This window comes from Acartia tonsa, chromosome 5, assembly GCF_053477335.1.
Source record: "Acartia tonsa isolate MP-2025a chromosome 5, ASM5347733v1, whole genome shotgun sequence".
Taxonomy (NCBI): Eukaryota; Metazoa; Arthropoda; class Copepoda; order Calanoida; family Acartiidae; genus Acartia; species Acartia tonsa.
The window spans coordinates 3,353,414-3,425,502 of NC_137264.1; positions in this window are offsets into that span (position 1 = coordinate 3,353,414).

A 72,089-nucleotide genomic window follows, 5' to 3' on the forward strand; every position below is an offset into this window, starting at 1 on the left:
CACAAAATAAGTTTTACGCCAACATTACGCCACATAAATATTCAAATTTTATCAATTTGCTGAATCACGGCCCCTGATTAAATCTAAAGAGTTTAGAAGTTATCAATTTTGTGTTTGTTTGACTTTTACAAAGCCTTTGATGGTCTGTTTTTTCTAAATTGTGTATCAACATTCTTTTTATTTAGATAACAAGTTCTTTCACTAATTTTAAGATATTTTGTTTTCTTTTTAAATAAGCTTCATATATGCCATATATAATTTTAGATTAGATGTTTCTATTTTAGGAGAAAAATTGCGTTTTATACTTTTATATTCAAATTAGGAAATTTGGTGATTTTTTTTCTATTTGGTTTGTGTGGGAAAGGGTTAATTATCCGATCAATACCAATACTGAACTTCCCTAAAAAGATCGTAGAATAGATCGACATCCTTTTACTATATATCTTTATATAAATGTTAAAGGATCTGTGTGTGTCTCTCTGTCTGTACCGAAGAATCTCGCAAACCACTAAACGAAGGGGCGTAGCCGCCAGTCCTATAAAGTGACTTTGGATAGTTTTAGACTATTTCTATTAAATTAGCCCAAGATGCTAGGGGCGCAATCGTTATTTATAATACATTGTAAGAATTTTACCTTTATATTTACTGATTAATATTGTTAAGGCTTGTCAGTGCATAAAAAGCTGCATGATTATATAGTATTCATAAACTCATCCAAATATCTAAGAAGAAAATCTTAATACAATGAATGATAAATTTATCTTTTCCTTATCAGAGTAAAACACTAGAGAGGGAAAGGGTTAAACAAATGTATCTCGCCATCGCACTGTCCTTGTGCCCACTTTCAATTGGGTCTTTGAAAATCAACCAATTAACACAGCCAAGTAGTAAGAAATAATTTGATAGCAGACGAATAAGGTATCCTTGGAATATGGAAAGGGAGGTGGTTATCTGTATATACATCTATACTATAGATCTGTTTTCTCCCTAATCCTTATGTGTTAAGTTCTTACTTAGCTTGTAATAATCAAAAAATATTTTGATGGATTTCTTTATTACTAGCGACTATGCTAGAGTTACTTCAGTTGGGGAAGAGATGGGAATGGAAGTGGTTGAGTCGATACCCTCTCATTTTAAATTTTAGTTTTCAAAAAACGTAAAAAAAAACTATAGGCAAATTTTCTAAAAGGTTTTGAGCGTTCTCAAAAAAAAAACTTTTATAAGCGAGTTAAAATTAGTGCCTTATTCACAGCTTCGTTTGGCTGCCTGCTGAGCCACGATTTTTACCATTATGCCGCCTGAGAAATATTTTTCTTCCCATTAACATTTTCCTAAAAGCACATGTATTCTTATAATCAATTATTATACCAGATCAGGTTTAGGAGAATTAAAGGGAGATATCGGTGGCAGATAAATTCATATCTTTCCAATAAGACTAAATTTTAAATGAACACAGTAATAGTGTCTGACTGATTATGACGTAACAAAAAAATTAGCCAATGAGAGGCCACTATAAATTTTACCATTGGTCAATAGCGGCCTCTCATTGACTAATTTTTTTTTGTTACGTCATAATCAGTCAGACACTATTACTGTGTTCTTTTAAATCAACGAAATTTCCCTCCGTTTTAGTACAATTGTTGCCGTATAGGACCATTTTCAGGGAGATTGGATCGTAAATTATATTGGCTTTTAAAACTTGCTAATCTTGGTTGTGTTGTACAAACCTTCAGTGTCCAAACTTTTCAACCAACAATATTTATCTACAGAAGGGGAGATTTTAACAGATATTTTTTTGTATATCTCTAAAAGCTTAAAGTTTAAAAATAATACAGCCTAAAACCAGCCTGGGACATGCGTAAAGAGACACAAACCCAATCTTTTCAGATTTTGTATATTTTTTTCAGGAACACGACTCCAGTGACGTCATATTTTTCTTTTCCGAAAAAGGGAAGGGGGGAAGAAAAAAAGAGAGGGGGGAAAAGGGGGTTTTCCCCATCTCTTTTGAAGAGATTTTCTCCCCCCTTCCCTTTTTCGGGAAAGAAAAATATGACGTCACTGGAGTCGTGTTCCTCAAAAAATTATACAAAATCTGGAATGATTGGATTGTTTCGCGTAAAGATTCCGTAAAATTAATAACTCAAGTATATTTGTTGGTTAGCAAAATCTCAATGGACAAAAACACTTGTTACTTTATATCATAGATTTTACATATTACTGATAATGTGCTGTTTATATGGATATAATTATCATTGTTAGAATAAACATCCCAACTTATGTTTCTTATTTTTTCCCTAGTGAAATGTTCAGGTCATATTTTGACCACTTAAGAATTCACCCTTTCACGATACCATAAATCAGGGACCCCTCCCCTTGGTCCTTGCCCATCCTTGTTCTCTCTATCTCTTTCTTTTCTCCTTTTTCTTATTACTAGGCTGAGTGTTTGCGCAATACAGACAAATTTGCATATATTATTATATATTGGTAAAGGTAGATAAAATTTCTATTTTTGTTTTCTAACCTTAGAAAATATAATTACATTGAATGTCCGTACGTCATTTTTATCAGATAATAATTTATTAATTGACTTACAATCATATTTGATGAAATGCCTTACGAAATTTTTTTACGTTCTCGATTTTTGAAAGAGAGTTCAACGCAAACATAAACGTCAAACGCAACATAAACATATTTTAAATAAAAAACATTTAAAGTGCCACTAGAGGCCTCTAGGGGCGTAGCCGCTAGTATATAAATATATAGACAATTTGAAATGTAAGTTTTAAAATTTTGCATCCAAACTATGACAAATCGGTTCAAATTGTATGTTTTTGCTGTTTATTCTATTCGTAGTTTTTTCCAATGCATTCATCTCACACATAACCACAGTACATGCCTTGATCTCCTTCCCCCTTCTCCAAACACCCCATGATCACGCCCTCCCCCTTGTCAGCGTTCTTTTTCTCCGTTCATTTTACTCTGGAAAGAATTCCTCCGCTCCCCTCCTTCTTATTCTTTGCTCTATTTTCATTCGTAAACCTCTGTCGCCCTTCAATAGAAAAATATAATAGAGCTTTTATTCTCGCGGTGTTAGTGTATCAATACATTGTCCCATTTATAAGTAACAACTTAAATAATTATTTAAAGAAGTAAATACACATAACGAAGTAAATTTTACTGATATAAAATTGATCTCATTCTAATGAATAAACGTAATAAACAGCATTTTTTTTGGAGATTTTTCAATTTATATTCAATCTAAAATTTAAAAAGCATGTTTTCAGATATCCTTGAAAACATTAGAGTAATCCTCCACTAATCCTTCTTCAGCTTAATTATAAAAGAAAACCATCCGCATTTTTTTTGTCCAATAATTACGGCCATTAATTAAATATCTATTCTAAAACTCAATTTCCCTAAGACCAAGATTTTTCTATAGCCAATGTAATTCAATAAAGTCTTAATAAGTAAAGAGTTTTTTTAACTAGCAAAGTAATTCATTAGAAAGGTTTTGCCTGTATATTTTGTTATCCGTCTACATAAATTGTTGCTAGCTTACTACTTAACATAATTATTGTTTAAATTTTACTAAAAAAAATACTATGACTATTATTATATCCTTCTCACCTTCCTTGCTTGAAGGAAATGTTACCCCTATTAATAGGGTTCCTTAGTCATTTGTAACAATGTAACAGTTCAATTTAGTTTAACTGCTTGAATTGTAACCTTTTCATCTTTTGCCTTACTACTCCTTCATTGCAACATACACTATGGCCCCTAAAAAAACTTTTTTTTTAAAATCAATCATCAATTGAGATTTTCAGAGCTGAATTTTCCAAAAAAGTAACTGAGAAAAAAATGACTATTTAGATAAGATGTTCTTTTATATTGAAATGGAGTACTTTTTTCATAAGCCTAATGTAAAATGTGTTTAAGAAAATACTTTTTGGCCAGGAACTTTTTATAGAACTTGTTTTAAAATAATTTTGAGATGGTTTATATCGGAAAACCTACTAATCTTAAGTAATTATATGAAAACAAGCATAACAATATCCATAAAAGCGAAGCTCTGAAATGGTAAGATAAACGAACATTAACACTTGTAGAGTGTCAGAACTAAATAAACTTAATATCAAGTCTATTCAAGATTGTATGTAAATTTGTTACAACTGATTAAGTACACATTACTGTTTAAGAAAATACTGACGTTTATAGGTCTTGATTATAGAGATTCTTTGCTTAAAACATTATATCTTGTTGTGTTAGGAATCAGATAATTTTAACTTACAAAAATATGATGTCAAAAAAGTAAATAAAATTGCTTGTTCTAAATGGACGTACGGGCTTCTGGTAACGATAATGGAGTTGCTACGCTTTCTAAGTAGTGCCTAACTGTTGAAGTAATTAGAATGCAATGTTTAAAATCGATAGAACAATTCTAACCTGTTTAAATTAACTAAAAGAGCTAACCGTTACGGACGTGCGGACGGACAGACAGACCGACCCTAATTATAGAAAAGCTTTTAATAATTCCAGCTTAACTTTATACAGGGAATGAAAATTATCATTTTATTGTTGAAATAAGTTTTTTTTAAATCATACTGTGATGCTATGTTTTTATACAACCATAGAAACCTTACTTACATTGGGTTACATTCCATTCTATATATTATAGGAGCACACTGGCTTGAAAGGTACAAGAACAATATTTATTTTTTCTTAACATATTTTTTTAATATCTTCATAAGCATTCGTCCTCTTTTCCCTTCAATATATAACTATTTTATTATCCTAATGAATGTGGGCGGTTATCTTTAAAATTTGCCAGGATAATTTTGATTTTAGCCTCTTGTGTTTCTTCTCGCTGAAAATTCGTATTTACCCACGCTTCTCAACTCTCTCAACTCTGTTTTCTCTCTCATTAACTACTCCCTCTCTCTCTCTCTCTCTCTCTCTCTCTCTCTCTCTCTCTCTCTCTCTCTCTCATACCACAAGCATTCACTCTCGTAGTAAAAAACATGAACCTCTAGACTCATCTTAGTTGTATTCTCTCTCCCTCTCTACCCTCCACTCTCCCTCTCTCTCTCTCTCTCTCTCTCCTGCCCAACAGAGACGATGGTTTTATGAGAGCAAGTTGGAGAAAGAGAGGGAAAGAGAAAAAGAAAGAGGGGGAAAAGGCTTAAGAGAAAATAAGAGAAAATCTTCGACGAATTCTCTCTCTCTCTCTCTCTCTCTCTTTCTCTTTCTCTCTCTGACAAACTCGCTCTATTCTCAGAGAGTTTTCTCTAAACATTTCTATTCTCAGTAAATACCCAATCTTTAAGCACAAAAGAATCGTCCGATCATTTTTGTGAAAATTTATCTCATTTCTGAAATTTCAACTTAGTTATAATGAGTGTTTATAAATTTAATATATTTTTTCAAAATTATGTCTTATACAGTGTTTTTTTCTCCAACTAACATAAAAAACAGGTAAAAGTTTATTTTATCATAAAAAAGTGATGAGAAACCAAAATATGTAGAGTAGTATTTTATTTTGTCTCTTTTGATAAAAATATTTATTATTCCACACGTAATGTCCTATGGGATTTATTTATCCTTGTTTCATTACAATCATTTTCTTGTTGACGTGGATTTTTTTTCTTCAAATATTTTTTTAGCAAATATTAGAAAATCCGTAAGATACAAAATAAATAATTTCATAAAAAAATATTGAAAATAACAATATTTTTTTTTCAAAACTTGGATAATTTTGATAAAAATGGTTTCTGGCTGACATAAAATCGACATAATTTTATATCAATAACGTTTTAAATATAGTTATATTTGATATAAAGACAGTACAAAGTTTTTGAAGAGCTATCTTATTCTTTATACAGGTTTTATAAAGCTTTATGATTGGTCCCTTTTCGTCATTCATAAAGAACCAAATAAGAAAAATAGATTTTTTAATAAATAAATTTACATACAGTAGACTTTCAAAATAAAAAAAAACAAATTATAGAAAACGAATAGCAAATTAAATCAAAAAAGGTTCTAAATGGCAACATAGAATCTTTTTCTGTCACGGCACAGAATCATTTTTTAAAACCGGATTTCTATCATGTAAAAAAATGAAATATATCATGATTCACAAATTTGCCCACGGTAATGTAAATACTAAGAAAGTTTAATTTATTTTCGAGAATATTATTCTTTCTTTCTGTGAAATGAGGAAGATTTGTTTTGGAACAAATATTAAAATCTCTTTTTGTTTTTGAGCCTGTAAACGTGTTTTATATATCAACTAGCGGCTTCGCCCCTAGCCTTTAGGGGCTTTGCCACAAGAGGTATAATTACATCTTCTATTACTTACCCAGCAGAACGGATCGCAAATTTTCGCACCTACCCAGCAGGAAAACATTTTTCGTAAAAAAATAGTCTAATGTGTTCTCAAAAAAATTACTACTGGTGCTGCTCATAGTCTAATGTGTTCTCAAGAAAATTATTTTTTTTTTTTTTTTTGGGGGGGGGTAAGTTTTCATTTTTGGGGGTGTTGGGGGTGTCCCACCCCCCAAGAAAATAGCTTAAAACCACCACAGGACCGATAGGTATATACCCTGAAGAGTAGAATCCAATCGGTTCAGTGGTTACCGAGATCTTAAGCTTCAGACGGACGGACGGACGGACAGACATTAAGCTACTTTGTATTATAGATTGAGCTGAAAATTGGTCAATTTATCTTTCAAAGCTGTTATTGATTACTTAAAATTTAATTTGAATTCTGTGATTTGCTTCTTATGGATTATTTCATTCTTTTAAAAATGATTCTTTTCTGCTTTTAAGATTCCCATTACAAAGCTCAAAGCTTAACATTAATATCAGAAGTCTATAAGTTAATTTGACTTTTTTTTTATTGATTACCTACGTGATTTGATAGATTTTTTGATAAATAATGATTTTTAGGACAATTTAGAACAATGTTATCAGCATAGCATATTAAAATCAAGTATATTATGTAAATAAATACATGCATATTAGGCAAAATAGTTTATGGCTTTATGTATTTTGTCATCCTTATTTATATTAAGGATGATATGTAGCGCATAAAATGTTATATTATTAATGAGACTTAATTAATCATATTACATTGTAATTAGTTAGTATAACAGGATGGATGTAGTTTCGGTAGGGGAAATTAGGATTTTTTACTACATTTTTTACCTATTTTTAATTGGCAGCTACGCTTTAAGTAAGGTATCTCTTTGACAGATAAAATTGGTGTCTTTCAATATTGATAGGAATTAATACATGTACTTTAAATTCTCAAAATACTCAGCACTAGTAAAATGTAGGTTTTTTAGCCAAAAAGAGGAATACTCTGGAAGTTCGACCTGTTATCATTTATTTATACCTAAATAGAGAGCCACACGTCTTTATTTAAATCATAAGTGCATAGCCTAATTTTTTTCATATTTTTATATTTTATACCTTATAAAACCCTCTATTTTTCAAAAATCTAACATCATGTCAACAAGTTTTATTCATTTATTTTATATGAAGTTCTTTTAAATCCACAATAATATTTGTTTTTTTTTGTATAGAAATACATTTAGTTAACTAAGATGGCATTCAAGATTTAAAATAAATTTCAAAGTATATAAAGATTTTTAAAAAATTGTTATAGCAATTCAGATTCTCATACTGGAATAGGTCACTAGGACAAACGAACATTTACATGTAACACATTAAATGTAAACATTTCAAATGTCAAAACAAAATTGGAGTAAATTTGTTGAAAAACTGAGTACGGACATTCTGGTAATGATTATACAGTTGCTATGTTTTCTAAATAAATACTTAACTACTAAAGGAATCACCATACAAAGTTTGAAATCAATAGGACAATTATAACATGCCTAAATTAACAAGGAAAAAACTATATGGAAGAGCAAACGGACCGACACTATTTTTAGAACAGTTTTGCTTTTAATAGACACATCATTTTGAATTTATAATTCATAATTACAAATATGTTTTATAAATATGTTAGTTTTACCAATATTACAAAGACCTGTTAGTTCCTTCATTTGCACCAGATTTTCAAGAACAAACAACGTTTCATTTTTCTCTTAATCTTGGCAATTCTTGCCTTTTCTTTCACAAGCAACACAAATTATTTTGGATCTTTTAAATGGTCTATTGCAAACTATGGCATATTTGTTATTATGAAACAATCAAACTAAGAATAAATTTTATTACTAAAAATCTTCCCGGATTTTTCATATTTTGACTTGCGGATTTTTTTAATGATTTTTTTTAGGTTAAAAACACATTTTTACAGCTTTTTTTCAAGAAAAAATATACTCAAGTTCAAATGCAATTTATTCTTTAGGCTATGCACTTATGATTTAAATAAAAACGTGGGGCTCTCTATTTAGGTATAAATAAATGATATCAGTTCGAATTTCCAGAGTATTCCTCTTTGTGGCTAAAAAACCTACATTTTACTAGTGTCAGGGCTCTTATGTTTTTTTTTTACACTGCTTTATTGTATTTTACAATCAGGGATCTAAAGGGATAAGACAATGATTATGATGACCAAAATTATCCTCTCTGTAAATTAAAATTACCATTCAAAATTTAAGAACAGTCCTCTAAGTATTTTAGCCAACCAATGAGGAAACGTGTTTATAACACTTTAGGTACTAGTATAATATTTATTCATATTTCTTATTTCTCCATGAATTCTACTTTACAACAACAGTACATCTATTTACTGTTCTATACAGCATGACCCTCGAAAAAGTATTTTTAAGCATCTGCAGCCCATATTTCTAAATGAATTATCAAAAAATGTATATGTCCTTGTTCTCTGTAGATTTCCACATAAGTAGCAGGGATAAGGGATAGGAAACCTGGCCATAAATTAGGTCTCGGCATGGTTTTGAAAGGGATCATGCAACTTTTACCATTTGCCTAATTTAATGACCTTACTGGCGGACGGCTCATATTGGCTACCGCTCTAAACCAATAGTGTTCTGTGATTTGGGCTTGTTTTGTATCAACCAATCACCAATTGGCGGAGCCAATTGGTGATTGGTTGATACAAAACAAGCCCAAATCACAGATGGCGGAATTTTACAAGCAGACAATTCTAGAAAAAATAATGATTTTGTCTGCTACGAAAAAATAAATATAAATGGTGTTAGATCACATTAGTTTAATTATTAAATCTGCTTAGAGTTAAACATTAAAAAAGGGCCACATAGAAAAAACAAAAATAACGGGATTATTTTTTTGGAAAGAAGGTAGCTACGAATTTTCATTTGGTAGTTTATAAATTAGATGTTGTATTTTGAATTTTAAAAATTTAGTACGGAGTTGATACAACACCTTCACCCTAATTTTTGTACAATACAACACAGTACAGATATATCATTACATTATATCCAGTATAGTATCCAAAGAACTTGATAGAATGTTACCCAAGTCCATATTTATTTATTTATTTTGAATTTTAATTAGCAATGAAATTTTCAAATAAAATTTTTACTCATTAATAAAAATGCAAATAATACAAACTAAAATCTGTCTGAGGGAAACCCAACGATAGCTTTCTGACAGTTCAAATTACCAAAGTAAAAGATAAAAAATTTTGGGAGAGAAAAAACTTCATTTTAACAAAAGCCATTAATATATAGGTTTATAAAAAGTTATGTTTTTTACTTTAAACTAGCTACCTGAATTTGATTCTATACTTTATCTACACACACACACACAGCTTTTTCATTAGCATTTTATACGAACCACTGCGCTATCCCAAAACTGGTTTATTAGGCTAGAAATAGGCCTAGGCTTGAAATAGGCCTGAAATAATATTTTCCTACGTTTCCCATCCCTTATCCCTGATAAGTAGATATGAAAATATTTTTTTTACATCAATTAACAGCTGAGATTTTTAGAGCCAAAGTTTTGAAAAAGTGGCTGAGGAAAATGTAACTTTTCAAGAAAAATTTTTTTTAAAGTGAAATGATGTGTTTTCCTCATAATTTCAATACTTTTTATAAAACTTATATAAAGATGTTTCCAAGAAATTTATTTCGTGCTGAAAGCACTTTTTTCACTTGCTCTAAAAGGCATTTTTAGATTAGTGTAAATTGCAAAAACACCCTTACAGAAAGAAATCCTATAAAAAATAGTAGCAAATTGAAAGTTTACATAAACAGAAATCAATCACTTTTTATTTTATCAAAATAAGTTAAAAAAAACCAAAAGTTACAGCTACAAACTTTTATTGAACATTTAACAATTTAAATGATTTTTATGTGTCTTAGATTAATTTGATGAGTGGGCGTGAATTTATTGGTAAAGGTTGCGCTAATACTTCCGGTAATGAGCATAAATTGGTGAGGGGTTTATTTAAGGTCATATTAATAAGTGGGAGATATTATAAGATTTGAGGGAAAATGGTTATAAGAAAAATGTATTCAGTAAAATTTGAAAAGTAGTTTTTTATATGAAAAGGAACGTTTTTTAATGCAATAAAAAATGTATCAATTGTAAACTTGCTCTTCTTTCTTATTTGTTTTTTAACTGGTTGATAAAAAGTAATATACTAATAAAAAAACTAAAAAATATTTAGCAATATCCAGTTTCTCAAGCACTTTTTCCAACATTTGGCTTTAAAAATCTCGGCTGTTAATTGATGTAAAAAAAATATTTTGATATCCTTTGATGTAGAAAATTATAGAGAACAAGTACATATGAATCTTTTAATATTTTATTGAGAAATATAGGCTGCAGATGCTTAAAAATACTTTTTCGAGGGTCATGCTGTATTTAGATTGATATTTTTGCGCTATTAAAGAACATAGTTGTACTTGCTCTTTAAATATCTTTAAAAAGATGCAGACATACTTTTCACTTCTACTTCTTTCAATTCAAAATTGTTTCTGTATAACCTCAAATTTAACCCGCGAAAGTGGCTCAACACGTAGCGCATCCACTCGTCGTCGGGAGTGTGATAGGTTCGAATCTCGGTCCTACACCGCGTCATAACTAAAGACGTTAAAAATGGTTCCCACTGCTTCTATGTCAGATGCGCGACGTAAATAGTTAGAGTGTTGAGATGCATAGTTGGGACTTCTCAGACAAAGGTCGTGCATCTCAGAGAGTTGGTTGTCTGATGGGTGAATAGACGCTTCACACCGCAATCATAAGTATTGTATTATGTTCCAAGGTGCGTGGAGAGAGATACCCGAAGCGACATCTAGCCCCCAAGAGTCTTAACCTCAAATGCTCCCCTTCATAATTGACTAAATTAAATTAAATTATTAGTTATCAAACGCTTTGTTGAATTTAAACTGTCTATAATTAAGAATTTACAAACACTACACTCATCGATATATTAAAACTTGGATGTTGCACCAGATTTTCATGTAATCTAATAAATTGATACTCGCAGCTGGCTAAAATAATGAAAACCCCAAACCACCCCCTTTAACTCATCCACTATTATCTTACTGAATGAATGAACTGACCAATTAATGAGGACCAATGTAGGAACCTAAATTAAAGACATATTTTCACCTGTCAATATATCCACGTATTCTATATCCATTAGTTTCGTATTTGTATATGCTTGCAAGATATATAAATGAAATACACATAAAGCTAACAAGAGTTATTACGAATAAAGGAAAAATCTGATAGTTTTTAAGTCTATTAAATTTGTTAAGAAACACCCATTAGCGGCACCGATTTTTGACGTTTTTGCCATTCCCGAGGATTTGATGATCAAATGGGGTTGGAAGTAGTTATTTTATTAAATTTTCTAACATCATGAGATTTTTTTACATTCAACTAGTTATTGTCAAGATAAATTTCATATAAATATTTTTGGAAAATTTCATATAAATTTTTTTGGACATTAATGTTACTGGCGCCGAAAAAGGGTAAACATGTTTTAGGATGTAAAAAATAGAGAACATTTAAATTTGCATGCCATATCTTCTCAAAGGGTTAAAATGGGCTAATCAGAATCAAAATTAACCTTCCCTAAAATTGGAAACGTGTACTTTTGAAGTTACATGTACTTTGAGCTTGTCCTGTATACTTATAGTGCTGTATTGTTTTTTATTGTTTATAAAAAAAATTAAGTTGATACCTGACTTTTGGAAACGATAAGTCAAGTAATATAAAAAGTAGTGTAGAAATTTTGGCAAAGTATCATCATTTCTTATTTCTTATGTATAACTAGAGAATCCACTCTATAGGACTGTTCAAACTTGATACAGTCAAAATATTAAGAAAGGATGATAATATCCAAAATGTGAAGCTTTACAGATTAAATAGTTAGACAAACAAACATAAACATAGAATAACAATTTATTTCTATTAAACAATTTTTAGAAATCTATGAATAGTTATTTCTCGTATCGTATTATAAACGGCTTTCCGCGGATATAGAATGTACAATTATAAGATTAAAACTAGTTTTTTTAGCCCCGAGGTGCCGAAGGCACCGGCTAAAAAAACTAGTTTTAATCTTATGATTGTACATTTCTATATTCGTAGAAAACTGGATATAATACGATGCTAGACATAGTTTTTTCGTATTGATGAGAACTGGTTCCTATCCACCGGATTCGAATGAATACGAGAAAATACTTTATAGACTTTTTATAGAGAGGATTGTTTGTACCACCTAATCGTCTCAGAAATCAGTATTAGAAAATAAGTAAATGGGATAATCATATCACATAAAACTATCATTGTCAAAAAGATTCTTCTGGTATTTTTATAGAGTTGCTAAGCTTCTAAATTGTACTTAACTATTACAGATGACGTGGTATTATCCTCTTAGGAAATTTTTCTCAAAATTTGACAATTTTTATACCCCCCCCCCCCCCCAGAAAAACGGCCTTCTGGACTGCCTAGCCGCGGGCGCTCGGCCCCCTAGCCATATAACCTAACCTAGCCTAACCTAACCCAGTCATTTAGTCGGGGGGAGGGGGGGTATAAAATTGAAAAAATTGAAGAAAAAAATTCCTAAGATAACGCCGATGACGTTTAAGATAACAAAGGTTAAAGGGGACATTGGACTGTAAACTATTGGTTGGTTTAAACTTCTAAACCAATAACTCAAATCTCCAACCTATTTGATAACCTAGGGATAGTTGTCTGAAAAAGAACTCTTTCAAATCTAAAAAACATCTAAGATTACTTCATGATAAGATCACAAAAATGTGTATTTAGTCATTATAAAATTTTGAACAAAATCTCAATTTCAAAATCGATTAAATCCTCTTTTTAGGGAAGCTTTCCATGAGTCTCAGGGTGGTTTTAGGCAATATAATTTTAAAATTATTTCTCGGAATGGTTACTGTCTATTATTCTGTACCATTTCTATATAGAGCCATTAGAAGCTAGGAACGTAGCCACTTGTAAGTAAAATAACATGTAGATTTGTACAAAATGACTGTGTATATTGACCTACATATTTATATATGTGTCTGTACTACATGAAGATATAGATGCTGCAATCCTAATTAATTATGAGTCATCATTAACAACTTCCGGTTAGATACTTTTTTTACCATGGATATAGACATTAGCAGTGTTGGATTCTCACGTATTGTTATCATTATAGAAAATGTCCACGAGACAGAAGATAAAATCTTAGACTAAATACTTTTTCAAGTTTCTATTCGTAGACAACTGGTTACAATACTAAAAGACAAAGTATATAATGTATAGGATTCCATTTCTTTTTTACATATCCCGTTTTATAAGCTGCTTCTTAATTTGGGTCTGTCTGTACGTCTGTCTGTTGGTAATTCCGTATGCCTATCTGTCCCTCGCTACTTTCTACTGTGTTTCATTAATTATGGTGACTTAATTTGGGACACCTGCCATACTCGCGCCAGGGTAAGGTAATAATGAGTAGCTCTCATGAGATAGCGGGTCAAGTCATAATGTGCTTAAACGTGGAGCTTGATAGCCCTAGTGTCTCAGCCCACTCCATGACTACTTAGGTTCAAACCAACCCTAAGAAACTATGGCTAATCAATCAATCAATCAATCAATCAATTAACTGTCTGTTCTACGACATTCCGCACTAAGGCTCATACTTAAATCCTATGTGACCCTAACCTGAATGTAATGTGGAAGTACTTACATTTGAAGTATTTTTAGAGAATTTACGCATATTATATTGCTTTAATAGTTTTTGTTAATAAAAATTTATATGAAATATTCTTCAAATGGACTAATAAGAGTTGCTAATCTTTCAAAATTATTCTTTATTGTTACAGAAATCTTCATACTAAAGCTAGGTCTAAAACTGTATAACCTTTATAATAAAGATTACATCTAGCTTTTCTGTAACATTGACGCAAATACCTATGATGTAAAAAAAGCGTAGCTTTTAAAAATCCTAAACAATCCATCAATTCGTGTGTACTTTCTCACAAGTCGGATAAGAAAAAAAAGGTTACTATTTATCACTTACGGAGGGAAAGAGCATCTGACTGTAATTTATACATTGGATCAACAATGTAGGTTTAATATTAAAAATGTAGTGTGATCGGTTTTTACGAAAAGGAATTTCATACGTCATTAAAATGAATACATACATACATAAATATACAAAATTTAAAATTTCCCTTCTAAGTTCTACTGAACCATGCACATTTGAATTTAAAAAAAAAGATAAATTTCTTAGGAATAGGTTTGTGAAGCCTTTCAATATTAGAGTTCCCCGCAGGGCCTATAGATAGGAACCCCTTTTTTTAAACAATGAGGAGGGGGTTGTTTATGCGGTCATTTATCGGTATTATGGATTACACCACAAAATTTGTTTAGATGATTGAATCTTGGTGATTGATTGGAATTTAAACAAGAGAGAGAGAGAGAGAGAGAGAGAGAGAGAGAGAGAGAGAGAGAGAGAGAGAGAGAGAGAGAGAGAGAGAGAGAGAGAGAGAGAGAGAGAGAGAGAGAGAGAGAGAGAGAGAGAGAGAGAGAGAGAGAGAGAGAGAGAGAGAGAGAGAGAGAGAGAGAGAGAGAGAGAGAGAGAGAGAGAGAGAGAGAGAGAGAGAGAGAGAGAAAGAGATAAGTACAAAGGACATAGAGATAGAAAGAGAGATATATTTGAAAATAGAGATGAAAAGTAGAAAAGAGAAAATTGAAAAAAAGAAGAGTAATGTGAATAAAAGAAAAAAAAACTAGAAAAGTAGACATAGGAAAAGAATTTTTCCAATTGTGTATTAGTAGAGAATGGATTGAGGATATTTTTACAATTAAGCTAAATTTATAGTAAAAATAAAGTAATTAATTAAAATTTATATTATGCTTTTAATGTCATATTAATGAAGCTCGTCTACTCTAACAGTCAGCCAATTTAGTCAGTACCGTTAGCAAAAAATTTAGCAAAATTTAAGTAGCATAAAATCTACCCTAAAGCTTCCCTAAAAGGTAAAAAAATCATTCTGTTCAGTGGAAAGCGAAATCTTTAAGGACAGACAAAAAACCTGACTGCTTTATATTTTTACTAGCGTCCTCTAGCCTCTAAGGGCTTTGCCCCAAGAGGTGATAAAAAAAATGAAGTTGAAATTCGTAAAACGACCAGGGAAATCTTCTGCAAAAAAAAAGGACCAAGAAAATTTTCTGCAAAACAAAGGACCTGGGAAATCTTCTGAAAAAAAAAATGGGGGGGGATTTTTTGGTTTTTAGGGGGGTTTGGGGTGTCCCACCCCCAAAGAAAATAGCCTAAAACCACCACAGGACCAGTAGGTATATACCCTGAAGAGTAGAATTCAATCGGTTCAGTGGTGACCGAGATCTTAATCTTCAGACGGACGGACAGACATCATTCTACTTTGTATTATAGATAATAAAAACCAATAATTTTGCCCCTAATATCTAGAGGATAGAGGGATACATGAAAAGAGCCTAAAATAACTCCAAAGTTTATAAAGCTTCTATGAAATATATACAACCTAATAGGACCAGAAATTTTCGAGATCTTTAACCTCAGACAAAAAATCTTACTACTTTAAGTAATTGTCAGCCAGATTTCATTTGTAAAATTAATATGTTTAGTTCTTTAGCTGTTTAGGTAGTTTTGCTGTTTTCTAATTGAACCCCGTCACCACATTTTATTAGGACGAACATTACATTTTATTACATGTTATCCATGTGAGAGATATATACATCATTGGATAGATACTTTTAGCTTCATAGATAGGTAAACTTATATCAGATAGATATTTAGGAATTTTAACAGGTGGGTTTCTGGTAGATAGTTATATAGAAAGAGAGATTGAATCTAACATGAAAAATATTGTACATAGGTTTTTCTTTTTGTTTTTATACTTTCAATTTTTAAAAGCGAAGCTTTTCTATAATTAGGGTCGGTCCGTACGTCCGTACGTCTGAGACAGATAGCTTTTTTCGTTAATTTAGGCATGTTAGAATTGTCCTATCGATTTCAAACTTTGCATGGTAATTCTTGTAGTAGTTAGGTATGATTTAGAAAGCGTAGCAACTCTATAATCATTACCAGAATGTCCGTACGTCCATTTTAAACATGTTGATTTTTTACTTTTTTAACAAAAACATTTTATGTGATCTAATTATCCGAATGTTCTGATTTTTGGTATACTGATTCATGGGACAACAAAGTACAATATTATAAGTAAAGCAACTCTATAATCAAGTCCTAAAAATTTAAGTATGTCCATAGACATTATCCTGTATCAAGAAGTTTTTCAACAATTTTACTCACAATTTTTCTTTGACTCGTATTCATTTATATTCTGATTATTTAGTTCTGACACTATACAAGTGTTAATGTCCGTGTGTCCTATCGTTTCAGAGCTTCGCTTTTATGGATGTTGTCATCCTTGTTTTTCAATTTCTTTACATGTGTGTGTGTGTGAGTGAATTGAAAGAGTGAGAATGAGAGAGAGATGTTAATACATTGTGCTGAAATATTAAAACATTTATTTATCGGCATGTACTATAAACAGCTTTCCGCGGGTATAAAAATATGTTCAGTTATAAGATTAATACTAGTCTTGTTAGCCCCGAGATTCCGAAGGCACGGACTAACAAAGCTAGTTTTAATATTATAGTTGCACATTTTTATATTCGTAGAAGACTGGATTTAATACAATATGATACATGATTTTTCAGTAGGGCTTATAACTGGTTCTAATCCGTAGGAATCTTAACAGTAATAGTTCAAAGTTTTGTTTATAGAATAACATCACAAAAGAATCATACTTCATAAATAGTTAGAGAGAAAGGGAAGAACACTGAACAATCTAAAGACTCACATGAAAAATTTCATCAGTTGGTTTGTAACAAGAAATACATCTTATTTAAATGTTTATTTATAGGAGTATTTTAGTTTTAGCTATCTAAACAAAAAAAAGCTGACACTTTATATAAACACTCAGATAAAAAAGTATAGTTGAAAGTGGTAATGTAAAAGGAAGGAATTGAGATTTTCAATATAAACAATTCACAGTAGACTGTAGAATCCAAAGATTATTAGATTTTTTCTATATCTCAGATAATCAAAACGTTGCGCCCGTTCTTTTATGGGAAGGATTCACCCCATTACATTTAATCTATTATACAAAGTAGAACGATGTCTGTCTGTTTGTTTGTTTGTAGCGAAGGATCTCGCTAACCGCTGAACCGTTAGGGTTCTCCTTTACAGGTCCCGGGAAGGTTTATAACTATTTTCTTCGGGGGTGGGACACCCCTAACCCTCCCAAAAATAAAAATACCCCCCCTTCCAAAATTTTTTTTTTGGGTTCAAACAGACAGACGAACACCATTCCTTTTCATCAAGGATCAAAATTTCATACTTTTCTCTATTCTGATCTTAAAACAGTTTTTCTTAATATTTATCTGTGTTTTTTGTAGTGCAAAGCTTTTTACTTTGGTAAGCTCCTTTGCTACAATTCCTTTTTTTTAGTGACCACACATATAAACAACATAGCAACTCTATAATTATTTTTTCTCGTATTCATTCGAATCCGGTGGATAGGAACCGGTTCTCATCCATACAAAAAAACTATGTCTAGTATCGTATTATATCCAGTTTTCTACGAATATAGAAATGTACAATCATAAGATTAAAACTAGTTTTTTTAGCCGGTGCCTTCGGCACCACGGGGCTAAAAAAAACTAGTTTTAATCTTATAATTGTACATTCTATATCCGCGGAAAGCCGTTTATAATACGATACGAGAAATAACTATTAACTATATTGTTTCTCTTTTTTTTATCCTATTTTGCTTTAACTGTAATAATAGTGTAGAATCAAGTATTGAATTTAAGATCTCTAAAACGGTGGTCTTCAAAAAGTTTTTATTTTTCTGTTTCACTTTATACGATTATAAATCATGTATATAATTTATTTTTTAAAGACTATTTTCTAGTCGTGGATTACTTTAAGAAAATCTAAGATGTAAGATAAAGGGTCATTCTTATTCCAATAGTGCTTTTTCTAGAAAAAAAACATTGCTATGGAAAAGACCATTCTTGATTGTTTTCTAAGCTCTTTCCTTTTACTACATCTTCTTTTCACTGGACAAATGCGTTAAAATAAAATAAAAAGAATCAGAAGTGTAAATGAAAATAATGATTTTTTGGATGCTCTTGATCTATCTATCTATCTATCTATCTATCTATCTATCTATCTATCTATCTATCTATATATCTATATATCTATCTATCTATCTATCTATCTATCTATCTATCTATCTATCTATCTATCTATCTATCTATCTATCTATCTATCTATCTATCTATCTATCTATCTATCTATCTATCTATCTATCTATCTATCTATCTTTCTATCCATCTATCTATCTATCTATCTATCTATCTATCTATTTATCTATCTATCTATCTATCTATCTATCTATCTATCTATCTATCTATCTATCTATCTATCTATCTATCTATTTATCTATCTATCTATCTATCTATCTATCTATCTATCTATCTATCTATCTATCTATCTATCTATCTATCTATTTATCTATCTATCTATCTATCTATCTATCTATCTATCTATCTATTTATCTATCTATCTATCTATCTATCTATCTATCTATCTATCTATCTATCTATCTATCTATTTATCTATCTATCTATCTATCTATCTATGTGTAATTATAATGTGGACAAGTAGAAGGCCTGGTAATGAGAATTCTTTTATACTTCAACATTTGAGTATACTTAGAATAACACATGTGGCTGATCAATAACATTACCCTAGCAATTTTTTGTGCTGTTATTATAACAATATAAAACTGTGGTCGTAATAATGCAGAAATAATGCAATCAGGTTTAACTTTAATGATTAATATTGGGCATTATTGTAACTTCTTTTCAAAGAGAAATACTAATAAATTGATATTGCTGCACTACTGATGAACATAATCTAGTCTTAAATGTTGCTAACACTTTCTAAATTAATCCGGCACCTTCTTTCTATCCTAACACCACTATTTATGAGGCTAACGTCTATTTCTACATGGTCTCTAACTTATTAATACTTTCTCTCTCTTTTTATTATTCTTTTCTCCTATTATCTAATTTATCTATCTATACGTTAATGACAAGAAAAATAGGGTTTAATTTTGTACATATTTTATACATAGTTAGTCGTCTTTCTGTTATTTTATTTAACAAAAAGCAATAGTTTAACTTTTATGAGCAGTATTTTAGTGGTTATTTGCTTTTGTACTTTTTTTTATACTTACGTACATTCTTGGACTACTAGGTCTCTGTCACCCATCTGTGATATCTCTCTCCCTTTTTCTCTATCTATCTATCTTTCTTTCTTAATACAGCTAGACAATGAGTTTTGTCCCTTTTACTTCCATTACCATTTACTATTTGGCCATCTTTTGTTTAAATTACATACACAAGGTTATATAAAAGGGTCGCTTTGTGAGTGTTAGGTTTACTATTTACCATTTAGCTATCTTTTATTTTAATTTCATACCCAAGGTAATAAAAAAGAGTCGTTTTGTAAGTTTAAAGCGCAAAATATGGTTATATTTGTTTTAATTACATACACAAGGTTATAGAGAAGGGTCGCTCATTTAGTTGTGAGCAAACTATTTGATATGTAACCATATCTTATTAAAATTACATTCACAAGGTTATAAAGAAGAGTCGCTTTTTAAGATGTAAGATTAATATATGCTATTTAACCATCTTTTGTTTAAAATTACATTGGCAAATTATAAATATATGCGAAAAAGCCCTTGATCATTTTCCACTTTAGACAACTTTATGAAACTTGCATTTTGTAATAATTCTACCCATATAAATGACTTTGTAGGTATGTATAGTACAATGTATTGTATTGTTCATCCTATTATACCTATACAATATCTTGACATGGATTCTAATAAACTAATAGCAGACAATTGTGCAGACGAAATATTTCCTAAAAACTATTACAGACAGACCGACAGCCCAGGTTATCAGAAGATTAAATGGGTAGATTAGATTGGATTAGATTTATTATTCTTGGGTGTACATACATAGAAAAAAAATAATAAATGAATTAAATGAATATTATATACATTTATATATACAGTCAAATTTTATTGATATGGTTATTTTATAAAAAAAAAATTTCTTCCCAAATGGCAGTTTCCTAAAAACTAGGAAGTATGCAGTAATGTGTATTCACACATTGTTTTCATACAGGCCATATATGGGTATTAGTCAGTTATACATCTACTGAACAGGGATCTAAAGGGATAAGACAATGGCCGATAAATTGATGTACATCCCCAATGATGATACTCAAAATTACTTCTTCTGTAGTTTACAATTAGTAGTAAAAACGTTTGGACACCCAACTAATTGAACCGACCAATCAAAATACTATAAAAGTCCCTAAGCCAACGAATGAGAAAACGTTATTATAAGACTTTGAGGACTTATGTAATAAACAGCCCAATGTCCACTCCCTCCCTGTCTACATACCTCTATCTCTAGTAGCAACAGAGAAAATATTAACTAGAAATGAGATGTTCCCTAAAGCATTAGAGACAGATAAACGGACCAATTAATTTGTAGAGTAGAAACATATTGTTAGCGAAATCTTCACAAAAATAATTTTACTTGTTATAAAACTTGTTATAAAAGCCAAAATTCCATTAAAAACGAGTTTGATAATATCCGTAAAAATAAGCTTGTTACGTAATGGTGGTTTTTGGTTTTATGGTAAATTTTCATAAAAATTGTTTTTTTTATGTAAGGGAAAATTGTAAAAATTATATAATACCCGTCTTTCTATTCATTGATAGATAGATAGTTTTTACAACTAAAGAATTGTATAAGGCTTGCAACCATTATTTTGACTTATTCTTAAAGAAAACAAGGATGACAACATCCATAAAAGCGAAGCACTGAAACGGTAAGAAAACAGACATTAACACTTGTATAGTGTCAGAACTGAATAATTATAATATAAATGTATAAGAGTCAAAGTAAAATTGTAAGTAAATTTGTTGAAAAACTGCTTGATTCAGGATAATGTTTATGGACATTGTTACATTTTTAGGACTTGATTATAGAGTTGCTTCGCTTACTACATTATACTTTGTTGTCCCAGGAATCAATATACCAAAAATCAGATCAATCGGATTAGATCACATAACATTTTGTTGTTAAAAAAGTAAAAAAATCAACATGTTTAAAATGAACGTACGGACATTTTGGTGATGATTATAGAGTTGCTACGCTTTCTAAATCGTACCTAACTATTAAAGGAATCACCATGAAAAATTTGAAATAGATAGGACAATTCTAACATGCCTAAATAAAGGAAAAAAGCTATCCGTTACGGACGTACTGACGGACCGACCCTAATTATAGAAAAGCTTTGCTTTTAAAAACAATAGACTATAAATTTATTAACATCCCCAAATGATGACAAACAATAAATACATTCTGTAAAATAAATTTGACTGTTAAGAAGTGTGAAAGATGCTAGTTTAAACCAACTTATTAAAAATTTCATACAAAATACCCATGTTTTAAGTCCTAAAACTTGGGCCCAGTACAGTTTACAGTCCATATCCCCTTCCTTCCCGACTATTTTACACCAATATTTGTGAATATTATGGAAAATTTGTCTAATTAATCATAATGTCGCTGCTGATCAAAGTATCTACCCAATGATGATACACATAATTAACCCTTTGTAGAAAACAATTATTGATTCAAACCAATCAACTAAAATTCAGTAAAAGTCTCCAAAGAAAACGTTATAATAAAATCTTGGGTACTAGTGTAATAAATAACACAATGTCCCCTCCCTCACTGGTGTAATTAAGCCTTCTTTTTATTTGTTCGGTTTTTCCTTATGTCTTACTGAATTATTTTTCTATTTCAATTTAATAATCTTTTTTTAAATTATAATCCATTTATTTTTTTTGAAACTGTAGCTATCAAAGAAGCCTTCCTTAGGTCCTACAATTGCAATGCAAAATTAAATAAACTTACAAATTTTCTAAATTAGTAAATAAAAAAGTGAGGGGTTTTAACGTTAAATGCAGTAATTATATATATATAAAGATGCTATGCTCTTCAGAATATACCTTATCTTATACATAAATCATTACCATGGTTTGAAGTCAACAAGTAAATTCTGAATGTCACTAAATTTATCAAAATCTACTCATTTACTCAACTATAACAACTTCAAAATAATCTTTTACAATTGGCGAGTCTCACCAACTAAACTTTTCCAATAGGATGTTCCACAATTACAACCAAATTTATGGAATTTTGAAGTACCTTAACAGTTAATAAACAACACCTAATTTAGAAATAAACGTTGTTAAACACATACAACTAATAAAGGTATTAGGTTGTACAAACATTTCAACTTATAATATAAAACTACAGCAAACAAAAATTCAATCATCATATGTTACATAACCATAAGACACCTGTTCATATAAGATATTTTTTTGGGGAATTATTGTCAAAAATCACTGAACTAGATATTAAAAATCAACAGTAGGTCAGCATTGCGTAAGATTTTTCAGTAAAACTCCATCGTATCTCATAACTGGATCATTTTGAGGGAAAAATTAAAATTGCCTTTTACCTCTATGGATTAGAAGAATGATTAATAATGAAATGTATTTGTCTGTTTTGTATAAACATCCTACTCCAATATTTGTCTGAAAGCTAGGCTTAAAAATGTTTATCCTTTGCTGAAAAAAAGAACTTAATAAAATCCATAATAGTTTTAATATTGACTATTTTAAAAAAGTACTAAAAGTCAATTCAATTGATTAATTTATGTACATCAATGAAAACAGATAATTATTTAAGTTTGCTTATCATTAGAAGCTATTTTGGCAGTAATGTTAATTAAGTCTTTTTTAATGAAAATTCTTCTTACTATTGGTTAGTAACCTCGTTGGGCCATGGTTCTCCTTCAACGTTGGGATCTTACACTACAATAAAATGTCTGTAAGTCCTAATTGTGCATGGTAATGAGTTGCACCCTTTTATGGACCATGGTATTTACCCTACGCCCACCATTACTGTTACGCGTCAGACATACCAGCAATTAGTATTTTTAAAAAGATCTCTATTATGACGCGGTGAGGTCCAATCTCATACCAGACACTTCCCAATTTACTGTAGTTCCGCTGTTTTTTTTCCATTGTTCTTGTTCAGATGTGCTGATAAAACGATTAAACTTGAAAGCAAAAACGTCCTACTCTAAAGTTTGTTCCTAAGAAGTCGTCACAACAGAAGAAATAAATAAATAAAACCTAAAGTCATTCAATCTCATTTTAATGGATACAGTTTGGGTTACTAGTAAAAGTAAGTGGGTTAACACATTCCCCCCTCCCTCACTCTTGTTATTTTTCATATTTTTTTGAGTTAATACTATACAAATGACCAGGATTCTGGAAAACAATTAACTTCTACCTTAAATACCCACTACCCTTTGGTAACATTATAAGCTAGGTTTACCTGCGTTTACTTAGGGAGGAAGAGGACATTGGACTGAAATTACATAGGTACCCAAAGTTTTTTCACGCGTTTATCTAAAATCTTTGAGTACTTATATTGAATTTTTGTACTCCAATTATATCCAAAACTGAAACCAAGAAATTGAATTAATTTGCTGAATCACAGTCCTTGAAAATTTTCCTATATTTGCTAAAAAATATTTTTAAGAGGGATTAAGCAAAACTTATTATTTTTATAAATTTAATTGGATCGATAACTATACATACACTGCAGTTTTTAAGAGAAGAGAGGAATTTTAAACTAAATAAGGTTGACAAAATATTATTAGCAATCGTTATATAACAGCAACATAATGTTTTTTGTCTATGCGTTCTTGCTAACCACTAAACCGATGTGGTTCTCCTTTACTGTGATGCATCCCATAGGTCCAGTGAAGGCTTATTTTAACTATTTAGGGGTAGGTTACCTTCACCCTTCCATATTGACCCTCTATTTCTAATATGTTTTTTTACAAGGTTGGTGGGACAATATTTCTCTTCCCATTTTCTCTCCGAATTAACCCTCTATTTCTAATACGTTTTTTACAAGGTTATTGGGACAATTTTTCTCTTTCCATTTTTTCCCTCCAAATTAACCCTCTATTTCTAATATATTTATTTACAAGGTTAGTGGGACAATTTTTCTCTTCCCATTTTCTCTCCGAATTATTACACACATACAATAAATATATGTATTAAGATATTGGGAGATAAAATGAAAAGAAAGAGTGTGAGAGAGAAAGAGAGAGAGAGAGAGAGAAATAACCATTATATTGTCCCATTCGCAGGAGGGAGAGAGAATATTTCAGTTAAAAAAAATTTACCCCTTATTAAAAATCTACCAGTTATCAAGAAAAATAAGAAATGCGGGAAATATTTATTTATCATTAATTTTCAAATCCCTAACTCCCTGGTTTATTGAGAATATGAAATGTTTGTATGTGTGCAAATATTATAATAAGAATATTATTCTGGTCTCTTTAGCTTTTCTCTTGGCTTTTTTATTTCAAGTTTATAGTAGCAAAGCTACTCTATAATTCACTTTGTTTGTGGTTATTTACTCTTGATGCATAATTCAATTTTTCGACATCTTAGTAAAATTTTAATCAAAGCTTTTATACCTAACCTACGACCTATTGAAGGAGTCCAATTTTTATAGTAGTTCTAAGTTTGTTTTGGTAATAATCGATCATAGCAAATTTTATACAGCACAAGTTTTTGGTCCTTGATCGGCATGAGTGCAGCCAAATAAATATGAAATAATTGATTATAAATTTTAATCTTTTAGGTAAGTTCATTTTCAAGAAATAAGATCATGACGACAAAAACAGTAGAGTTTTTCAGGTAATTGCCAGGGAATTAAAGGGATAAGCCATATCTATAAGTTTATGGAATCCATTTTTTTTAAGGTAGTCAGGGGGGAGTGGGTACATTGGACTGTAAAATACGCTGGTACCCTAAAATGTACAAGAAATCTCTAATTTGTTTGGATGAAGATTTTGGGTAGTGCTAGGGCACTATAGACAGCTATGTATCTTGTTCGTTGGCTCTAAAATTTTTATTGGTTGGATAAGAACTAATTATATCTAATCTTTAAAACCAATAATTTAATTTACAGAAGTGGTAGGTGTATTTATCATCACTGGGGGTGTACATAAATTTATCGCCTATTGCCTTATCCCTCAAGATATATGATATTTATGGTCTTGTTTTTATCGCATGTTGTTTTAAAGTCAAGGTGATATAATTCAGGACAAGAAATTGTTATTCTATTGTAGAGAACAGTTTTGTGCCATTTTTGTTTCTGGTAATCCAGTATCACATTCTATTCTATAACTAGAGTCGGTCCGTCCTAGTAGGTTGGCAAAAAATTGTCAGTGCCTTTGCAAGATAAAATGCAAAATCATAAGATTAAAACCAGTTTTTTAGCCCGTGCCTTCGGCACCTCGGGGCTAAAAGAAACTGGTTTCAATCATATAATTGTACATTCTATATCCGCGGAAAGCTGTTTATAATACGATGCGAGAAATAACTATTTTCTTTCCCTGTCTTATCCTTTAAGATCCATTATTTTCTCTCTCTCTCTGGACATGTAATTGGTGCAATAGAATAAAAGTAGAAAAACATGGAAAAAAAAAGTTGGTGCAGTTACTATCAGGGCTGCAGGAATTAGTATCTAACTAATTTAAGCACTGACAAATAATTTTAATAGTTATTTTCACAATTTTCAATTCCCTTTTGACTGCAATTAATAAATCTTTAAGCAAAAACTTCAAACAACATATAACTGGTCTTTTCGCTTATTAAAGTTAAAGTTATTGCTACCCTATCTATGGACATAAATGTCCTTGTTGTCATATCATGTAAAACATTAATGTTTTTTTTTGTGTATGAAGCTTAAGTTCTCAATAAATTTTAAAGCAAACAGGTTTTCTACTTAAGGTATGCTTTACATAGGTCCTGTGATGGTTTTAGTCTAATTTATTTACAGATTTATGTCGTGGGATAGTTTTAAGTCTCCCTCTGCCCCTTAAAATACAGAACCCTTATAAGCTATGGGCGTAGCAGCTTGTAACTTATATTTCCTTTTCCCCTGTTTCATCTGCAATAATGTTTGTTTCATAAATATTATATAATCACACACAGCAACATAAAAAAAAAAGATAGAAAAAGCTGTCTCAATAATCTTTATTTACATATTTTCCTTCTGCTTCTTTGGTAGCGAAGCTTCTCTAAAGGTTTTTATATTTAGAAATGTACGTCTTTAAGAATATGATAACTTAAATTTATGAGAAAGTGTATCCTGATTACACATCTCACCAACCGCTGTTGGTGTTTACTAAAACAACACCCATGAGTCAACCAACTGCACGACTTTTGTCTGAAAATTCAAACTCTTAAAGGTAGTAAGAAGCGACTGTTTAAGGGCAAAGGCATTCCCCTGTTTGGCACGCATCTGTCATTTTAAACTGGTTATTTTTTATTCAGATGGGTGTAGGTGGACGTCAGAAGCTATTTTAGTGCCTATAAAAATGACCTCATCTTAAAAAAGTCTATCTTTCTATTATGACTCAGGATTTTTCGGCCAATTATGCCATATTAGAATAATGGACTATTCCCATATGATTTCATTTTTATTGGCACTATAAAGAGCTTCTGGGTGTCAACACACCCACCTACCTTCCACTATGTTCAACCCAAACTGGTTCAACCCCCTCCCCCCCCTGGTGAATCACTTTGCACGCCACTGCACTGCTTTCATTTCTTGAAGATATTGTCTTGTGTGTTTTTTGTTAATGTTTATCTATTAGGTTGTATGTCGGGCACAGACCCACCTACTCAATCATTTTTATAGGAGCAGTATGTTTCTACAATAAAGATAATATTACACATCAGCCAAACTGATTTCTCTCGAAGCAGCTAATAGTGCCTATAAAAGTTGACGTCATAAAATACAAGTAACTAATGATCACAATCGTAATAGGCACTATAAGCTGCTTCATTTCTCTTCTATTTCATGAACCCTTTTGTAAAAAAATTGTATATTTATAATCTTGGGTGATTCATTAGACAACTAGGGATACGATATCATCCATAGCTCATCTCAATAATCACTTTATTGTGTTTCTTAGGAGCTCCTTGTTAATAAAAATGAATAATTTTATTGATAATTTTAGCTATTTTAAAGAAACATTCTTTATTGGCAAGGGTCGAAGGTTATCGGCAAATTTTGGTTCTCGTTTTTTTTTCCGGAGGGGAAATTATGGAGGGAGAAATAACTCTTCTTAAAAAAACGAATAGTACCAATTTTGCCGAGGACAAGAGAATAGGATTCTGACAAACAATTCAATTAAAATTTTTTCCTCATAAAACCTATCTCTCAAGATATCATCCAAAAAGAAAAAGATACATTTTTTACTTCTTCTTTTGTTTGTCTTTAATACATGGTTATGTTTTATTTTGGATATCTGTTCTAGTATTTGTTGTAAGAATACTTGTCATTGTGTCTGACTTTGTGTTGTAGTTTATACTTGGTTCTTGTTCTACCTATTCTACTATTTGTTTATATGAATACTTATCTGTGTGTCTGACTTTGTGTTGTAGTTTATACTTGGTTCTTGTTCTACCTATTCTACTATTTGTTTATAGGAATATTTGTCTGTGTGTCTGACTTTGTGGTGTAGTTTATACTTGGTTCTTGTTCTACCTATTCTACTATTTGTTTATAGGAATACTTATCTGTGTGTCTGACTTTGTGTTGTAGTTTATACTTGGTTCTTGTTCTACCTATTCTACTATTTGTTTATAGGAATATTTGTCTGTGTGTCTGACTTTGTGTTGTAGTTTGTTACTTGGTTTTGTTCTACCTATTCTACTATTTGTTTATAGGAATACTTGTCTGTGTGTCTGACTTTGTGTTGTAGTTTATACCTGGTTCTTGTTCTACCTATTCTACTATTTGTTTTTAAGAATACTTGTCATTGTTTCTGACTTTATTGCTGGGTTTTTGTTCTACCTGTTCTACTATTTGTTCATAAGAATACTTGTCAATGTGTATGCCATTGTTTAAGTTTTAACTGTTTAATTTGTCTTTAATACTATTTGTTTATAAGAATACTTGTCATTTTATATGACTTTGTGTTGTAGTTTATAACTGGGCATTTGTTCTACCTGTTCTACTATTTGTTTATAAAAAAATGTTAATGTGTATGCCATTGTTTAAGTTTTAACTGTTTGATTTTACTTGTTCTACTATTTGTTTATAAGAAAATTAGTCAGTGTGTTCGACTTTGTGTTGTAGTTTATACTTGGTTCTTGTTCTACCTATTCTACTATTTGTTTATAGGAATACTTATCATTGTGACTGACTTTGTGTTGTAGTTTATACTTGGTTCTTGTTCTACCTATTCTACTATTTGTTTATATGAATACTTATCTGTGTGTCTGACTTTGTGTTGTAGTTTGTACTTGGTTCTTGTTCTACCTATTCTACTATTTGTTTATATGAATACTTATCTGTGTGTCTGACTTTGTGTTGTAGTTTGTACTTGGTTCTTGTTCTACCTATTCTACTATTTGTTTATAAGAATACTTGTCAGTGTGTATGACTTTGTATTACAGTTTGTTACTTGGTTTTGTTCTACCTGTTCTACTATTTGTTTATAAGAATACTTATCATTGTGACTGACTTTGTGTTGCAGTTTGTGACGGAGTTTTTGCTTAATTACCACACCTCATTAATCTACACACAAATCTCCGCGATAGAGACAAGTTTAATGAAAACTAAATGGTAAAAATCTAAAATTAATTTAAAAGTTAAGTTGGCAAATTAGTTGTGTTATCTAATTGATCTACCTACACCCTTGCCCTTCCTCCTCCCCTAATTATTATTCAAATTAATGGTTGCATATTTATCTGCCAACAATGTATCCCAGGACTTTTTAAAAAAATAATAGTTATTTCTCGCATCGTATTATAAACGGCTTTCCGCGAATATAGAATGTACAATTATAAGATTAAAACTAGTTTTTTTAGCCCCAAGGTGCCGAAGGCAACGGCTAAAAAAACTGGTTTTAATCTTATGATTGTACATTTTTATATTCGTAGAAAGCTGGATATAATACGATGCTAGACATAGTTTTTTTCGTATGGATGAGAACCGGTTCTTATCCACCGGATTCGAATGAGTACGAGAGAGTGTCTTTCCATTGTATTAAAATAGTTAGTTGCAGTGTGGTTCCTTTTTTTTTTTTTCTTCAGAATATCTTTCCCCGTCTGCCTGCACTAAATCCAGCTACATTTTTCAAGGTTAACTGTTGTTTTCTTAATCTAAAAAGTTAGAAGAGATAGATCTATGGAAAAAATTAACATTTGTACTTTATGAATTAAAGTTTGCTTTTAGTTAGGGATCTTTAACGACAAAAGAAATTAAATTGTAACATTGAACAATACACCTCAAATTACAAAAAAAATATTATTTAGATTGTGGGTCATTTGAAGTTTTTTAATCAAAGATACACAAAGTTTTTTAGGCTAAAGAATTATAGATCATGTTTGATTTACAACACAATATCCACTCCCTCCCTGATTTAATAACGAATATGTCGACATTTAAAGTCAACACACTATTTCTGTGTTTAACATAGAATATAAAGAATGTATATATTTTTGTCATTATAAATTCAAGACACAGAATGCAATAATGTTTTATCTACGAATTTATTTTCTACTAAAATAAATCTGAAACAATGATGGAGGGTTAATTCAAATTCCGATTTTGTACGGTGTGTTTTTTTTCTCTGAAGTTTTATACACACTTTTAAAGAGTTTATTTAAAGATTTCAAAAAATCTTTAAATTCAATCATTTGATTTTTAGATCAATATGATTCCTAGTATTGTTTAACACCTGATATAACAGAAGATTATGAACTAGGGCGTCACAGCTAATGTAAGGTGATAATACTTTAACTGAACTTTAAGCTAATGAAAAACTAATGAGATTTTCTTTGGAACCAGCAAATTAATTTAACTTTATAATAGCAAATTTGCATATTTAATAGCAATAATGAAAAATAAGGTCCTATCCCAAACGTAAGAGTCCCAAACGTCGGAGTGGACAAATGAAGGAGTCCTAAACGCAGGAGTCCCAAACGTTGGAGTGGACAAATGTAGGAGTGGGACAAACGTCGGAGTGGACATTGCTTAAGTAAAACCTAGGAGTGTCTGTTATTTTAGTAATATTACAATTTTGAAATTTTTTTTTATATTATTGTCTACAAAATAATGACTATGGCCGCAGTGCTCGGCCCCCAAGCCTGCCTAGCTGCAGCGCTCGGCCCCCTGGCCTATAACCTAACCTAACCTAACTAAGAAAAATAACGGGACCGAGAAGGGGGGGGGGGGGGTTGTATAAAATTTCTAATTTACATAATTTTTTATGTGAGAAACACCTAAGAATGAATTTATCCCAACAAAAGCCACCACCGCACTGGTGCACTTTGCTCATTTCAATTTCTAACCTTCCCTACCACAACCACTAATACGACTCCACCTCGAGTCAGATTCAATATTTCCATTCAGATATTTCAAATAAAAAGGGGTTTAGTGGATGCATTCACAATTGAATTATTCAGGTTGAATAGTAGAATTCATGTAGGATGCTGCAAAACAAAACCTATTTTTAAAGAAAAGTTAAAAAAAACTAAGTTATTTTTTGCAAAGTTATATCAATAAAAGTGACTTTCTAAGAGATTCACAGAATTTCAATCTTTCTCTAAGTTACTTATTATTTTTTAAAATATTACAAATAATTTCTGATAACAACTAAAAGATCACTTAGATAATGTTATATGATAAAAGTATTAAATATTTGCAAAATGAATGTGAAATTTCATCAAAAATCTTCTTTGATGAAAATGCAAAACGTTTAAATACAAAAATAACATACTTTGAAATCACATTGTTCGCAAAACATTGTCCCAATGCATCTCAATACTGTTATGTAAAAGTCACATTTTGGTAAAAATCTGCTAATTTTAAATAGAGATCTCTTTTCCTTTCTTCTTTAACTTGGTTAGAGGGTGATAGATGTATTAAGCAATCATTTAGAAATAATGAAGCAACAACATTCTGTAAGAGAACTTAGTAACACATTTGTAAATATGCAATTAATTTATTTTTATTTGCAAAGATGTTGAGTGTGGATCATAAGCCCTTTATCAAAGTTTTTTTTTGTGGGAAGTCTAATATCTGAGGATTGTACTCATTACTTGGAGAAGTGCACTTTCTTCTTCTTTCCAATATCTTCAAACTAAATTCTCTCTCTCTCCCATAAAGTATTTATCCAAACAAGAACAAATATTTGTCTGGGTATCATATCATTTTTTGTTTTCTTTGGGGTGCAATTTTTTTGTTCAATTTTAGAGTTTTAGCTCATTTAATTTTGATTTATCTAAGATCAAAACTTTCATAAAGTAAATCAAGCATTTTATAAAAACACATTTGTCATGATGTGATAATTATGCACAGGGAAGTTTTGAGCCAGTTAAAAATATATAGATCTATTCTCCATACATCTAAAGGAAAATATTAATTTTACCTTTTAATGTCTTTAGATTGAGTTATATAAGAACAAAGCTAACTATGAAAAGATTTATTCTTTATAAAAGTTTTTGACACAAACACAATTGCTGTATGCCACTTAAATTTATAAATCGCTTCATAAATTTAATATTTGCTATCCATTAAAATTTGCTATCTTGTGAGTGCACTCTAGCTGGCACAGAGTTTGCAAGAGAATCAAGTTCTGAATAGGTTTCAATCATCCTAAAGATATAGATAATCGATGGGTCTTTTTAGATGGAATAATCTACTCCTCTATGGAACTATTCTTTCCAGATCCCAAGATCATATTTTGCACCACTCGTAACTTTATTATTTCAGCGAAGCTACTCTACAATTGTAATGTGTTGGTCTGTTGTAGAGTTCTTGTCTTCTCTGAAATGGTAATGAAAAGGAAGGGATATATTCAGTGATGAAGAAGGCAGGGGACGGTAAATTGGTACTCAAAGTTTTTTTAAAACGTTTCTCATTCAATGGCTTTAAAACTTTGGAGACTTTAATGAAATCTTAGATTTTTTTTTCTTCAAATTAGCAGTGTCCAAACTTTTCCACAAATGATTATAATAAACAAAAGGTTAATTACTTAACCATAATTCATCGTCCACCTTTTAGTTCTCGGCAGAACGTAGGCCATGCACAATGGTTCTCCAATCTTCCTTTTTTTGGGCACGTTTTGAGGCATTGCTGAAAGATGGAATTTTCTTTTCTTTCAGTTCACTTAAGAGTTCCCTCCTCCAGGTTGTTTTTGGTCTACCTGGTTTCCTCTTTCCTACATGGGGGTTCCAAGTCAAGGCTTGATTGGTTATATCATCATGCCCTTTCCTTAGAGTGTGCCCCAGCCATCTCCATTTTCTCTGTTTTATTGTCAGTTTAATGTCTGACATATCACTGCGCTCTAGAAGCTCAGCATTTGTGATCTTATTAGGCCAAAAGATCTTGTGGATTCTCCTTAGACATTTATTGACATATGTCTGTAGCTTGGAGACCACTGCTGTGTTTAGGAACCAAGTTTCAGCCCCATACAGCAAAACAGAGAGAACATTTGACTTGAACAGTCTTAACTTGGTCTTTATGGAGATGTTGTTGGAATTCCAAATTTTGTTAAGGCTGGCAAAGGCTGTCCTAGATTTGTTAATTCTAGCTTTAACATCTGTTAAAGTGCCTCCAGCTTCATCAATTTTACTTCCAAGATACTCAAAACAATCTACATCCTCAAGAATTTGGTCTCCAATAGTAATTGGTTCTTGGGAATTTGCATTTAATCTGAGTATTTTGGTTTTAGGAACATTTATTTCTAGTCCAATTTTCTTGGAGGTATCAGCTATCCTGTTAGTCCTTCTTTGCATTTGACTTCTATTGCTTGTTAACAAAGCGATATCATCAGCAAAGTCCAGATCTCCTAAATATTTGGGATTGCCAAATAGCTCCCAACGAATGCCATCATTACTTTCACAGTTCTTCATGATCCAGTCAATGGCAAGGAGGAAAAGGAAGGGAGAAAGAAGGCATCCTTGTCTGACGCCTGTTACAATCTCAAAAAAGGTTGATAGTTTACCTTTATACATTACATCACATCTGTATATCTAGACGTTTTAAAGGTTCTCTCCTTGATGTCAGGGTTGAAAGAGGACCTGATGTTAATTCAGACCATTATCTTCTATCTTCTAAAGTTCGGCTTAGATTTAAAAAGCAGGACACAAAGCCTAACCCCAGGAAAAAGTATAACTTAACAACCCTTCAAAACTCTGATAAGCTACAAGAGTTTAAGCTCACTCTAAAGAACAGATTTGAGTCGTTGACTCTTCAAGAGGATGATGGAGTTGAAGATATTTGGCAAGGTATCAAAAAAGTTTATAATGATACTAGCCAAGAAAAATTAGGTTTCAAAAAGGCTAACCAAAAGCCGTGGATCACTCAAAGATCCATTGATCTCATGGATCAAAGAAGAGAGGTAAGACAAAAGACACTCTCCAGAAACTCTCCAGAAGATAAAGACCTGTATAAGATGCTCAGCAGGGAAATCCAAAGAAGTGTCAGAATTGACAAAAAAGAACACTTGGAAAACCTTGCTATGCAAGCAGAAAATGCTGCTAATCAAAATAGAATGAAAGATGTCTATGAGATTACAAAGAGCATTGCAGGTAAAGTACACAAATCAGGATCACACATCAGGGACAAGGATGGTTCACTCCTTAAAACTGATGAAGATATTCTAAATAGATGGGCAGAGCACTTCACTGAACTGCTGAATCTTCCAGTTCCAGAGGAAGAAACTAAGATTCCACCCTCAGATGCACTTGACATTGACTGTCGAGCGCCAAATCTATTGGAAATCAAGGTGGCCATTAAAAATTTGAAAAATAACAAGGCCGCTGGACCTGATAACATACCAGCTGAGGTCATAAAAGCAGACCTAGATACATCTGCTGAGGCATTCCTACCTTTGATCACAAAGATATGGAATGATGAGTTATGCCCAGAGGACTGGAAGAATGGACATATCTCAATACTAGCCAAAAAAGGAGACTTGACCCAATGTGGAAACTACAGAGGGATAATGCTCCTTTCAGTACCTGGCCGTATCCATAGTAAGATTCTTCTTAATAGAATAAAGAAGAAGGTTAATGAAAAGCTAAGACCTAATCAGGCTGGATATAGACCAAACCGTTCCACTATTGATCAGATAACCTCTCTAAGAATCATCATAGAGCAATCCAAGGAATGGAACTCTGAGCTTTTTGTAAACTTCATTGACTACAAAAAAGCATTTGATTCTTTAGACAGAAGATCTCTCTGGAAAATCTGCCGTCACTATGGCATTCCAGAAAAGATAATCAATATCATTAAAGCTATCTATCATAAAGGAGGTGGAAATGTAATGTATAAAGGTAAACCATAATTCATGGTGTATATCAATTAATCGTCCATTGTCTTACCCCTTAATTTACCTCGAGTTTTATCCCATAAAACCTTGAAATTAGTAAATATTACTTTTATTGTATTGCTTTATTTTTCTTTGGTTTTAATCTTCCTTGTTATTATGCAAAATTGTGAATAGTATGAACAAAAGGAAAGAAAAATCAAATATTTAAAATTCAGAATATTGCATAGCGAATTCAATTTGTTATATATATTATATAGGCATTTACATTTATCAATATTATTTAAAAACCATTTAGTCTTGAAATTAAATTAGCTACTGCCATTTCCTTAACATACAACTTTTGGAGTCAAAGTTTAGTAGCAATAGACAGAATTATTTGTTAATTATACCGGACCACAATTTTTTTAAAAATGCTCTTTAATTGTTTGCTTAAAGATTTTGAGGACTATTATACAATCATAGGTGTACAAACGTTTTTTTTTTACAAATAATTATATTCCACGGTGTACAATTTATCATCTATCTTAACATGTATGGTAGCTTAGGAGTATTAAAAAATTGAAAGTTGTATATTATCAAAATGATTAGAGCAGATACAGCTTGCTGAAATTGTAATTCGAGTAAATAAGACCTATATAAATGGATATATTATCACTTGGATCTCACACCAGATTTTCATGTTGTTCAATAAATTGAAACACTCAGCGGGCTAAAATAACGATTCTCCCTTTCATCCCCTTCACCCCATCCCTTCCTTTCCTACTGGATGAATAAACCAATCAATAAATGAGTTCCATGTTAGCAAGAATATTGACAGTAATTTTTGCCCTTCAAAATTTAGATCTACGTATATTCTACATCCATTTCTATAGAATACTTTTGCAATTTATATTAAATACGAAATTCAAAAGTCTTAAAGCTGGAGAAATCTACAAAACCGGATGTTTAAAAATGTTTTGAAATATAAAATTTTCACCAAAACTTGGATTGAAAACTTTTTCATTTATCAAAAAAGTTGTATTTAATATAAAAAAAGCTGAATAGACATTGAAAAACAAGGACAATACTGTCCTTTAATAGCATAGAAATGATTTATGCATAACTATAAATTTAACATAAATAAAGTCAGAGGCATAGACGTCCAAGGGGGGGGGCCCGGGGGGGGGTTAAAGGGGTGATTACCCCCCCCCCCCCCTCCACCCCAAAATTATATTTTTAAAATTTTACCCCCCAATTAAAAAAGCTTGGACGCCCCTGGTCAGAGTCCCTTATTTTACTAAGGAACAAATAAATGTTTCTTATCTAGCACCTGTAAAAGGGGTGGAGGGAGGAGGATATGTATTTATGAACACTTTTTAACCTATCCTAATCATAAAAATCAAAATAAACTATGATTAAAGAAGAGGGGGTTGTAGTAGGATGTCTTTTTTGTTTTGGTTAGCCTTGTGATTTACCATAAAAAAATATCTTTATCTCAAGAACACATTATGGAGATATTTTAATCTAAAAAAGTTTTTATGAGAGCAGCTTCTGTAAAAAGAATCTTCAATCAGTCTTATAAGACAATAAATAATTTACTTATTTGTTGTTTAATTTAAACATTTTCAAAAACTTTTTAAAGTTTTAAATTAGTAATATTATGTTGTTATAAAAAACACATACTGTAAATTAAATGTATGAAAGAAAATTCAAAATTATAAAAAAATCTCCTTTTTTCCTTTTGAATAATCTCCTTACTGATATCTTAAATATAGTTAGTTAGTAATGTGCTTCTTATTGAAATTTATATCCTTTTTTAGCTGTACGCACATTCAACATAAAGTTTGTAAAGCTGGATTTCTTGTAAAATGACACACCTCTTCTGAGCAAACATGAAAAATATCTTGTTTGTATTTATAAACTTTAGCCATAACAAGCTTTTTCTAACCTCGAGAGAATTATTGAGCTGTTAATAAATAAAAAAACTATCAGAATTTGAGAGAGGGAAGGAAGTTACATCAATTAATTGCGCATTATATCGCTTAAGATTCTTGTTACTACTAAGAAAACAATGATAACTAGATTATTTTAACTCAACTTTGTATTAAGATAGGTGTGATGGATTTGATATTGAAAAAGATACATGCAAAAACTTTTTTTAACATGCCTAGGTATAGTTTTATCTTATACTTCGAAACATGGAAAACTTTGAAAAAACAACAACAATCGGAAGGTTTATTTTAATCCAAAATTGGCTCGCGAAATGTGTGATGGAATTGATATTGAAAAGAGAACGCATGTAGAAAAATGTAAAAAGAAGAAGTGTTTAAGAGTTACATTAACCTAGTTTTTTTCCCAAGGATTCCGGGATAGGACAATATATCATTTATTATTCTTCCCCCATATGCACCTAAAAAATAATTGGAGAGGTGTAAATTGATTTGATTATTGTCATTGCCTTCAAGAGTTTTATATTTTCTCTAATTTAATTGTTTTTAAATATGTATTGTATGTGCAATACTAAATTGACAATAACACAAAAAAAATAAGGTAAAAAACAAAGGGATGGGGTTAAAAAGTTATCATTTTCCTGCTTCCTTATCAAACGCGATACAATAAGATTAAGAAGTGCTTTCAGACAGCCACAACTAATATATATTGTGACTTTCTCACAAAGTCCGTGCAATCGTTGGGTGGTTTGTTTGTTTAGGACTATGCCTACACGATAATTTATATTTTAAACACATAAAAAAATTTATCTATCTATGTTCCCTGATGTTTCTCTCACTTTTAATTTGTTCATTTCCTAGAATTGCCTCTACTTTTAAAATTGCTTTTTCAGTAAATGTAAGAAAACTTAAATCTACTTTAAGCTTATCAATACTTTTATTATGTATTAATATAGATTTTCCAAATTGTTAGTTGTAGCTTATTGTATGTATATGTTGATTTAGAAAGTGAAGAGGGTTCAGAATAAGCCAAAAACCGTTCAGACCCCATTCTCATATGAACTGTTCAAAATTGGTGGTTATGAAATTCAAATTATTTTTGTGCTTTCTGTGATCCATCAACCCTTAATGTTTAGGGGAGGGCGGAGGGCTTAAATCTCTTCAACATTTCCAGTTTTCTAAGATTATTTAGGTACTGAGCAAAATATTTTTGACTTTAAAAAAGCATTTTACATATATGTACAAAATATTAAAATATCCTATAATAGTTCAAGACAATATAAAATGTAGGTGTTCAAGTTCATTTCAGGTTTCAGATATGATCCTGCAGGTACTGGTCCTCAAGATCTCCAGCAATTTTCAAATTGCTCATGTGACCGCATTTTTTTTACTTAAACTTAAGCTTATGGGATAAGTATTAAGACAATTTTTGTTATGCTCACAAGAGACCCTCTCTGATGACTGCCTTCCCTGTTGATGGGTTTTGGCTGATTTTCAGATTTTCCTATTTATGATTAAGCAGCTTTGCTAAAATTTCATTGTGATTAAAAATGTTAAGTTTAACAACTAAGTTATCTGAAGATATATATGGTTATCAAAATCATTTTTTGCATTATTTTTTTCGAACAAAAGGTTGTGAGTTTTAATGTTTAGAGACATAGATAGGTATTCACGTATTCTAACCCAAATCCAAAAATTACTTTTCAAAAATACATGTCAATATTTGGGTCAAGACCTCTATTTTTAAAGCCAACAGTTGACATAAAAATAGGCATTGTTGTGTTCAGGATTTTCCTAGGTGGTGTGAGAGGGTGCAAAAGATGTGAAGGCATGCCTACCAAATTTTCAATTTAAGAGAATGTTGACACTCTCCTTTACAACTTTCACACCTAAAGCATGATATCAACCTACAACTGAATGGCATTATATTAAAAAATAATGGCTGACATAATATCAACATCTCTGTCCCTCTCTCTGGTAGAGAGAGTGGGAAGAGGTCAAACTTTTCAGCACAACTTTTTATAAGGATATAGCATCCAGGATATTTTTCTATCAATATTTTCATATTATTTGGGGGTCGGGGTAGAACTGTATTTAATTTGTTTACAGATATCTACAAATAATTCTGAATTTCATCAGGACCCAATGATAAAAATGCGAATCAATCGGTCGATTAATTTTAGAAATCTTTAACATTCATTTAGCAACTTTAGTGCTTAGGAATGTGTTCTTGAAGATAGAATCATGGGCACGTTATTGCATAGGAAGTAGGTTTACAAAAAGTTAAATACATGAATGTCCCTTGCATCCCTGTCCTTTTTACTGGGCACTGAAAAAGTTTGTTTTAAAAGTTAAATGTGCAGAAAAGCCTCAAAAACATCCTAGTAAATACCCATGTCAACATCCCTTACTAGGCGATAGGAGCCTATATTAACCCTCCCCCCCCCCCCAAACACACACACACCTCCCTATCCTAACTCTTCTTAGTGTAGATATCAACGTAATATAACGTAAAAATTTAGAGTTTTTGTGCTTTACTACTTTTAATGAAGAATAAATAGGGATTATTTTTCAATTGGGAGTCGACGTAACCTCTACCCAAAATATATATAAAAAATATTTAGAGCCTATTTTGAATAAGGAAATGTGAATGTTGGGTCAACTTTAAAAAAAAGGGATATTATCACCACTCACACACACTTAAAACACACAACAAACAAAAACCTAAACACAATGGAAATGTGCAATAGCAGCACATTCTATATATGTATTAAGATATAAAGGTTGGGTTTATTTTCATTCATATGTAATGCAAGAAGTAAGATAAGACAGCAGAAAGATATACAACAACAATGATTATAAAAAAAAACTGTTATTGGTCGATATTGGTTAAAAAGTTTGGAACCAACCAACAAAACTACATGAAAGTTCCCAAAGTTTTTGATAAGAATGAGATACAATTTTTGAGGAGAAGAAGATTTTTTTTATAAGATCTACACTTTAAAAATACTGCACCATTAAATTTCATCAGTAGATCAAAGTGGGCGTCTCTATAAGTGAAATTTTTCGTAAAAGAAGGATTCAAAGAAAAAAGTATTTATCTGTTAGATAAACATTAATAATTCCTTTTTCTCCCATTTTTTATTCTTACTGAACAAAAGTATTGTATACAAAGCATTTTATAAAGTTTTCCTGAAACCCACGAAGAGGACAAGAGGTGTGCAGAAAGACCGGAGGGTGTCAACACCTACCTTATATTTAAATGGGGAAGTAATGTATTCCTGTCTTTTTCACCGCCACGCCCCCTAGTTTTAAACCCTCTGGACAAAACCTTATGGATAAGACAAGAATAAATCTTCTCCCCAATTCTACAGTTATAAATTGTGCCTCTTGCAACTTATAAACTTTGAAGCTCTTTATTGTGCCTCTAAAAAAGTGACATCATACAATAAAAATGACCTATGATATGCCAATACACAGACTAAATTACCATTGACAGGCCAGTATACTTTTAATTGATCAATGAAAGGCCAGTATGACGTCATTTTTCCCAGGCACTATAAAAAGCTTCAAAATTGTTGGTAGAAAACCACATATCTTGCAATTTTCTTCCTTGTCCCTTTTCTCAAAATCTATTTGATTTGAACACTATAGGAAAAAAATTAACGCAAAACAGAAAAATAAAAATATTAATAAACTTATTTTCTTTTCAGGTAAGTTTAGAATACAATAGTTAATGAAAAAATCTTACAGGATGCTATTGATTTATATAAGTACTATCGGATACGCCCCTAGAGGCCTCAAGGGGCACTTTGACGTGGAGGGGGGGGGGGTGGAGTTGAATTTGATACTCATTTTTTTATTTCAGTTTTAAGAAAAACAATTTTTTTGAGGGAAATTTTTTTAAAAGGGGGTGGGGGGCGAAACCTCTCATTTTTAACTTTGGTTAAAAAAATTAAATCAAATTTTTTTTTGGAGGGGTATATTTTCTAGGGGCTATTTCTCTTGGGAGGGTGGTGGTACCCTCCCCCAAAATAGTTATAAACCTTCCCAGGACCTATGAGAAGCTACCTTGTAAAGTAGAACCCGATCGGTTCAGCGGTTAGCGAGATCCTTCGGTACAGACAAACAGACAGACAGACATCCTGTTACTTTATAAAGATACTAGCGGCTACGCCCCTAGAGGCCTCTAGGGGCACTTGAGGAGGAGAGAGTCAAATTTAATAACCCAATTTCTTACTTTAAATTTTTAAAGAAAAAGTAAAAAAAAAATTTTTTTTTGGGGGGGCAAAAAAAAATTTTTTTTTGGGGGGGGGGGGGGGTTGCCTCCCCCCCCTCATTTTTAGTTTTAGTTAAAAAAATTTAAATTTTTTTTTTGGGGGGGGGAGGGGGATTTTTCATTTTTTGGGGGGGTTGGGGGTGTCCCACCCCCCAAAAAAATAGTTATAAACCTTCCCGGGACCTATGAGAAGCTACCCTGTTAAGGAGAACCCGATCGGTTCAGAGGTTAGCGAGATCCTTTGGTACAGACACACAGATACACAGACACACAGACATCCTGTTACTTTAGTATAAGGATGAAATCCTACGCAACAGATAAAAAAAGCTTACTACTTTATGTAATAGAACTAGCGGCTACGCCCCTAGAAGCATCTAGGGGCACTTTACTTAAGGTAGGAGGAGGAAAAGTCGACCTCATCCCATTTAAAATTTGAGTTTCAAAAAGATAAAAAAGATATTTTTGGGGGGAGGGGGGTGAAGACACCCTCTCCCAAAATAGTTTAAAACCTTCCTAGGACCTATAAGAAGCTTCACTGTAAAGGAGAACAAAATCGGTTCAGCAGTTAGCGAGATCCTTCAGTACAGACAAAAAACGCTTACTACTTTATATAAAAGAACTAGCGGCTACGCCCCTAGAGGCCTCTAGGGGGCACTTGAGGAGAAGAGAGTCGAATTTAATAACCCAATTTCTTATTTTAGATTTTAAAAGAAAAATTTAAAAAAAAAAAAATTTTGGGGGGGAGGGGGCGAAATTTTTTTTTTTTTTTTGGGGGGGGTTGCCCCCCCCTGATTTTTAATTTTAGTAAAAAAAATTTTTAAATTTTTTTTTCGGGGGGGGATTTTTCATTTTTTTGGGGGGTTGGGTGTGTCCCACCCCCCAAGAAAATAGTTATAAACCTTCACGGGACCTATGAGAAGCTACCCTGTTAAGGAGAACCCGATCGGTTCAGCGGTTAGCGAGATCCTTCGGTACAGACACACAGACACACAAACACACAAACACACAGACAAACAGGATATATAAAGGATATATAAAGTCTCTAGGGGCTTTGCATCAAGATGTTTGATCAACCTAATTTTTCATTTGGGGGGGGGGGGTGTCCCACCCCCCAAGAAAATAGCTTAAAACCATCTCAGGACCAGTTGGTATATTCTCTGAAGAGTAGAGCCCAATCGGTTCAGTGGTTACTGAGATCTTAAGTTTCAGACGGACAGACAGACATCGTTCTACTTTGTATTATAGATATCAGAAATACTTTTAATTTAGTAAAAAACGTATTTATTTATCTTTTAACTTAAAGTTTCATGCTTTCGCAATTTTTAAAATTTATGAGATTTGTAAAACATATTGGTATTTATAATACCAGCGGCTTCGCCCCTAGCCTCTAAGGGCTATGCCCCATGAGGTAATTTAAAAAAAATATAAAATTTCTGGTGCTGCGCCTTAATTTATGTGAAGTAGTTTCCAATCGGTTCAGTGGTTACCGAGATCTTAAGGAACAGACAGACGGACAGACAGACGGACAGACAGACGGACAGACAGACGTACAGACAGACTGACGGACAAACATGAAGCTACTTTGTATTATAGATAAAATACAATATTCATTTCAAAATCAGCAAAACTATATCGACTCTTACTTTTAACGGCGATGCTATTTCTCAAAATTCATTCAATAAACTATATGGTGTTTATGATTGACATATTATCGACATATTAATATTATAACGACTACAAAGTTTTGTTGGTGAAATAGTTTTCAATTTGAAGGTGGTTCAAAAATCACTATGAAAGGATATTGACATTAAAATCCACTGACAAAATTATAAGCAAACATCTGTATTACACCTAAATTAGTGTAAAAACAAAAGATTAAAGTACGCTAATGTTTTTGTTTCATCGCACAAAATATATTTTTTATCCATTTCAGCAGCATCTGAGATTTGAGTATTTTTTCTTTGATAGACATAAATATTGTTTTCTCCATCACTCTGATTGAAAAGAAAAAGTTTTGTAGAGAATCCCAATTTTTATTATTTGGGCACTTATACACCCCCCCCCCCCCACTCCTCATTTTAAAGTTAAATCTAGCCTTTTACGTGACTCAACTCCTGTTGAAATTGTGTGATTCCATCGTATAATTATAATATTTCAACACAGTCACATTGAATGGAAATAAGTAACAGATAAAACGTCAATTGCAGCAATTTTAGGTAAATCTGCGCATTTAAAGAACTAACTTCACCACTTTATTAGAATATTTATATTATATTGATGATATTTTTTTATTTTTAATGGTACATCTTTGTTGTAAAAACGACGTAAATATAAAGCAAGTTATATTTTGATAAGCAATGCTTTTTTTATCAACTTAATTCTTTCATCCTATTTTAAAAGTAGTAAGCTTTTTTTGTCTGTCCCGAAGGATCTCGCTAACCGCTGAACCGATATTGTTCTCCTTTACAGTGAAGCTCCTTATAGAACATGGGAAGGTTTTAAACTATTTTTGGGGAGGGTGTCTCCACCCCCTCCCCTCCAAATATTTTTTTTAACTCTTTTGAAACTCAAATTTAAAATGGGATGAAGCTGACTTTTCCCCTTCCTACCTTAAGTGCCCCTAGAGGCTTCTAGGGGCGTAGCCGCTAGTATACATTAAAGAGCAAGTATTGCAATCTATAATACAAAGTAGCTTGATGTCTGTCCGTCCGTCTGTCCCTTAAGATCTCGGTAACCGCTGAACCGATCGGATTCTGCTCTTCAGGGTATATACCTATTGGTCCTGTGGTGGTTTTAAGCTATTTTCTTGGGGGGTGGGACACCCCTAACCCCCCCATCCAAAAAAAATCCCCCCCATTTTTTTTATTTTGGTACTGGGGCAGCTGCAATTTTTTTCCCCAAAAATTTTGAAATTGATACTGGGGCAGCTCCAATTTTTTTTAATTACCTCTTGGGGCAAAGCCCCTAGAGGCTAGGTGCGAATCCGCTAGTATTTAATAAAACGACTCTTTATCAATATAAACGAGCGGGTCCATTTAATAAAATGGGATTTTTCAAAAGTTTTTACAAAATTCTGGTCAAATCAAAGACGGAAAAATATAGTAAGAAAAACAAACAGAAGAGCAGAGGAAATAAGTTTAAATATAATATAAATCTAACAAATATTTCAACATATCATTGTGTTAGGTATACAGAAAACGATTGCACTATACTATAATACAGGGTTTTCTGAAGTTAAAGAGTAGCTTTTTTATATTGTTTCTTTGAAGTTTAAACTATTTCTGTGTTATGCTCAAAAAGCCTGTCTGTGTAATTTTTGCAAAAAGTCTAATGAAAGTAAACACTAAAACAAAGCCTCTTATATAACCTAGGACTTTTTTTATAAGAGGATATATTTATCCACCCTCCAAGGATAAATATCAAAATCGATAAAAAAATATTAATGCATCCCGAAATTTCTTTATTCTGTTTCTTGTTAAAACAGCTAACTTTTGAAGTGGAGGTTCAAATCTCATCCTTCCAAGGGCTCCAAGGCGTAACCGCTAGTTTCATATTATGTTAATAATATGCTTTTCAAAATCTTGAAGTAGTAAGGTAAGCTTCACAGAGGTCCGTTGATGGGGTTAGGTTATTTTAGGTTCTGGTGATGGTTTTAACTAATTCGTAGTCCCTTTTTGTTCGTAAATAATGGGGGCGTAACCGCTAGTATATAATAATGGTGGTAAATAGTATATTATTGTGAAACCTAATGTGAGAAGACAAGTAAATAAGCTATAATATCTGTGTATATATATAATCTGCCTACAATATGCTCACCTGCCAATACTCATACTCTCTTACTAACAGTACAGGGATAGATATTATTAAACAAGGATGACAACATCCATAAAAGCGAAGCACTGAAATGGTAGGACAAACAGACATTAACACTTGTATAGTGTCGGAATTGAATAATCATAATATAAATGTTTAAGAGTCAAAGCAAAATTGTAAGTAAATTTGTTGAAAAACTGCTTGATTCAGGATAATGTTTATGGACATACTTACATTTTTAGGAGTTGATTATAGAGTTGCTTCGCTTATTACATTATACTTTGTTGTCCCAGGAATCAATATACCAAAAATCAGATCAATCGGATGATTAGATCACATAAAAATTTGTTGTTAAAAAAGTAAAAAAAAATCAACATGTTTAAAATGGACGTACAGACATTTTGGTGATGATTATAGAGTTGCTACGCTTTCTAAATCGTACCTAACTATTAAAAGAATCACCATGCAAAATTTGAAATCGATAGGACAATTATAACATGCCTAAATTAACGAAAAAAGCTATCCGTTACGGACGGACGGACCGACCCTAATTATAGAAAAGCTTTGCCTTTAAAAATAACAGAATATCTTTATGTCGGCGTGTTTGTGGATCTCGCTGACTAATAGACCTATATGGTTCTTCTTTTCAGTAAAGTTGCTTATTGGTACAGGAAAGATAAATAGCTATTTTGAGGGAGCGTACCTCCAACCTCCCAAGAGAAATTGTCTTTGGAAATAATAACCCCCCTAAATTATTTTTTTCTATTCTCTCTTTCAAGAGAATATTCGTAAAATATGATAATTTGCGCCTTTTAAAAATAGGGGCAAAAAGAAGGCGAAAGTACAGTTGGGTTTCTATTTTAAAGATGACTAAAATGATGTTCAAAATTTTTATTTTATATGAGATTAGATCTGTAACTGCTTTATCAAACAAATCTTTATTCAAAATAATTTGACCTGTCTACGACCACGAATAAAAAAAATACACAAACAAACTAATACAAACCCAAAATTATATTTTCGTAATAACATGTAAAATTTAATATGGATATAATTATCCATGGCTTGGTCTGTAAGTGTACAGTAAATATTAATATGGCTGCCTTAAATGAATTAAATATATGAAATATTTCAAACATAAATTAAATATTAAACATTGTTCCAGAGAGATCATAGCAAGACTCGGCGGTCGCTCCAAGAATCACACGACATAATTTCTACTGCAGATGCCAAAAAGTCAACAACATACAGCTGCAGCCGCCATTTTATAAAACTCGTTTTGTTAATCCATAGCTGATGCATTTTTGCCCATATGTAACAATTTACAGCTAAGCAACATTAAAAAGGCGAGGCTGCCGAGCCCTAGAATAAAGAGAATACCTATAATTTTATACATTTAATCAAATATGTCTTTACATAATTTGCAAATTTAACCAAAAGCTCAAATCAATTGTTTACTAACGATAAAATTAAAAAAAAATTTTTTTAAAGGTTGAAAGGTTAGAACAAACCAATCAAAATAATAAAAGTATTCAAAGTTAAAGCCAACGAATTATATTTTGTAGTTTCAAAACTTTCGTTGCCAATATAGCTTACAGACAAATATCCCCTTCCTCTTTGTTGTACCTATAAGTAAAGGTGTTTATTTATACAGTGTGTTTTTTTATGAGAACTTTTTTGAAAGCAATTTTACCCCCCTTATAGTTATCAGAATTTAATGATTAATGGCTTATTTTCTTCGTTTTTTAAGGCAATTAATAGAACAACAAAAAAATATTTCAGTTTTTATTTAAAAAGTACAGTAAAATCTAAAATTCAAAACTTAGGTGTCAACATCTAAAAATGGTTTTAGCGCATTTTTCTTATGCTCAAATAATCAACCTTTTGCAAGAATGGCTGCTAAACACTTCAAAGTTGAGATATAGAGCTAAAAATGTATACAGATACTATTAGGGACATGTACTAGAACATATCAAAGTTTGAAGGTCATATCTCAACCAGGGAGGGAGTACTGGCCCCCCAAAGTCGACTACAGAAAATCCTTTTTTTAAAGAAAAATGCGCTAAAACCATTTTTATATGTTTACTGTACTTTTTAAATAAAAACTGAAGTATTTTTTTGTTGTTCTATTAATTGCCTTAAAAAACAAAGAAAATAAGCCATTAATCATTAAATTGTGATAACTATAAGTGGGATAAAATTGCTTTCAAAAAAGTTCTCATAAAAAACACACACTGTATTTGCTAGTTAATGTTATTCGCAGTATTGTTTAGACGTGTAATTATGAAATTATGATACCCTTTGCCAAATTCTTGTTTACTAATTAAATTTATTATGGAATACAGTGAAAGGACATTAGACGTTAAAGATTTTTAGAGAAAAAAATTGCATTAAAATATAATGTAAAATAATATTACTTTGATATAAGCAAAGCATTTAATCATCGTTCATTTTATAAATTTCATTTTAGCCATTGATCAAATGAAATCATATTTAAAAGCAAAGGAAGTATAAAATTTTTAATTCATAAATATAATCTAAAGATTACTTTTTAAAAATGATATGAACAATTGGATAGACTTTTAGCTTTAAATGAATTTCTTTTTTTAAATTGGATAATTTCATAATCAAAATGCGCTTTTTGAATCTTTATGCTGAGCTTTGCATTGATGTATTATTTTATCTTAGCTAAAATATAACAAAATTAGATTTAACCAAAAAAATATTAAATTATTTTTACAACATAACAAATATTTATTTATTGTAAAGAGTATAAAGCAAACAATAAAAATATATATACTAATATATTTTATATAAATAATACATATAATAATATATGTTTCTGTTTGCAGTGTTTGTGTGTTTATTTATACCAACAAAATAAGTAAACATGATAGAGTATTTTTTTTGGAGGGGGTTGTTATCTTTTTCTTGGGGCGATTTCTCTTTGGGTGTTATGGGTACCTTCCCCACTTTAGATATAAACCTTCCCTGGACTTAAAAGAAGCTTCTTTGTAAAGGAGAACCATATCAGTCCAGCAGTTATTAAGATCTCAAGTTGCAGACAGAAGAACAAACATCCTGTTAGATTTATACAAGAATTATTGCTAATCACCATATAAATCCAATATTTAGGAAGATGGTTATCTAATTTAATTATCTATTTTATATTTACAGAACAGAAAAAGAGAAAGAGAGAGAGAGAGAGATAGACTTCTTACATTTGGTGTTTGGGTTATGATTAATATAGTGTCAGCTAGTGTTTTTACATAGTCTACACTGTGTTGCCATAGCAATATTTAGTGTCTAGGATATAATTAATATAGAGTCAGCTAGTGTTTATACATAGTCTACACTATGTAGCCATAGCAATATTTAGTGTTTGGTTTATGATAAATATAGTGTCAGCTAGTGTTTTTACACTGTGCAGCCATAGCAATATTTAGTGTTTAGGATATGATAAATATAGTGTCAGCTAGTGTTTATACATAGTTTACACTGTGTAGCCATAGCAATATTTAGTGTCTAGGATATAATTAATATAGTGTCAGCTAGTGTTTATACATAGTCTACACTGTGTAGCCATAGCAATATTTAGTGTTTAGGATATGATTAATATAGTGTCAGCTAGTGTTTATACATAGTTTACACTGTGTAGCCATAGCAATATTTAGTGTATAGGATATGATAAATATATTGTCCGCCAGTGTTTATACATAGACTACACTGTGTAGCCATAGCAATATTAAGTGTTTAGGATATAATCAATATAGTGTCAGCTAGTGTTTATACATAGTCTACACTGTGTAGCCATAGCAATATTTAGTGTTTAGGATACAATTAATATAGTGTTAGCTAGTGTTTATACATAGTCTACACTGTGTTGCCATAGCAATATTAAGTGTTTAGGATACAATTAATATAGTGTCAGCTAGTGTTTATACATAATCTACACTGTGTATCCATAGCAATATTTAGTGTTTAGGATTTGATAAATATAGTGTCAGCTAATGTTTATACATAATCTACACTGTGTAGCCATAGCAATATTTAGTGTATAGGATATGATAAATATATTGTCCGCCAGTGTTTATACATAGACTACACTGTGTAGCCATAGCAATATTAAGTGTTTAGGATATAATCAATATAGTGTCAGCTAGTGTTTATACATAGTCTACACTGTGTAGCCATAGCAATATTTAGTGTTTAGGATATAATTAATATAGTGTCAGCTAGTGTTTATACATAGTCTACACTGTGTAGCCATAGCAATATTTAGTGTTTAGGACACAATTTATATATTGTCAGTTAGTGTTTATACATAGTCTACACTGTGTAGTCATAGAAATATTTAGTGTTTAGGATATGATAAATATAGTGTCAGCTAGTGTTTATACATAGTCTATACATTGTGTAGTCATAGCAATATTTAGTGTTTAGGCCGGATAATATTTATATAGTGTCCGCTAGTGTTTATACATAGTCTACACTGTGTAGCCATAGCAATATTTGGTGTTTAGGATACAATTTATATAGTGTCTGCTAGTGTTTATACATAGTCTACACTGTGTAGCCATAGAAATATTTAGTGTTGGTAAAAATATAATTAAAATAAATAAAAAAACATATTCTGCTTAAGAGTGTGAACACTTTGTTAAGCTATATATGGTATATGTAACACAAAATAAAGACACAACGAGGTAAAAAAATATGTATATAATAAAATGTACCATATATTTAGCGGTGCAGTTACACTATATTTTTTAAATCAGTAAATAAAGCAGTAAACAGGCTTTGCCCTATTTTTCACCCACTAATGGTTTCACACCTTCTAGATGAATTGCTGTGCACACCAGTGATTATACCAAAGGTCTTAAATTCCTATGTAATCTTATTAACTTCTTATCTGATATAAGCATAAGCAAGACGACTAAAAATTGAATTAAGTTATTTTTGTAATCTGCATTCTAGCTTTTAAAGTTCAGCAAAGTAAAACTTGGCAAAATCTCATTATGTTGCAGTGGGGAAAATTTCAACAACCCTCCAGAAATGAGGAAAAGTGTGAAATAAAGTGGTGTAGGATGTCCCATAGAGTATCAATTATAGCGCACTACGCTATGGTTGGTGGAAATCGAGTTCAAGTCCCTCTATAGACTAAGCACTTGTTTGACAAATACAATCGCAATTTGTCATCGTATGATCACGCATCACGAATGCCCTTAATGAAAGTAAAGGGGTGGGATGTTCAAAGCACTCGCTTATAAAATATGGGAAAATATCGCAAACTTTTGTATTCCCTTCTGAAATCACATCAAAAGCAAAATAAATTGAATATTTTTTTCTTTCCATTCTTAGCGAAAGAAAAATGAAAATCTCATTTTTTTGGACCCTCTCCAACCTCCTCTCAACAATTTTACTACTGTAAATTTTCTTTTTATGCACTAATTATTAATGAAATAATTCAACATTATAATGTTAAAACTTATAATCATTATTCTAGAATAAAAATTGATCTAAACAAACAATAAGTTAAGAAATATAAAAAGAATGTATGTCAATATTAAAATAAAGATTTACTAACTGTTTCTTTTCATCAGAGTGGTACAACTTACATTTTATGGAATAGTGGGAAAAAGTAAATAAAAATTTCATGATACTGCAAAATTTAATTATTTTGTTACACTATTCTTGTTTAGTTGTAGAGACAACCAAGAGCGGATAGGAAAACAAAAATTATAAGATTAACCCTAATTCGGTTTTGATTAAAAAAAAACATTATAATCTTTGATACCTAAATAAACAATTTATTCAGGGGAAGGGGGGAAGCAGTATGATAATTATTTAAGGTTATGCAACCATTGACGTCAAAGAGTAATGGGGGGAGGGGGGGGGGGTAATGGTGTGTTTATTAAACCAATCTTTTACACCCCTATTTATCACCCTTAAAATTTTACAAAAATACATTAGATTCTTAAAACTAAAACTTAGACGTCCTTGCTTTAACCCTTCCTTTTTAATCGCATGTGAATACAACATATTATTTACTTTTTTTTTTAGTATAAATGCTTCTCAATAATATTTTCCTTCTGTTATTTTACTCATTTCTCAAGTTAAGCTTTGTTTTTAAGTGTGCTTTTTGTATTTAGTTTTTTAGTCATCCAAAGTTACTTTTAGACTGACTAACATAATATGAGTAATATGAAACAAAAGGTGTTACAAGTTTTACAAGGTAACGCGCTAATTTGTCATTCACATTACCGTGCATAACTATATATCTATAACACAAAGTAGAACGATGTCTGTCTGTTTGTCTGTGTGTTTGTCTGTGTGTCTGTTTGTCTGTTTGTTTGTAGCGAAGGATCTTGCTAACCGCTGAACCGATCGGGTTCTCCTTTACAGGGTAGCTTCTCAAAGGTCCCGGGAAGGTTTATAACTATTTTTTGGGGGGTGGGACACCCCGAACCTCTCAAAAAATTAACCCCCCCCCCTCTCAAAATTTTTTTTCTTTTTAAAACTAAAATTAAAATAGTGGGGTCGACTATCCCCCCCCCCTAAAAAAAAAAATTTCTCCCCCCACCAAAAAATTTTTTAATTTTTTCTTTAAATCTAAAATATGAAAAATTGGTTTGATTAAACTTCTTGTGGCAAAGCCCCTAGAGGCTAGGGGCGAAGCCGCTAGTATATATATATTTCAGTAATCCTGAATCAGACCAATGAATGGCACAAAAACTTTATATCCATTCCAGGATAAATCCAGGGCTTTAAAGTGGTAAGGCTTTTCAATAAGAAATATTTTTGTTTTTGAATTGTATAAATCTTCTTTCTTTAGAAAAAAAAATTCCCCGAAATTAGCGTAAGCGATAGCATGCCACTTACCGTCTGATACGTGATAATAATAGTGAAAGTAGGGGGAACGACTTGGCTCATAAACAGGTGCAATTCATTATTATGCATAGTTAGGACTTCATGATAAAGGTCGTGCAATCCAGGGACAAGGGAATGATATTCTGACAAACAAATCTAAAAGAAAATTTCCCCACAAGCCCCTTCCCCTTTTCCTCCCCTTCTTTCCCACCCATCTTCAGTTACATGACAAAAACAAAATATACCACCAGATACATCATAAGGTTTCGTGATTTTTTGTAGAATTGTTGGTTAGAATAGCCAACCCTGCGTGCAATCAAATAGTTAGCTTTCTCTTGGATGTTACTTAACCTAATATCCAATAGTTTACTTTGTAGTAAAGCAGAAGATGCAGAGGCTTTTCTAGACGATCAATTGAAATAAAAAAGAATCCTGCCCAAACAAGGTATTCTTGACAGAAAGAATATACATATCAAAGGACAATGCAAAACTTCTCATAAAATTGTAAACATTAATCATATTTTTCATCTTCTATCCCTGGTAAAATAGAAAAGAGGTAAAATAGAAAAGGATAAAAATAGATCAAATAAGTTTTTTCTCCCTAAATTTGAATCAGGAATAGAGGGCTAGGTTAGTTATACATAATTCCTACCCAAAGTCATAACATCAGGACTAAAAAAATCCATTCTCTAGTTGTTTTTAATCACAGATCTTTAAAAAGTGATTAATTATTGCCTTTTTTACACGAAAAAAGGTAGAAAGCAATTTTACCTTTATCCCCCCCCCCTTTCTGATATTTTACGGGAACACAGTAATATTGTCTGACTGATTATGACGTAACCAAAAAAATTAGCCAATGAGAGGCCACTATACATTTTACCTTTGGTCAATAACGGCCTCTCATTGGCTAATTTTTTTTTGTTACGTCATAATCAGTCAGACACTATTACTGTGTTCATTTTACGGTAAAGGGGGTTTAAACATCCGCATACTTATCTATATATCCCAGATTTAAATAGTATGTACTTATGTGATTTTAAAATGGAACTTTGGAAAGAAAAAATAAATCATGAATAAGTCTTGATTTTTGCAACCTTTCTTTGAATTTGATTTTCAAAATTTATGATAAGTGTTCTATAAAATAAATAAAAAAGATCTTGAGAGTAAACTTAAAATTGAAGGGAAAGGACATTGAATTGTAAATTATAATAGTGCCAAACGTTTTTAAATCATGCTTAAAAACTTTTATAATTCAACCGATTGAGTTCTCCACTTTAAGGAAGCTGCACATATATATGTGAAAGAGAGTCTTAAGTTTTTTTTATTTATTTTGAGTCTAAAGTTATTATTCTGTCGCCTGCCTTCTCCACGAATAAAGAACCCCTGGAGGCTAAGGGTATTTCAGTATTCACAGTTTTTAGCCAGAAAAAGAGCTGAGCTGGATCTTTAAATCGTTTAGTGGTGTGCTGAATCGGGGCGATCCAGTTCACCCCGGTTTGGCCTGGCAATGACACTCGCTGAGTGCCATTGCCGCGCCAGTACCGCGCCACTGGGCGCGCTGATTTGCCCATTCCATTTTGATTTAAAGATTGAAATCTAATAATATCTAGGTGCGCCGAACTGGATCGCCCCGATTCAGCGCACCACTAAACGATCTAAAGATCCAGCTCTGTTTTGTTTAAAGTGGGCAAGGAAAAAGGAAATGACAGACAAAGTTGGTTGTTATGCTTTGAATGCACTTTTTACATGGAAGATTAAGAAATAGAAAATCATCGAGTTAAACCATTCAAATCATTTAACATTTTTTTTATAATCAGGGATCTATGACGTGGGGTAATGGGCAGCTGATTAAGATCCCGCCCCCAAACAAACAAAAATCAGGTCTGTCCTTCATGATACATTAATTTGCATTTATAACGCCTCACAAACATTCTTGAAAAGGCAATACCCTTCATATTCTACATTTAACTACCTTAATACAATTCTACTAAAACTCTACTTTTGATTACTTCTGAATATAAACTTAAACAACCTTCATATAATGTTCTACTATTGTAGCTCCATGTATATTTTGGCTAGTAGAGAGCAACCTTACATTTTTATGAAAAATAATTAAATTTAAAAATATTGCATTCTTTCAATTCTACCATGGATTTTGTTACTGAATACAAGCTACCCTAGACAATTTCTAGCCATATGTAATTTCAACAATTTAGCAACCAACAATAATTTTTAAAATAAGTATTTAAATGCTCGTTAATTTATCTTGTACATGGAATTTGAAAATTACAAACTACCTAACATATCGTCTACAACAAATTGTTCTATGTGTGTTCAGGCTAATAAATGCATAAACAGAGCAAGTTAGACAAATTAGCCATTTACTGAATGCATAAAATTATATCAACTTATGACAGCAAACAAATTCTCAACAAAAAAAGGCATTTGGACATGTTTTCATAGGATTTTTAATATTACTAATCAAAGAAGGCATGTTTGTAATTAATTATTAGTTTGTTATTTGTATCATTTTCTAATTATCTAATTGAAAAAAATCCAATTAAATTTTTAAGTAATCTTATGAAAACAAATCAGTTAATAAATTTTTTCTGTAAATTCTTCAGTAAATTGACTACAGAAACGTATACTGCTTTCATACCTATCCAGACATCATGTAAGAAATATAAGTTGATAAAAATAAGTTTTCTATATTTTTGTATTCCCTTTACATACTTTATGTATGGAAATGTAAAATTGAAAAAAAAGAGGAAGAGCTGTCTAGAGACATGGACAGATGTTAAACAATTTTAATTGATTTAAAACATGCAAAACTTACATAAAAGTAAAATACAAAATGTGTAATTTACATTTTGTATTCAGAGAAGGAAAAAGTAGAAGAAAGTAAAGGTTTGAGCAAGGGAGATGAACAAGTTAGCTTAAACATAAACACTGAATTAATAAAATTAATCTATATTATTGAATTACCATCCTTCTCCCTGGGAGTTGGCACTTTTATTGAATTTCTTTAACTGTGCCATGAAACTTTCAACAGTAAATATACATTAGAGACATTTAGTCTAGAGTGAGTGATACATTTATTCAACAAGAAATCTCTGAAATGGTCAATCCAACAAAGTTTTTTCTTAGTAATTTTATTTTATTTCATTTGTTTCTTCTTTGGTAGTCATCCTGGTACCCTATTTCCTGTGTATTTCTAATAATCTATCTACCCTTCCATTAAATTTTATACATATCTATATATCTAACATTTCTACCTACCTATTGCAAGTGAATCTACAGTAAGTTTTTTATTAACCCTTACAGATCGGGCCCACCTTAATAGATCCGGATGGGGGCTTATTTTACCCCCCCCGATCTGTAAAGGTTAAATAAAAAGTATGGCTAATTTATCCCATATCATACATATATATTACTTTCTTTATAGAAGTGTGGAATTTTGTATCAGAAAAACAAATATTTATGGTTTGCCACCCTATTTTCTTGATGTATCAATCTATCTACATATTTTCAATCTCTCTACCTAACTATCCCTCCATCTATCTATATATATATCTATATTTACCTATCTATAGCTGGTCTATTGTAATGTGGCCTTAGCTTTTATCAGGACACATTAATAAAATTTATGTGAAAGAATTTCGTGAGAGGAAAATTAATTTTGTTTCAGCCTTTGTCAGAGTCTTGTATGTGGCTGTCATACAGTAAATAGGGAGCTGAAAGTTCTGATGGTAGTTGGTTTCAGTCAAACCTTAGCATAAATAAAAAGGCATGAATAATGTTTCATTCTTGTTAAACCAGGATACAGGCCATACGGTTTGGTTATATAATGAGTAATCTTATGGTAGAAATGTAGTTCTATTTATAAAATGTGGAGTTTATTTACTATTGTCACTCTAAGTGGCTGGTAAGCATTTATAATCCCTCATTTTTTAGGTTGAAATTTAAGGTGCTGCTTATTTTCTATTAATTAATCTTAATAAATTTTGCCTGTTTGTGGAAACATACTTTTAGCCGTGCGGTTTGTAAGGTTCAGGTTAGGTTGCAAAGGGATTTCATGCAGGGGTAATGGAATCAGAAATGTGTTACTTGTAAACTGGTAGTTTGTAAGGTTTTAGTTAGATAGTATTGGGATTTCCTACAGGGGTAATTTGAGATGTATTGAACTTTTAAAATTTCCTTCCTATAAAAAACATTAATAATGCTAAAACTAAATGCTCATAAATTTTTAGTAAGAAACCAACAATAAATAATATAAGATCTTTATCTTTGATCTGCAATAAATCTTTAGCTAATATTCTTAATACTTCGTGTAAGAATAATGTTTACAGTATCGCTATCCGGTGGATTAGAACCGGTTCTCAGCCATACTGAAAAATTATGTATAGCATCGTATTTTATCCAATTTTCTACAAATATAAAAAGTACAATCATAAGATTAAACATTTTTTTAACCCTTGCATTGGGCATCTCGGGGCCAAAAAACTGATATTAATCTTATATATTTGTACATTTTATATCCACAGAAATCTGTTTGTAATACGATGATATAAATAACTATTTCTTAATTCCTGCAATATCTAGACACAGTTTTCACTTTATTTACAACAATTTTTTCACAGACACAAAAACAGAAAACAAATATAAATATAGAAAAGTACATTTAGATGTAATTCTAATATTTTTTTGTTTATTGACACATTACAAATTTTAAGAATGTGCATTATGCATACATGCTATCTAATTTTATCAAAGATTTTTACAACAACTTAAAATTAAGTCTTTTTCTTAAACAACAATTAAATGGAAAGAATATGTCAAATTCTTTAGTTACATCAAATATATATTTTTTTAAAGTTAATTTATTTACCTTACTTAACTCGGCCAGAGTACCAAACGAACGTACGAACAGACCATATTTTCAGAGTAGTAAAGCTGTAGGCCAGACTCTACGCAATTAAAAAGCTATATTACCATGCTAATGTATTCTAAACTTAATAAATAAATCGCCATTACATGGATTAAACTGGGGACCAGTCGCCGTTTAAAGGCTTTAAAATAATTACTTCAAAACTACTTTTGTAAACCCATGCTTAATCTTGCGCAGTTTCTCACATTTTTGGAATTGGTCATTTAATCCGCCCACCTCGCTTTCCATAGATACCTTGAATTTAAAACTTTAGGCCGTGTAAGTTTTTGATCCTAATCCTTTGTCCGTCAGCCTGTCAGTAATGTAATTGAAGTACAACACGTGTTGAAAAGCGCCCTTCAATTTGTATCTGGTTAATTTTTAACCCTTAACAGTTGGGGAGAGGGGGGGGGGGAGGGAGTGAGTTGAACATTAAAGGCTGTTAAATAAAAGTTCGAAAAAGAACTTTGACTCTATTATAGTTGGAAATTTATTGTCAAACAGGGCCGGAGACAAGCACGAAACTTTTAGCACTTTTGCTCTGTTAGGAGCTGAGGTAATAGTGGATGCGTTCAACATCAACCCCCCCCCCGCCCCCCCCCCCCTATACCGACAGATTAAGGTCCGGAAAGGAACCCGACCGTTAAGGGTTAATGTGGGGGAAGGTGCAAATAAGAAAATATGGGATATTATCGTTAATCTTCTTCTTGTGCAAATGGCTTTACAAGGGATAAAAAGTGGGTTTTATGCATTATAAGTAGAAATAATAAAACAAGGATGACAACATCCATAAAAGCGAAGCTCTGAAACGGTAGACAAACGAACATTAACACTTGTATAATGTCAGACTGAATTATCAGAATGCGAATGTATAAGAGTCAAAGCAAAATTGTAAGTAAATTTGTTGAAAAACTTCTTGATACAGGATAATGATTATGGACATACTTACATTTTTAGGACTTGATTATAGAGTTGCTTCGCTTATAATATTGTACTTTATTGTCCCAGGAATCAGTATACCAAAAATCAGACTAATCGGATAATTAAGTCACATACAAATTTGTTGTTAAAAGTGTAAAAAAAAATCAACATGTTTAAAATGGACGTACGGACATTCTGGTTATGATTATAGAGTTGCTACGCTTTCAAACTCGTACTTAACTATTACAGGAATCACCATGCAAAATTTGAAATCGATAGGACAATTCTAACATGCCTAAATTAACGAAAAAAGCTATTTAAAAAAGTAAAAAAATCAACATGTTTAAAATGGACGTACGGACATTTTGGTAATGATTATGGAGTTGCTACGCTTTATAAATCGTACCTAACTACTAAAGGAATCACCATGCAAAATTTGAAATCGATAGGACAATTCTAACATGTCTAAATTAACGAAAAAAGCTATCCAAAACGGACGGACGTACGGACGGACGGACCGACCCTAATTATAGAAAAGCTTCGCTTTTAACAACATGACTAAAAGAATAAAATCAAACATTTATAAATAAAACATTATATGTTATAAACTATGAAAAAAAATCATTACAGTGGATTTTCAAAGTGTTTCAAATTATTTCAAGTAAAGCAGTTAACGATTATTCAAGTATCGAATTTCTAGGCTGCTATTTGAATTATGTGCAGGTTAAAGGGGTGTTTACCCTTCTCAATTTTTGAAATCTCTCATTTTACACTCCTCATATTTTTAAAAATACTTTAGATTACTCCCTTCAAACCTTTAAAACCTCTCATTTTACCCCATTAAAATAAAAAGCTTGAACGACTCTGATTTGAGTCTAAAATATTTTTTTGTCTGATACTTATGCATATCTATATCATATTCCGTTCTAAATTAGTTTATTGTTGTTAATTCCTTTTTTTCCAATATAAAATGTACTATAGTTGTTTGTTATTTTTTCAGGTGTGTCCGACCAGTGGTGAGAATATTTTCTGATGATAATTTTGATTTTAGTTAATACTCTTATCAATTACTTCAAACGGGCGACGCTGCTAGTATCCATGTCACTTTAACAACCTAGGATAACTAAGTGGAGCCAAATCTCTCATTTTCTGTCCAAACACCCGGGTGATTAGGTTAAGTAACACCCAACTCTTTGCATTGCATGACCTTTGTCTGGAAGTTCTAACTGTGCATAATTAATATTTGCGCCAATGCATTCCTCCAACCGTGTCTATTAATGTCGCACAACTGACATAGCAGCAGTAACCATTTTTAACGCCTTTTTGTTATGAAGCGGATTTAGGCCGAGATTCTAACTCATTACCTACCCGACGGCGAGCGGATGCGCTACGTGTTAAGCCACGGTCGATACAATATAAGTTCAGAAAAACTATAAAAAATCCTATTATTCTCAATGGATACTTTAATTGCTACTTCTGGCTTCGCCCCTAGCCTCTAGGGGCTTCGCTCTATGAGGTAAGGGGAAGTCGACCCGTCTCCTTTTTAGAATTTAGTTTTAAAAAATAGGCATTACTACAGGCTGCTGCTTAGTGCAGAATTTGTTTAAAAAAAAATAGGCACTGCTACAGGCTGCTGCCTAGTGCTACAGCTTACCTAAAAAAAGTGGTTGGGGGATTTTTTGTTTTTTGGGGGTTGGGGGTGTCCCACACCTCAAGAAAGTAGCCTAAAACCACCACATTACCAGTAGTTATATTCCCTGAAGAGTAGAATCTGATCGGTTCAGTGGATACCGAGATCTTAAGGGACGGACTGACAGACATCATTCTACTTTGTATTATAGATAAGTTTATCTTATTTTTTAAAAGCGAAGCTTTTCTATAATTAGGGTCGGTCCGTCCGTCCGTCCGTACGTCCGTCCGTCCGTCCGTCCGAGATAGATAGCTTTTATTCGTTAATTTAGGCATGTTAGAATTGTCCTATCGATTTCAAACTTTGCATGATGATTCCTGTAGTAGTTGGGTACGATTTAGAAAGCGTAGCAACTCTATAACCATTACCAGAATGTCCGTACGTCCATTTTAAACATGTTGATTTTTCTATTTTTTTAACAACAAATTTTTAAGTGTTTTAATTATCCGTTTGATCTGATTTTTGATATATTGATTTCTGGGACAACAAAGAACAATATTATAAGCGAAGCAACTCTATAATCAAGTCCAAAAATGTAAGTATGTCCATAAACATTATCCTGTTTTTAAGCAGTTTTTCAACAAATTTACCTACAATCTGATTCGACATTTATACATTTATGTTCCGATTTTTCAGTTCAGATACTATACAAGTGTTAATGTCCGTTTGTCCTACCGTTTCAGTGCTTCGCTTTTATGGATGTTGTCATCCTTGTTTTATGTTAGAATGTCATGTTTTAATATTTGTATTAATGATTTGTTAGTTCTTTCTATACATACAGAAGTGCAAAAAACGTTTTTGCAATAAAATTGCAATGCTTTTTTATTTCTATCTCAAACATATTTGGATTGGTAAAAAAAAAAAATAAGATTTAGGAAAAAAGTCCCAAAGCAATATTTAAACTTAAATTATATATCAAATAATATCTTTAGATTAGAAGAGAGAATAGGTATAAAGTTTATTTTCACGATATCGTCATATAAATATTAATATTCATATTAAGTGACATATTCAAAAGTGCTTATAACAAATTATAGTTATGTTTCAAAGGTCATTTAATTATAAAAGTAAATTAGAAAGCGACATTTTTGTGCTATTATTAAAAATTTGCATTACAACTAATTCGATGATAAAATATACTTGGTGGAAGTGAGGACCTTCCTTTCAATTTTATACAAATAATACATGCAAATAAATTATATTGGCTAAAAAAACAAACAATAAAATTACGTCTCTCTCTTTCTCTCATGCATTGATTGATATGTATGTATACTAAGCAAATGTGTAACTAACACATGCAAGTCATTTTTATTTTCCCTACATCTCTGAACATGATACAACAGATAATGCATGTTTCTCGTGTATGACATGGGTAAAACTTAAAACAGGTAGGATTATGAATATAGGTAGCGCAGCAATGATAATTCTCAACAACAGTTAACGACAGTTAAGAGAAAACAGATATGATTAAGAAGAGAATAATTATAAAACAGAGAATAAATTGGCTTTAAATAAATCAATAATTAATAGATTTAATATCTCCTAAAGTGTTCAGCTTTTAAAACTTTCAATAAATACGGCACAATGCGTATGAAGGTGCTTTGACTTTTGTGTCGGAACCTAAATTGGGACATATGCATTTCATTACCATAGGTTAGGTAACTTTATTTCACTTTTCAGTAAAATATAAAATGCAGCCGTTTTTGAGAAAATTAGATTTGAAAATTTCAAGTTTAATTTTCATCCCCTAAGAGTTACCGCATAATTTGAGCATAGCCAATAAAATGCACTATGACCCAATTTAGGTTCTGACACAAAAGTCAAAGCACCTTCGAACGCACTGTGACGGATGTATTATTGAATTTCTGTTGTCTAACTGTCAATACCTAGCTAGAGAATGGCTGCACTTTAATAACAAAAAAGTAGTCATAAGATTAATCTTTTAGAAAAATGCATACCTTTATTCGTGTATATACTGCAACGTAGAATAGAGTAGCTTCGCTACAAAAATAAATGCAATCAAACCAGGATTTGTTTTACAATAAATTTATAATTTCCAATTGACATAAATAAAACAATATTTTTTTTTATAGAATTGCCTCTCTGTTTAGAGTCAATAGAATTGGTCTGTATGTTTTGATGGTTGACTTGTCATTCACATTCAGGATTCTAAAGGGATAAGACGATGGCTGATAATTGTTGTACATCCCCAATGATGACACACAAAATTACCCCTTCTATAGATTAAAACTTTTGGTTGAAACGTTTGAACACTCAACTTAATAAACCAACCAATCAAAATTCAGTAAAGTTGTTATCACAAAACTTTGGGAACTGGTGTAATAACAGCCCATAGTCCCTTCTTTCTCTGATGGACATTATTGTCTTAGGAATCTATCTTTATTTCACCGAGGGAATGGCAGTTTTCGCTTATGCGTGATGATCGGTTTTAAAGGAATTCCTTAATTAAATTTAACAATTGGTAAATTGTTGATTTAATCCCTTCTTGCAACATAAGAAACAGTTACAAATGAAATTTTCTAGGTATTATCTACTTTGTACCTTTAAGCAAAACCTTGCTATTAAAGCCCGCATGTATAGGGTTAATAACAGGCGCCCGCATAAAAGATGTTAAGATAAATGTATCCATGATTTTTTCCGTGCGCAACTTTTCTTCACGTGGTCTTGTATGCATGTTTGTTGTTTGTTGTGACGGATAGCTGTTCGTTAAATAGTATTACTTAGTCAATTGGCTAAGTGCATTTAGATAAATTAGACTTTTTTTGACAGAGATTTTATGTATCAATAATTTTAACAATTAGTCTGAATTATTTCATGTCTTTAGCTATGCCGCGTTGTAAATTATTATCCTTGTGTAGGGTGGATGTTATCCTGTTTTACTTTGTAATTTGATTACACTCTTCTAGAATGTAATTCTATGTAAGTTTTACCCTTTTGCCAAAATAACAAAGTTTAGCGCTGCAGGCAAGGATATGTTGTCCTAAAAACAAGGTTATCAATGTCCATAAGAATTTTAACTAACAAATTTTCTTGTCTTTAAAACTAGAAGGTCAAGGTTACATTTTTCTTAATTAGGTATCCTATGGGATAAGACAATGGTCTATAAATTGATCTATAGCACATTGTTTAAAATTATATTAGGATTATTAGTGGAAGAATTAAGCAAGTTTGTACTCCCCGATAAAGATTTTAATAAAAGTCCAATAAGTTTTTATTCAACAAATAAGAGAACGTATTTATATAATTAAGGAAACAAGTATCATTTAAAATCCAATGTTCCTTCCCCATCTGCTTAGATTAATATATATCATTATCAATTTTTAACTTTGAAATACACCATTAGGGTATTACCTATATATTGATTTAAAAATATAAATTTACCTCCCTGTCCTCCCAAAAGATTGTACACATATATGTTGTAGTTTGCTTTAGATCTGCATTTTACCTTTACAAATAATATGCAAGAACAATTGAGTCCAGTAGTAGCAATATCAAATAACAGCAATAAAAAGATTAGCATAAAAAGTTAGAAATAAATAAACAGTTAGGTTAAAATAAAAGTGCTTTTTTTATCAATTTGGAAGTTTTGAAATGTAAATCATTCAGAGTATATTTTCTTTTCAATCCTTTTGTTCTAACTATTAGAGAAAAATTACAGGGCCTGCCTTGACTATTAGTGTGGCCCAAATGAAGGTCTAATTCGCTTTTTAATGTGCGGAAAGTAAAAATAGGTTATGCATTGTTTGTAGATTTTAGCCCTATAATTGATTTTAAGAAAAAATCTATCGCTATCTCGTCCAATGCATTTTTATTTTCATTCTTTCTTCCCCAATTAATATAGCCTTACAATGGATATAAAGCAAAACATCAAATTTTCTGTCTGTTTGTTTACAAACATTGAAATAAAATATTAAAATCACCAGGAATAAACATATGAAGAAAGAAAGTATTAAATTTTTTTATGTACAATTACAATAATTTGGGAAAGCTAATTCATATAGCAAAATCATTGAAGAAAAATAATTAAAGATATGCCTTACTCTTTATTCCTGGTTTAATAATAAACAATCAAATTTTTTTTTGCAATATTAATTTTTTTATTAGTATCCTTTTTTTTAAAAGTTGGATATGAGAATAAGTGTTTTACATATTTTTTTACCTTCATTTAATTTCTTATTAAAATAAATTATCTCTTTATTGGCGACAATGTCTGTTGAGACATGAAATTTATTAAAAACTCTTTTTCCTATTTTATGTCTTTAAAATGTAGATTTTTTAGAGTTTTTCATCATTTCTCTTCTCATAAGACTAATAACTACTGTTTTAGTTCAATGTCTTACACAAACTATCAGTTTAAATAAAACAATGTTTTTAGACGTATTTTTGGAATTATTCGGCAGGAATGGCGGTTCTGTCTACTTTTTATGATTGCTTAGTATTTGAACTTTTGTTACATTATTTTAGGTTGGCAGTTCTTTACTTATTTCTTGTTAAAATTATGAAAATATGAAGTTTTTGATAAAAAGCTTAAGATTGAAATTTCGAGATAACTTTTCATTGTAGAGAGGTCTAGTTTCCACTAAAAGGTCTACTTTTGAGCCGGTAACAACTTCAAGGTATCCGCAAATTGATATGGTAAAGATTTAAAAATTCATGTTTTTTTTGGGCCAGTCTATTGACTATTCTTAAAATTATTATGGATTTGATGTATTACTTTCTATTCTCAAAACAATTATTTATTTTTAAAATATCTGGTTTTCAAATATCATTTGTCTTAACTGACCAATCCAAAAATGCTAAGAGACTTTTATGACATAAATATAAATGATAATGCTACAAATTAATTCTATGGTCCTGGGAAGGTTTATAACTATTTTCTTGGGGAGTGGGACACCCCCAACCCCCACAAAAATTAAAAATACCCCCCCCCCCAAAAGAAATTTTTAAAAAATTTTTTAACTAAAATTAAAAATGAGCATACCCCCTCCCCCCCCCCAAAAAAATATTACACTCCCCAAAAAAATTTTTTTTAAATTTTTAAAAAAAATTTTTTTTTTAAATTTTTCTTTTAAAATCTAAAATAAGAAATTGGGTTATCAAATTCGACTCCCCCATCCTCAAGTGCCCCTAGAGGCCTTTAGGGGCGTAGCTGCTAGTAGCAAATAACACATGCACTTGTCTAAACTGACCAAGCCAAAATTGCTTGATATACATCCCTGAGAGGTGTGTATGTATAATATATAAAAAGATAAATTATTATTACTTATAACTAATACATGGATGTAACATGTAAACAAGGAAGAGAAAACCAATTTACTTAAGAATACCATAATCCTTTCTTTTACCAAAGAGAGTGAAAAATAAACAAAAAAATGTTTATTGTTTAAAAAAATTAACAAAAAAAATTATTTGGTTAAATTTTAAAAATTACAACTAAAAGATGTGTAAAATTGGTTAAATATAAGATTTCATTTCTGTAAAATGCTTTTTATGATGTGCACCCCCCAATAAAAAAATATTCCAATTATCCAATTGACTAGTTTATAAAATTTTAAGATTAAAGAATAGAAATAGAAGAGTAGAAGAATATTCTGAACCCTTTTTTCGTCAAATCTAAGAGAGAACATTCCTAGCAGACAAAAGTATTGTTTACTTTCGACTCAAGCTGATGTGGATTCTTAAAAAATGATAGACTCGCTATTCGATAGTGAGGCAAAATTATTTTTGTGAAAAATCATCCAAAAGCACATTAAAAATCTACAAAAATTAAACAAAATCATATGTTAATAACCCTCTTAAGATTTTATTTCATTTTTGTAAATTTTTTTATTCGATTTTGGAGGATTTTTCACAAAAATAATTTTGCCTCACCAGCGAGTTGCCAGCCTAACTTTTTTTTTAAGAATCCAACTTTGTTTCAAGCTTTCAAATTGTAAACGAAATTTTTGGGCAATTAATTCTGATTCCGCAAAGCTTTCTACTAAGAAAATATACTGTTAACAGCTGACTTTTATGTATGTATGAAATGAAAAAAAACATGCCTTCGTAGGAAAATGTGTACATAATTTCAACCAATGAGATCCAATGTAAATTCCGATGCGATTCTCCTATTGGCTCAATCAGACATTCCCTCTCTTTCTTAGTACCTTTATTGATTAAAGGTATGAAAACTATTAGTTACTTGGATGTTTTTACCTTCATTTTATTGTGAGGTTTGAAATTTTCATTTTTTTTGTTTTTCTAAATATTTATCTTGGTCCATATTTTTTTTACTTACATTCTATATATTACATAATATTTCTCTCCGTCTCTCACTTTTTAATCTATTTTGGGGGTGGGGATAACAGTGGGTGGTCTCTTTAGTGGTTAGGGGGCTGGAGGGCGCATAGTTTTTCAGAAACAGCTGAAAATTATATTTCTTTTGGTTATTTTAGTTATTTTAGGTAAAAGCTATAATTAACCCATAAGGGTTTTAACCCTTTCTGGGGGAATAGGGTTAGAGGCCCCCCCCCCCCAGAAAAGAGGTTTATTGAAAATAAGTTAGGCCTTTTTTTAAAGAATAGGGTTCAGTAAAAGCACCCGTATCTATGAATAAATTTCAAATTTCATAAGTAGTCAATAATAAAGTCAATTTGCAAGTCATAATAAGTCATAATTTCCATGTAAATAGTTTTATAAATGTTTTTGTATGATAACTGTAAATATTTCCACCTCAGCATATATATCGGATATCCTATAATCCTAAATTCTCACCATGATATTCCAGTTAGGGGAACAAATAATATTTTTATAATGTAGGACGAAAGCTGAGTAATATGTTAGCTGATGATACCACTTTGGCTTTTCACCATTACATACAAAGTATTGATAAGGATAACAACTTGTTAATGGATGAAATAATTATAATCCAGTTATTCAGTGACGGTACCAAAATCTTTCGTACAAATTAGCATAAGTTATAAAATGTTTTCAATCTTTTTTTCTGTTAACCCATCCATGATTGTTTTACCTGACTTCTTATTTTGACACCCTTTTAAGATCTAAATAAAAGGTTTTTGGATTTTAACAAGTTTATCAGCTTACAATTAGTTAAATAACTACTTAAATAGAAAGAAAATTACCAATCCTGTATGGTAACCTTAAGTTTTATTTACCCTACTTATGTAGTATCTAATTCTCCCTGGGCTATCACAGTCGGAATCATGTAGACTTGGGCAGTACAGTTTTCTTATTGACAGTCTTTTGCTAGAAAATAATTTTAAAAAAATTGCTTGTAGGTCTAAAATGCTTTCTTTAGTTTTGTGGTTAACTAATATTACAGTTCAAAATTGCTGTTGTAAATAAATGAGTATAATTGTGCCTATAATTAGAGTGCCTCTTTAAAAAATCTGAGAAATATTCTAAAATTTTTATCATTAATTTCTAGGAGTCAAAATTACGACTATCTTAATGAAATATCATCCTCAGTATAACTTTTTTTGAACAAAATTATACTCATGAAATAAGGTTCTTACTTCATGATTGGGATTTCTATCTAATTTGTATAAAGTCTAAATTGACAATTGATAGCAGAAATTTAGTATATTGTATGTGTTATCTCTTAAGCTAAGGGGTACCTGGTGGCACCTAATAAACATTATTGTTATTATTATTATTTTGTTCATTGTTGCTTTGAGTGATCTGTGTGCTACTGGCTTAATTTAATTATTCACTTTTTCACACATCAGTTTTTGGCAAACCACTATTCATGCATGAAATCAGGATTTCTTATGAATACTAAGAATAGTAATGTGTACAAAAATAAGCCAAAAGAAACAAAATATTAATATGTTCTCATTAATTCAGTAATTCCCACATTTTTTCCATTTTTTCCTTTTATAACAAAAAAAAAGATTATAGATACATGCCAGGTAGTGTGACTTATTAAGGTAAACTAATACAAAAAGTACCCAAAATAAAAATGTAAATGAAATTTTCCTTTAAAATCTGTATAATCATCATATCATGAAAATATAATGATCATAGATTTACTTTGTGACTGTTTTAACAAAAAACTACATAAATTTTGTCTGTAGTGTTATTTACTGCCCTGTTCTTATATGTGTTTTTCAGATACTTATCAATGTCCTCTGTTTGGTATAATTTGGGGTGTCAATAAAAGTTAAAATGTGGTTTCACATGGGTTGTGGCTTGCCAAAATCCTACAAAATATCTTCATAGGAAAAGAGAATAAGTAAAAGGGTTCTAGTAATTTTTTATTTAATCCAAAAAAAACTTCTAAGTGTAAATAATCCAGGCGTATAAACTTTCTGCATAGTTTTTCAAAGCTTAGATTTTTTGGATATTTTTTAATTACTTTCATATCACAGCATTTAACTGTTAATTTGATACATTTGTAGGGAAGCTTAGATTTTTAGGTCTACAGGATTATCCATTAACCCTTTAAATATCCATACTAAATCCTACAATTTAGATGGTTATATAAATTCAAATGAAACAGCAAGGAAAATATTTTGACGTTTGTAGATGTATTCTATGAAATGTTTTTGAAAAACAATTTAAAATTTTGATTTTAATATTTTTACAGAATTTTAGTCCAATTAGTAATCTCTAATTAGTGAAAAGAAATATCCTTTTTCATTAAATTCAACAAAATTTCTGTTACTATTTAATAAACTAGTAGCTGCGCCACTGCATCTAGGGGCTTTGTATTTCAAGAGCTAGGAAATGGCAAAAAATGGCCCAAAACCATCCCAAGACATAAATCCAGGAAAAAATAGTCTAAAATCATTCTGGGACATATTTGAAGATTCCTTGAAAAGGAGAACTAAATCGGTTCAGATCCTTTGTTACAGAGAAAAAAAGCTTATTACTGCATATAATAGTATATTTTTTAAATTTATGAATTGTTAAAAATTTAATTAAAAGACTGATAATGACTACAAACCCATTATTAAACAACTTTCATATTTTATTCTGAATCTATAGTTTAATATCCTTTTTCATAAGTTTTACTTCTATTAGTGTTTGATTGGTTATCTGTATTTGTGTTTTCAGTAAGTCAAAGAGTTTAAAAATTTAGAAGTAATTGCATTTCAAAAAAGAAGTGATCTTCAAATTTATCTATATTAACTTTTGATAGTGATAGAAAGAGAGAAGTAAGAGCTCAAAGTTTTCCTGTAAATCCTGGTAATGACCTTTAACACCATCATATAATATGCACAAAAATGAGAGGAGGTCATAAATACACCATGGAAATGTGAGGGTGCATGATAAATACAGGAATATTAAGGATAAGGAACTTTATCTACTAGTTTGAAATTTGAAGCTTTAAGCCAAATACACATCAAGCATATTTCAATAGAAGAAAAAAATTCCTGTTTGAAGATTTTCTTAACTCTTATGACTTATCAATTAGTTCATAGTTTAAAAAAAAAATTATAAGCTGATTAAATTGTCATCCTTGTTTTTATTCCAACTATGAAAAATTTATAAAATTACGCATATTTTTTAGGTTTTGATTTTTTAAAAGTTTTTTGAGCATCCATGAATTTGTGAAAATTATAGTTTCTGCACTCTTTTGTTTTAGTGCATTTTTCTTCCCTCTCACTTGCAAATTTCTGTGTGTGTGTGTGTGTGTGTATGTGTGTTAAATGGGATCAATTTAAAGCTCTATGTGTGGAGGTTGTTAGGGGAAGTTAAGTATATATCTATTGATATTTTTTGTGCTAAATTAAATAAATACTGTTAACCATTTAAAAAAATGTTGCTGTAAAATGAATAATCTACATTTTCAATATAAGAATGTAATGTATACGAATTCATGTGTATAATGAGATCTCAATATATAAAAGTATTAGACCCATAAATCAAAAAAGATTGAGAATTTTTATTAAAATGTTTAAGTGGTAAAGGTTACTTTGTAAGGAGTAAAGTTTAAATATAAAACTGAAATTCTTAACTATTGTTGTTGTCAATTACCTTTATACTTTAAAATTGTCTAATGTTTTAACTCATAATAAAGCCTTTTGCCTAGTTAATAGAGTTATAGAGGTCGGTCGACCTCTTTTTTTCCGCAGGTCAACCTAAACAGGTACAGCCAACAAATATCTTTATAAAATTGGTCGACCTAAAATTTCCGGTGGTCGACCTGTGTCTTTTGTTAACTAGGCTTTATTCCTTAACTTATTTTTAGTTGTTCTTATCTGACTGAATTCTAACATATTTGCTTTATGTCTGTTTGATAACTGTCCTATGCCATACGTTAACCTATAATCCTCTACACATATAGTTGTTGTCAATAATTTATATTCTTTAGTATTTGTTTTATCTGGCTGAATTCTAGCATATTTTCATGTCTGCTGGATAAATCTATCATTCTGTTACACACAATCTACACCCACCTTGTTTAGACAATATGGACATTCTACATACAGAAAAAGAAAAGAAAAAATACTTTGTTTGTGCTGGGAAAGGAAAATGAGAATAAAACAAGGATTAAACCATCCATTATAGAAAAGCTTAAATTTAATAAGACATTAGGACTAACAATTCTTAACAAGTACAGATTTGCTGTACTGTTAAAATAAAGAAAACAAATTTAATCATCAGAATGAACGAAATTTGATTTAAATCTGTCTTTATGTTGCTTTCAAGGGACATTATGATCGAACTTAATAAAGAAATATGTATAAAAAAGGTAATTATGGAATCTGAAAATAAATCTCTTTCAAAACATGTTAGGTTTAAAGAATAGCTAGTATTATTCTAACATATATTAAGCGATCTTATGAACGGACTTACCCTAAATGCTAAAAAGCTTAGCTTCTAAAAATTCTCTGTGTACTGCATTTCTTGCAGAATTAATGATTGTTATGGAAAACTTTTTAAAATAGAACAATAAATTTGTTTTTTTTTTGTATTAAAAATCATGATTTTTAGTTGTCTTAGTCTGTCGTATTTGTACATGTATCTTGGCATTTAAAATTGGGCAATGTTTGTTCTAACATACTTTTCTGAAATTACTTGTCTTAGCTATAAAATCGATATCTAATTTTTACCTGTCCTACTCTTCCCGTTGATAGCTTGTTCCATGTCTATACCTACCTATCCTTACAATATTTACATGCTCAAAATTTTTGTGTATCCTGTTCTTCCATTTTGCTTTGAAAACCTGTCCATGTGACTTACAAGATTGGGAGTTCATTCACGTCCGTACATGTATCACATCATTTAATTACTTATCCAGCATATTTCAACTATAGCACAAATTGCCCCTTCTCCAGAGAGAGAGAGAGTCCCTAAAGTTTTATAATAACGTTTTCTTATTTGTTGGTTTAACAATTTTTGGGACTTTAAATGGATTTTGATAGGTTGGTTTATTAAGGTGAGTATCAAAGCGTTTCAACCACTGTTTGTAATCTACAGAAGGGATAGTTTTGTGTATCATCATTGTCCATTGTCTTATCCCTTTAAATCAATGCCCGTCCATTTGGTTGCTCTCTATTATTAAACATCTTCTTATGCAAATGGCATTTGAAATTTTGTGGTTATATGCTGCAGTGAAGAGCCACCCCAAGATTGATGTGTGTGTAATCTGACCTTCCCTCAAATTAGTTTCCTTTCTTCTTAATGTCAGAAATACGGGGACTAAGTATATGAAGAAATTTTTTTTTTGTACATATTTGCTCATAGCCATATCTACTAAGATTAATATTCTATTACATGAAGTAGTAAGGTTTTTTAATGTCAATAACTTTTAATCCAAGGGTTCTGTTAAGTAAGCTTCACATAGGTCCAGGGGTGGTTTATTTTTAAAAAATTCTTGGGATGATTTTAAGCAGTTTTATATTACACAGCCCCTAAATGCTTGTAGCTGAGACCCTATACATTAATGAACCTACTTTACAATTGAAGGAGAAAAAAGTTAGTTAGATATTAACATTACTGTACTAGTTGTTTATAAATTGTTATCTATTAAATATATTCTTAGATGCTTTATTCCTCATAGCCCTGTCTAAATACCCATACATGGTGTTTATTCTTTTTATCCCACAAAGTTATCAATAAATCAACACTAAATTTTATAAAATATAAAAAAGGAAAATTGTCCTAGGCCGATCTTTTTTTTTTATCAAACAGTTTTAATAATATGTTAGTCAGACAAAAGGTCTTTTTGCTATTAGAAATATTGTCTGTTTTGTTTGAACAAGTAAAAGAATAACCATGCAAACAAACAGAGACAAAATTAAAGGGACTGTGAACGTAAATTTTTCTCATCTTAATATCAAATCTTAACATTATCTCATTCATAATATCTCACAGATAGAGCAAAACACGCTTTTGTTTGCTTAAAAACGGCTTTTTCCGACGATTTTTATAAGGTACAGGGAAAGGAAGGAATTTTCCGTATTATATAAAATGTGCATTAAATTGCTTTTTTCTCCCATTATAGCTAAAATTAAACTTTTTCACATAGTTCTAGATTTTTCCTAACAATTAAGCTGACTTTTAATATAATCCTTGCTTTAAACCAATGTATAGTTACTTAGAAATTGATAAAATAAGCA